Source organism: Perca fluviatilis, chromosome 8 (genome assembly GCF_010015445.1).
Source record: "Perca fluviatilis chromosome 8, GENO_Pfluv_1.0, whole genome shotgun sequence".
NCBI lineage: Eukaryota > Metazoa > Chordata > Actinopteri > Perciformes > Percidae > Perca > Perca fluviatilis.
Window position 1 is genome coordinate 30341423 of NC_053119.1, and position 72089 is coordinate 30413511.

The 72089-nt window shown below is 39.0% G+C and overlaps 1 protein-coding gene and 1 long non-coding RNA gene across 3 annotated transcripts; both read right to left on the reverse strand.

Annotated features, from left to right (window-relative positions):
• Positions 1-16231: 16231 nt before the first annotated feature.
• Positions 16232-43426, reverse strand: LOC120563898 (cholesteryl ester transfer protein, plasma). Of its 2 annotated transcripts, none has more exons than XM_039808397.1 (17): positions 43045-43426; positions 42177-42291; positions 41963-42094; positions 40130-40200; positions 39944-40031; positions 39764-39833; positions 39255-39315; positions 38925-39016; positions 32922-33021; positions 31345-31424; positions 31009-31059; positions 30768-30920; positions 28907-28974; positions 24151-24193; positions 23605-23677; positions 18214-18299; positions 16232-18115 (listed from the first exon to the last, which is right to left on the reverse strand). In XM_039808397.1, exons 2-17 carry the CDS (start codon positions 42230-42232, stop codon positions 18038-18040), a joined length of 1302 nt encoding a protein of 433 aa, XP_039664331.1. In that variant the 5' UTR covers positions 42233-42291; positions 43045-43426; the 3' UTR covers positions 16232-18037. The 2 variants fall into 2 exon arrangements, with proteins under 2 accessions (XP_039664331.1, XP_039664330.1); XM_039808396.1 differs by having other exon boundaries at positions 43041-43426.
• Positions 43427-61987: 18561 nt separating this feature from the next.
• Positions 61988-64569, reverse strand: LOC120563905. Its single transcript, XR_005640025.1, has 2 exons — positions 64342-64569; positions 61988-63679 (listed from the first exon to the last, which is right to left on the reverse strand). It is a non-coding gene; the product is annotated as an uncharacterized LOC120563905 (long non-coding RNA).
• Positions 64570-72089: the final 7520 nt, after the last annotated feature.

Here is a 72089-nt window from a genome sequence, read left to right on the forward strand (position 1 = left end):
TTCCATTTGAGTGTCCTGAAAATTTATTAAGCAGAGATTTTAAAATGTCTATTTTGAAATTGAAGCCATTCTTTTCACCTACACGGGTCTGCCCACTGGCTTTAAAGTTGTGCGACTTGATAAAAATCACTCTTTGGCTGACATATTTTTGTTGCAGCCTAAAAGTATGTATTTGTTTACAAATGGTAATGTAACACTTACCATGTCAAACTGTTAATCTCCTGACTACGGTAAAACAAACTGGGACACCTGTAGCTAAGTTTAAGGAATCACAAATATTACATGCATTCCTTTTGTCACCCTTTTTGACCCTGATGAAGATTACGTTGAAAAGTTTTCTTTTGAACAAATCAAAGGACGAGCATGAGTTTTCTTAGGTCTACTGGCATATACACATGTCCAGTGGCGGTTACCTTGACTGATAAACTACATAAGTTTTTCAGAAATTCTAACTCAAAAGCTCAAATTCGGGTTTCTTTGTCTTCAACAGAAGAGGAGACAGACCTAGGACACCTTGTGACTATTTGTAAAAATTGACTGACTGGACTGACACTACTGATAATGTGTTTATTTGTCTCCATCGACAGGAGACTATAGAATACCCATACAACAGCGTATGCCTTGTATTCACAGTGTTCAGATATTCAGAGAACCTGTGACTACAAACAGATGCATATTCACCGCGGAAAAACGAAATTTTTTATCTACTGATGTTTCACCACTTTTTGTCTCAGGTACAGTTTCTACCTTCGGGGCAAAACACAACAAATGTGACGTGGATTGATTGACAAATTGTTAACCTGTAGTCATCAGCTGCGTTCGGACTACAGGCCCCAGAAAACATCAGTACACGCTAAAACAGGAAGTAGCCTAATTGACAGAATCCGAACGCGTTTTTTAACTCTTTATTGACGGATGGGGTTATAGTTCCATGTTTAGATTCTCCAGCACATACACTTATTTTCTCAAGTAACATAAATAAGAAGAATCATTTTATTACGAATGTTAAAGTTTTGTTTCATTCAGGACCTTCAAGCAGTAAATGCAGTGGGTCTATGCTCGAGCACCTAGTGTCTCCCAAAGCTAAACATAACATTCTGTCGGGAATGTTAAAGGTTTTGATTCTCCTTGTTGTTTTGTCTAACGTTTTTCTTTCCTCAGCGTTCCAGTAGAAAAGACAATAAATATCGTTTTATAGTTCTGGGTGATGGTAAGCTGTACACCTTAACACACCTTTGTGAGGAATACATTGAGTTGTTAACCAATGATGCCATAAATTACCAAAAGAATAACAGTGTGTTTGTATGTACCCTGGAGAAATCCTTTCTTTGACAGAGGACAGCCAGAGGAGGACACACACACACACACACACACACACACACACACACACACACACACACACACACACACACACACACACACACACACACACACACACACACACACACACACACACACACACACACACACACACACACACACACACACACACACACACAACAACAGTAGTACAAGTGAAATTTTGGTTTAAAGAAATGATTTTGATATACATTTTTGTTGAATGTTATATGATATGATGCTTCCCATACAATATTTAGCTTCTTCATGTGTAGATTCAAAAGGCTCCAAGTGAAATAGTTGGCAACCGTGAACTATAGCCCAGTAGAATTATTTAGTTTTACTAGTTTGAACCTTCTCACATTGTTGACTTTTTAGCAGACAAAGTCGAAGGCCACAAACCGTGTCTCCTTCTGCCTCCTGAGAAAACTGTTGTTTAGGCTAATGAAAAGAACAGGAGCAGAGGGAAGGTGAGACAATGGTGTGACTGTTAATGATGTCTCTTTTCAACTACGGCCATACTAAGAGATACATTTAGAGGGGTGGCTTAACGGAGTTTCTTCACTATATGATGTTTTGATGTTTAGACTTTAGGTTAGAAAGACATTTTCAGTTGTGCTGCATGTGCCTTTGAAACTGTGTTTTCTCCATTTGCAAATGTAAATAAATACTCAAAGACCAAACTTTGGTTTAATTCTCAGACGGTTATTTGTTTTGATTTTATCATGAATATCGCTAACTTTGCTGCTTCAAGGAAAACTTCCACGACAGGATGGATGAGTTAACAGGATGAGTTAACAGAGAAAAGAGCTTCCGTGGTCGCTGATGACGATGGATGCTATCCAGGGATCAAAAATCACCCTCGCCTCATACCCCTAAACCTTTAAAAAAGGTTTTTCAGAGAGAAGAGGGTTAGTACGCCGAGCGCTCTTGACTGTTTTCCACTCCAATAAAAACGAACAGGGAGAGATTTCAAGCAGCGGTGAGATAAAATTGATTAATTACAATTGGATTGTGAATTCAAGGTTTTGAACAAACATTCTAAACAAGCAACCGTTGCTAAACGAATTGAGTAATGAATAATTGATGTAATTATTCTCTTAACTAAAGAGAATAAATGAAACTAATTCTGACTTTTGGGAAGTGGAGTAATTTGATATGTGTTGTGGGTTATTTTGGGTAACAAAGATATAACTGAGGTTATGAATGACATCTTTGGCAGACACACATATTTCTGATGCTGGCGGGACAACTGATTGACAGAAAAAGACAGGATCGGACTGGTCAAAAGTTAATCAAAGGATTAACTAGATTAGGCAGAGAGGCCTAAAAATCCATCTCCGAAACTGATAGCACGTTTCTTGATTAAAGAGGCGGACTGCAGTACAAATGAAATAGTTTACTATTTAAGAGATTTTCACTGCAGGGTCGCACCGGTTTTCGCGAGGGTTTGCCGAAAAAGAACTAAGTTTTGTGGTGACGATCACATCAAAAAGAAATAGTATACTATAAAGTTTCTGTCAATGAAGGGGAACGAAACCCTCCCAGCCGGAGCAATGCATCTGGACCCATTGTGGGTGAGATGGGTCAGAAATATGGGGCCAAAAAATTTGGATTGTTTGCGATGTCTGTCTGGTCAAAACGTTTTGGCTTTCCCAGAAACGGATCTTTGTGTACAAAGACACGGAGAATGTTAAAGCAAGATTTTAGAAGAAGTAGAAAGAAAATTAATGGGAAAATCAATAATTAAGACAGAGGATTTAAAGCTACTGGGTATAAGAAAAACAAAGAATGTTTTAAAATATAGATAAAACAGTGAGACAGGGAAAGATTGCAAAACACACATGCACCAATCAGTTCTAACCAAAGCCCATGTTCTAAGCTTTCTCTAAAAATCAGGAAGACAAGCTGGAGAAACGGAGGGACGAAGAGGACACAGACTCAACAATCGGACAGGACCGACAACATCAGTCACACCTGCATCGGGTGGAAAGACCAACGAGTTATGTGAGAAAACCATGTTTGAAGCGTTTGTCTGCATGTTACAAACAGGCTGGTGGGCAACATATGGAGCGCGGACCCGAAAAAGGCCACTCCCACAAAGGACGTGGTCGAGCCAGAGGGTGCCGAGGCGGGTACCGTGGGCAAAATGGTGAGCCCTGCAACCCAGACCAGTGTTGGTACTGCAAGGACTTTGGACATTGGGTATGAAACTGCCCGAAGAAAAAGCAAAAAACACCTCAGACAGAGAACAACACCTGTCCCTCTGATTGACTGAGTCCAAAAAGCTGATGAAGAAGGTAGTGCTACCACACACACACTCGCTTCATGCAATGAAGAAATGCTTTGCACTGATACACTGTTTTTGTTTTTGCTATTAGGGACAATTGATAGGTTAGAAAGTTATGAAAAATAATCTATTCAGTTAAACCATTATAGTATGTTATCTTCTGAAAGCTAGAAGAAAATGCCTACTACTGAGTGTAAAGTTAAAGGGGTTCCACTCACATAACTTGATTATTAGAGCTATAAGATTTGACACTGAAGATTATTTGGTCATTCTATTTGGTCAATTGGGGTTGCAGGTCAAACAGTAAGAGAACAATTCTCTGTTCCTTCTCTGTTCTCTTGTTCAGTTTAGTGTTAACGATTAGATTTTTACTTGAGCCTGTCACCTAGAATGTCTGTATACGTTCCTGATGTCACTGTAAGACTTTTGCTGCCAAAGCTATTGAAGCGTTCGTGAATATGAAACTGTCTCTGCAGTCTCCCCCAATGCTGGGACTGCCAGATCCCTAAAAACTGTTCATAAAGACATACCACAGTACATACACATGCTTGCAATGAAGACATGCTTTTGCAGAAGAATGGTTATCCCAGGAAAGTTCACCATTATGATTTGAGTATATTCAGATCCTTAGGATCCTGAACTATAAAAGAAAGGGGAAAAGTTCATTGTTTTTTTCCTTCCTTCCATTTGAGTGTCCTGAAAATTTATTAAGCAGAGATTTTAAAATGTCTATTTTGAAATTGAAGCCATTCTTTTCACCTACACGGGTCTGCCCACTGGCTTTAAAGTTGTGCGACTTGATAAAAATCACTCTTTGGCTGACATATTTTTGTTGCAGCCTAAAAGTATGTATTTGTTTACAAATGGTAATGTAACACTTACCATGTCAAACTGTTAATCTCCTGACTACGGTAAAACAAACTGGGACACCTGTAGCTAAGTTTAAGGAATCACAAATATTACATGCATTCCTTTTGTCACCTTTTTGACCCTGATGAAGATTACGTTGAAAAGTTTTCTTTTGAACAAATCAAAGGACGAGCATGAGTTTTCTTAGGTCTACTGGCATATACACATGTCCAGTGGCGGTTACCTTGACTGATAAACTACATAAGTTTTTCAGAAATTCTAACTCAAAAGCTCACATTTCGTGTTTCTTTGTCTTCAACAGAAGAGGAGACAGACCTAGGACACCTTGTGACTATTTGTAAAAATTGACTGACTGGACTGACACTACTGATAATGTGTTTATTTGTCTCCATCGACAGGAGACTATAGAATACCCATACAACAGCGTATGCCTTGTATTCACAGTGTTCAGATATTCAGAGAACCTGTGACTACAAACAGATGCATATTCACACGGTAAAAACGAAATTTTTATCTACTGATGTTTCACCACTTTTTGTCTCAGGTACAGCGTTATCTCTGGGCAAAACACAACAAATGTGACGTGGATTGATTGACAAATTGTTAACCTGTAGTCATCAAGCTGCGTTCGGACTACAGGCCCCAGAAAACATCAGTACACGCTAAAACAGGAAGTAGCCTAATTGACAGAAATCCGACCGTGTTTTTAACTCTTTATTGACGGATGGGGTTATAGTTCCATGTTTAGATTCTCCAGCACATACACTTATTTTCTCAAGTAACATAAATAAGAAGAATCATTTTTATTACGAATGTTAAAGTTTTGTTTCATTCAGGACCTTCAAGCAGTAAATGCAGTGGGTCTATGCTCGAGCACCTAGTGTCTCCCAAAGCTAAACATAACATTCTGCAGGGAATGTTAAAGGTTTTGATTCTCTGTTGTTTTGTCTAACGTTTTTCTTTCCTCAGCGTTCCAGTAGAAAAGACAATAAATATCGTTTTATAGTTCTGGGTGATGGTAAGCTGTACACCTTAACACACCTTTGTGAGGAATACATTGAGTTGTTAACCAATGATGCCATAAATTACTAAAAGAATAACAGTGTGTTTGTATGTACCCTGGAGAAATCCTTCTTTCTTTGACAGAGGACAGCCAGAGGAGGACACACACACACACACACACACACACACACACACACACACACACACACACACACACACACACACACACACACACACACACACACACACACACACACACACACACACACACACACACACACACACACACACACACACACACACAACAGTAGTACAAGTGAAATTTTGGTTTAAAGAAATGATTTTGATATACATTTTTGTTGAATGTTATATGATATGATGCTTCCCATACAATATTTAGCTTCTTCATGTGTAGATTCAAAAGGCTCCAAGTGAAATAGTTGGCAACCGTGAACTATAGCCCAGTAGAATTATTTAGTTTTACTAGTTTGAACCTTCTCACATTGTTGACTTTTTAGCAGACAAAGTCGAGAAGGCCACAAACCGTGTCTCCTTCTGCCTCCTGAGAAAAACTGTTGTTTAGGCTAATGAAAAGAACAGGAGCAGAGGGGGAAGGTGAGACAATGGTGTGACTGTTAATGATGTCTCTTGCACTACCGCCATACTAAGAGATACATTTAGAGGGGTGGCTTAACGGAGTTTCTTCACTATATGATGTTTTGATGTTTAGACTTTAGGTTAGAAAGACATTTTCAGTTGTGCTGCATGTGCCTTTGAAACTGTGTTTTCTCCATTTGCAAATGTAAATAAATACTCAAAGACCAAACTTTGGTTTAATTCTCAGACGGTTATTTGTTTTGATTTTATCATGAATACGCTACACTTTGCTGCTTCAAGGAAAACTTCCACGACAGGATGGATGAGTTAACAGGATGAGTTAACAGAGAAAAGAAGTCCGTTGGGTCGCTGATGACGATGGATGCTATCCAGGGATCAAAAATCACCTGCCTCATACCCCTAAACCTTTAAAAAGGTTTTTCAGAGAGAAGAGGGTTAGTACCGCGGAGCGCTCTTGACTGTTTTCCACTCCAATAAAAACGAACAGGGAGAGATTTCAAGCAGCACGGTGAGATAAAATTGATTAATTACAATTGGATTGTGAATTCAAGGTTTTGAACAAACATTCTAAACAAGCAACCGTTGCTAAACGAATTGAGTAATGAATAATTGATGTAATTATTCTCTTAACTAAAGAGAATAAATGAAACTAATTCTGACTTTTGGGAAGTGAGTAATTTGATATGTGTTGTGGGTTATTTTGGGTAACAAAGATATAACTGAGGTTATGAATGACATCTTTTGGCAGACACCGACATATTTCTGATGCTGGCGGGACAACTGATTGACAGAAAAGACAGACGTAGGACTGGTCAAAAGTTAATCAAAGGATTAACTAGATTAGGCAGAGAGGCCTAAAAAATCCATCTACGAAACTGATAGCACGTTTCTTGATTAAAGAGGCGGACTGCAGTACAAATGAAATAGTTTACTATTTAAGAGATTTTCACTGCAGGGTCGCACCGGGTTTTGCGAGGTTTGCCGAAAAAGAACTAAGTTTTGTGGTGACGATCACATCAAAAAGAAATAGTATACTATAAAGTTTCTGTCAATGAAGGGGAACAAACCCTCCCAGCCGAGCAATGCATCTGGACCCATTGTGGGTGAGATGGGTCAGAAATATGGACCCAAAAAATTTTGGATTGTTTGCGATGTCTGTCTGGTCAAAACGTTTTGGCTTTCCGAAACGGATCTTTGTGTTACAAAGAAACGCGAGAAAAAAGATAAAAAAAAAAAAAAAAAAAAAAAAAAAAAAAAAAAAAAAAAAAAAAAAAAAAAAAAAAAAAAAAAAAAAACAGTGAGACAGGGAAAGATTGCAAAAACACACATGCACCAATCAGTTCTAACCAAAGCCCATGTTCTAAGCTTTCTCAAAAATCAGGAAGACAAGCTGGAGAAACGGAGGGACGAAGAGGACACAGACTCAACAATCGGACAGGACCGACAACATCAGTCACACCTGCATCGGGTGGAAAGACCAACGAGTTATGTGAGAAAACCATGTTTGAAGCGTTTGTCTGCATGTTACAAACAGGCTGGTGGGCAACATATGGAGCGCGGACCCGAAAAAGGCCACTCCCACAAAGGACGTGGTCGAGCCAGAGGGTGCCGAGGCGGGTACCGTGGGCAAAATGGTGAGCCCTGCAACCCAGACCAGTGTTGGTACTGCAAGGACTTTGGACATTGGGTATGAAACTGCCCGAAGAAAAAGCAAAAAACACCTCAGACAGAGAACAACACCTGTCCCTCTGATTGACTGAGTCCAAAAAGCTGATGAAGAAGGTAGTGCTACCACACACACTCGCTTCATGCAATGAAGAAATGCTTTGCACTGATACACTGTTTTGTTTTGCTATTAGGGACAATTGATAGGTTAGAAAGTTATGAAAAATAATCTATTCAGTTAAACCATTATAGTATGTTATCTTCTGAAAGCTAGAAGAAAATGCCTACTACTGAGTGTAAAGTTAAAGGGGTTCCACTCACATAACTTGATTATTAGAGCTATAAGATTTGACACTGAAGATTATTTGGTCATTCTATTTGGTCAATTGGGGTTGCAGGTCAAACAGTAAGAGAACAATTCTCTGTTCCTTCTCTGTTCTCTTGTTCAGTTTAGTGTTAACGATTAGATTTTTACTTGAGCCTGTCACCTAGAATGTCTGTATACGTTCCTGATGTCACTGTAAGACTTTTGCTGCCAAAGCTATTGAAGCGTTCGTGAATATGAAACTGTCTCTGCAGTCTCCCCCAATGCTGGGACTGCCAGATCCCTAAAAACTGTTCATAAAGACATACACGTACATACACATGCTTGCAATGAAGACATGCTTTTTGCAGAAGAATGGTTATCCCAGGAAAGTTCACCATTATGATTTGAGTATATTCAGATCCTTAGGATCCTGAACTATAAAAGAAAGGGAAAAGTTCATTGTTTTTTTTCCTTCCTTCCATTTGAGTGTCCTGAAAATTTATTAAGCAGAGATTTTAAAATGTCTATTTTGAAATTGAAGCCATTCTTTTCACCTACACGGGTCTGCCCACTGGCTTTAAAGTTGTGCGACTTGATAAAAATCACTCTTTGGCTGACATATTTTTGTTGCAGCCTAAAAGTATGTATTTGTTTACAAATGGTAATGTAACACTTACCATGTCAAACTGTTAATCTCCTGACTACGGTAAAACAAACTGGGACACCTGTAGCTAAGTTTAAGGAATCACAAATATTACATGCATTCCTTTTGTCACCTTTTTGACCCTGATGAAGATTACGTTGAAAAGTTTTCTTTTGAACAAATCAAAGGACGAGCATGAGTTTTCTTAGGTCTACTGGCATATACACATGTCCAGTGGCGGTTACCTTGACTGATAAACTACATAAGTTTTTCAGAAATTCTAACTCAAAAGCTCACATTTCGTGTTTCTTTGTCTTCAACAGAAGAGGAGACAGACCTAGGACACCTTGTGACTATTTGTAAAAATTGACTGACTGGACTGACACTACTGATAATGTGTTTATTTGTCTCCATCGACAGGAGACTATAGAATACCCATACAACAGCGTATGCCTTGTATTCACAGTGTTCAGATATTCAGAGAACCTGTGACTACAAACAGATGCATATTCACACGGTAAAACGAAATTTTTATCTACTGATGTTTCACCACTTTTTGTCTCAGGTACAGCGCGTTATCTCTGGGCAAAACACAACAAATGTGACGTGGATTGATTGACAAATTGTTAACCTGTAGTCATCAAGCTGCGTTCGGACTACAGGCCCCAGAAAACATCAGTACACGCTAAAACAGGAAGTAGCCTAATTGACAGAAATCCGACCGTGTTTTTAACTCTTTATTGACGGATGGGGTTATAGTTCCATGTTTAGATTCTCCAGCACATACACTTATTTTCTCAAGTAACATAAATAAGAAGAATCATTTTTATTACGAATGTTAAAGTTTTGTTTCATTCAGGACCTTCAAGCAGTAAATGCAGTGGGTCTATGCTCGAGCACCTAGTGTCTCCCAAAGCTAAACATAACATTCTGCAGGGAATGTTAAAGGTTTTGATTCTCTGTTGTTTTGTCTAACGTTTTTCTTTCCTCAGCGTTCCAGTAGAAAAGACAATAAATATCGTTTTATAGTTCTGGGTGATGGTAAGCTGTACACCTTAACACACCTTTGTGAGGAATACATTGAGTTGTTAACCAATGATGCCATAAATTACTAAAGAATAACAGTGTGTTTGTATGTACCCTGGAGAAATCCTTCTTTCTTTGACAGAGGACAGCCAGAGGAGGACACACACACACACACAACACACACACCACACCACACACACCACACACACACCACACACACCACACACACCACACACCACACACACCACACACACACACACACACACACACACACACACACACACACACACACACACACACACACACACACACACACACACACACACACACACACACACACACACACACACACACACACACACACACACACACACACCAGTAGTACAAGTGAAATTTTGGTTTAAAGAAATGATTTTGATATACATTTTTGTTGAATGTTATATGATATGATGCTTCCCATAACAGGTAACGATTTGGATAAATAAAAGGCTAAAAACTTTAATTTGTCTTGGAACTAGCAGACGGTATTTAGTGTTACTTTGGTTTGTAAACTGTAGATAAAAAAGGACATAAACAATGTATTTTGCATAATTTGTCTTAGTTTAATGGTGATATTAAATAAATATAGTTTAAATGAGATTTAATCCTAAAAGCAGTATGTTTCATATCGTACTCTGAGTTTTTGATTTGCTATATCACAAATTGTCTAAACTAAATAAGTTGACGTTGAAACACTTTACTGTGGTGAATTTCATCTAAAGAAATTATTTATTGAACTTTGGTTACTGATAAACAGGATTTGCTGTAAAACCTAGAACAATGTTAAGGATTAGAATATTAAACAGATTATTTATATTGCTTTTGAGTCATGAGCTTTGTCATGTCTCAAATAGGAGGGATATAGTAGCAATGATAAATAAGGGGTTTAATAAAGAGAAATAGATAGTGTTAAATAATTTTAGTGTTAAATAATTTTTCTAAAGACGTTTGAAACATTTGTTGTGACATCACTGTAGCTCCAGTTTAAAAGATCTTGAATAACCAAAGTGCTAGAATAGTTAACAGTACATTTAAAGAAAAAATCTGCTTAGCTGAGAACAAAATTGACAAAATTGATAGTTCAACTGTAAACAAAAGGATCATCTACCCCTGATTGTTTTTGTTTTGTTGGTTCTGATTTGCTTTTTGATTTTTGACATAGGTAGGGAGAGGCCCATAATAAAAAACACCTATTTCTTCCACGGCAGTATAAGGGAAATGATAGGTTAGGTTATTGCGTGAGAATTTTCTTCTGCTCTTTTGGCCGTAAGAATCCAGGTGTCAAGCCTGGGGATTCCGTGGTGATAACAACTTCAGGAGGAAGGATTGGCAAATAGACGGTGACAGAGACCATCGCGATCCTTCCAGAGACACAGGGCAGTGAAGGTTCCAGGGAGAGTCACCTGGATACACGCATCACTACAAAAGGTTCCAGATGAGGAGAAGAGGACAGGTTTTTCTACAACCTGCAACAAGTGATGAGCAGATCCTCTGCTGAGTCACCCACGTGCCATTTCTGAAGCGACAGAGGAAACTGGAGTTTTTCTCACTGTTTGCAACACGTTGAGAGAGGAGGAAAACAAGAAGTTTTTCCAAGGAGGAAAAACCAGAAGCTACATATTGGTATTGTAGCCTGCTGTTTAAAATCTTTTCAGAAGACTGCAGTGAGACTGATCTCTTCTCTGACAACCACAGCATTTCAGAGCACATTCTCTGACAGTGACAGCAGAATACACTTCACAATTGTAGAGGACACAACACCTCTCTCTCTCTCTGAACACACACTGCACAGTCTTTTGAGGAGCATCTGACATTCCTCTGAGACAAACACACGCACTCTCAGCAGAGTGCCTTGAAACACACACACACATGAAGCAGATGGACAGAAAGGACTGAAACAGGGACCCTTCAAGAAGAACAAGGGGGGTTTTGCCAAATTTGTAGTGTTTATTCTTCATTACTGCATTTAGATTTTCTATTGCATTTATGGTTTTTGCATTTTATTTTTGATGAGAGAAAAGTATGATAAATCACGTGTAACCATTTCTCCCAATATTTGCATACAAAAACACTCTAGGAACAATAGTGAAGAACATGGAGGAAAAGACGAGTGATACATTCACTACTTTCTATGTAAAGGAGAAAATGGTGGTTGGAATACAATAAGTACTACTACCGAGCTAATATTACGGTAATGATTAACTTACGTCCACTCTTATGTTCCAATAACAGGCATTCGGATGGTTGGTATACAAATGCTACTAAATTGGGGCTAATTAGGGGTTTTGTACCTTATGTGGTTCCTCATGACCACACAAACTCAACTGATAGATTGATGAAAGAAAGTAAATTATTCCTAAACAACAATATTGTTAATATTGAACAAAGTAAAAAGACCTAGGCCATTTTTGTTGTGTGCTTTAGAACTTAGGAAAAGTTCCTTGTGGATCTTTTATTACATTGAAGTAATTTCACTTTCCACATTGACGACACATATAAACACCATATTTGACTTAAACTCTTAAAAGATTATCTAATAGATACATTTTCTAATAAGGAATGACTTGGGTTTTAGTTAAGAAATGTATGCGTGATGTAAGTTAGAATGATTTTTGTTATGTTTGTCCACTATTTCTTCTCTTTCAGAAATAAGCTGTTTCCAGTGAAACCACACACATAGAATAACTGAATTTTATTTGTGCTCTGACAGCACTTAATGAGGTTAGAGACAAGGAGGGGTCAGTTTGATTCTGATTCTTCTCAACTTTCACTCTGTGAGAGCTTTGATAATTGCACTGAGCGTGCTTCAATTGATTTATATTAAAATAACAAATAGGAGGGAAGCATTTGATGGCATTGGATAATTTAATTATCAGCTTTATGGAAAATTTGACTTCGCCGTATGGGTAGATATGACATTAGTAAATGTTCACACTTCACATCAGGTTATTTTAATGTTTAAATACATAACATTCTTTACACAAATTACAAGGCACTAGTCTGATGTGACATTAACCAGTGACATTAAGGTCCAGGGATTTTAGCAGATTTTTTTTTTTTTTGTGTGTTTGCTATGTCGTTACCCTAATCAAGAAAAAGAGTTCACTTCATTCTTATGGTAAATATGATTGAGCCTTCTGACGTATTCCGTCTTTCTGAATATGATAATGTTTGGACACCGTCTCTGATACTGTGGGAGATTGATTCATTTTGTTTTATTCTTTGACGTGAATGCTTGCTACTATTTAAGAGGTTTATTTGTACCTTTCCATTTAACATGTAAGAAATAGACATAAAGATCCATAAGGTTGAATAATAAGAAGTGTGATTAATTCTATAAGGGTTGAATCTTTAAAAGTAAAATTTATTTTTGTGATTATTTTGTAATCAAAAGGGTGAACTGTGGTGGCAAATTTTATTTTAACCATTTGTTTAATGATATTAACCATTGGTTTAATGATTGTTTTATAATTCCACAAGATTTAGTTTCTTCATGTGTAGATTCAAAAGGCTCCAAGTGAAATAGTTGGCAACCGTGAACTATAGCCCAGTAGAATTATTTAGTTTTACTAGTTTGAACCTTCTCACATTGTTGACTTTTTAGCAGACGAAGTCGAGAAGGCCACAAACCGTGTCTCCTTCTGCCTCCTGAGATAAACTGTTGTTTAGGCTAATGAAAAGAACAGGAGCAGAGAGGAAGGTGAGACAATGGTGTGACTGTTAATGATGTCTCTTTTCAACTACGGCCATACTAAGCTACATTTAGAGGGGTGGCTTAACGGAGTTTCTTCACTATATGATGTTTTGATGTTTACACTTTAGGTTAGAAAGACATTTTCAGTTGTGCTGCGTGTACCTTTGAAACTTTTTTCTCCATTTGCAAATGTAAATATATACTCAAAGACCAAACTTTGGTTTAATTCTCAGACGGTTGTTATTCGTTTTGATTTTATCATGAATATCACTAACTTTGCTGCTTCAAGGAAAACGTCCACGACAGGCTCTGGGCGGCTGCTAGCCAGCCGGGATTCTGAGACACAGGACCACCTGGGAACACTAGCAAACTCAGGGACTCTAGGAAGAGCTGGGACACTGGGCAGCTCGGAGACACCAGGAAGTTCAGGGACGCAGGGCAGTGCTGGGACACTGGGCAGCTCGGGGACACCAGAGAGGCTGCCGGCTAGCAGGGAATCAGGGAGGCCGCCAACTAGCCCGGAGTCAGGGGGGCTGCTAGCTAGTGGGGAATCAGGGGGGCTGCTAGCCAGCGGGGAAATCAGAGAGGCTGCTAGCCAGCAGGGAATCAGAGAGGCTGCTAGCCAGCCGGGGATTAGGGAGGCTGCTAGCTAGCCTGGGATCTGGGAGGTTGCTAGCTAGTAGGGGTTCAAAGAAGCTGCTAACTAGCCTGGACTCAGGGGAACTGCTAGCTAGCCTGGACCCAGGGGAGTTGGTAGTTAGCCTAGACCCAGGGGAGGTGCTAGTTAGCCTAGACTCAGGGGAGGTGCTAGCTTGCCCGCGCTCGGGAAGGCCGTAAGCAGGCCGGGAGTCTGGGGGACTGCTAGCTAGCTGGGGCTCAGGAAGGCTGCTAGCTAGCAGGGATTCAGGCAGGCTACTAGCTGGCCTGGACTCAGGGAGGTCGCTAGCTAGCCGGGGCTCATGAAGGCTGCTAGCAGGCACATCAGCCCAGAGTCAGGAGAGCTGCAAGTTAGCCCGGGGTCAGGAGAGCTGCACGTCAGCCCGGGGTCAGGAGAGCTGCACGTCAGCCCGGGGTCAGGAGAGCTGCACGTCAGCCCGGGGTCAGGAGAGCTGCACGTCAGCTCAGGCACACTGGTTACACTGGTCAGCTCAGGCACAGGCTCGCTGGACAGCAAGGACTCTGGGCTGGAGAGAGGGTGAAGCAGGGCATGGCGTCGGGAGCCATGTTGTCGTCTTCCCCGTCTCCACGGTTCCCAGGGAATAGGGCTAGGCGAGTTCCCTCAAAGGATTGCTCGTAGTAGGGGGTATCTGCAGAACCGGCAGCTGCTGAGCTGACAGACAGGCTGGTGGGCATTTGCTGGCACTGGGTTAGGCCGGGAGTGAGAAGAGGAGTGTTGGTGGATGTAGCTGGCTTGGACGCACACTTAGCCAAATATTGAAAAAACGTCAAAAATGTCTCTGGCTCTCCTCCAGGTGACAGAACAGAACAGACAGGACTAGGAGTAGACTGGGTGACGGACATGAAACCTGTAGTTAAACTGCTAGCAGGTGGATGAGTCTGAGTAGAAATGAACCTTTTAACCCAGTCGGGAATTGAGTCCTTAAGCCAGGGCCTGTCGGACACCATTTTACGAGCCAACGACAGAATCGCCGCTTTCTGGCAATCACTGCCTGTCTCTTTCCACATTGCTTTCAGCTCTATCAGGTCACAAAGTAGTTCACAAAGTTCATCAGAAAAATGGCATGCAGGATCCATAATCCAGATATGCCTAGAGCAGCAACCAGTAGACAAAAAAAAATAAAAAAATAAGAGAACCCACCGGGAAAAAGGAAGTACCTCTGCTGGGTCCGAGTGGTCAGATCATTATGTTACGTGTAGCAGGGAGGAGTAGGGGATGGCGGACCCAAAATGCAGAGAGCAGGGAGGCAGGCAGGAGAACGTCTGAAGTGGAGGATTTATTAATGAAATGCAAACAAACCAAGGGAGTCCTGTTAACTGCAGCAGGCAAAAAAAAACGATTCCAAAAATGAAACAAAAGAAATCCAGGGAGCAAAAAACCAGACACGAACAAACACTGGGAGACACGACAGGCACAAGCAAACACACAAAATGATCTGACACTGGACAATGGGGAACACCAAGACTAAATACAGAGGGTAATGAGATAACACAAGACAGGTGACACAAGGGCTGGGAAACAGGTGAAACACATTAGGCTGGGCAGAGCAATCAAAAAAGGAGGGAAACACAAGACAGGAAGTAAATTGGACAAGACAAGACAGAAAACCAGAGACGTCAAAATAAAACAGGAAACTGAGCAAAATACAACACAGAAAACAGACTATCAAACTAAGACAACAACAAAACCATAACATATTGGGGTAATTATATCTATTATTCTTTATAGTACTCTACTGGGAACCCATCGGGTGATTTCCCTGTTTTCATAGCTCTAATTTTCACCTCTTCCTGAGTCACTGGTTTATCAAGAAAGTCTGCCTGCTCAGCAGATAAAGTTGGGAGGTTCACATTTGTGAAAAAGTCCTGCATTGCTGATTTATTTGGAGTATTAGATGATCTATACAGATTGTCATAGAATTCCTTAAAGACATTATTAATTTGCTTAGCAGATGTCACAAGAGAGCCCCCCACTCTTATTGCTGGAATTATGTGAGCTGTCTGGCTAAGAGTCTACCAGTTTTCTCCCCTGACTCATAAAACGTTGTCTTAAGTCTAAACTTTTTTTTTTTTTTAAGCTTTTTTATTAAAAATGTCATGATTTGAAATTTACATTTGCAAATGTTTTTAAATAAGCTTTCAGAATAATGGTTGGCCAAATATTTTTCCAGGTCACGCAATTCTGCTTCCAATTTCTGAATTTTATCAATATGCTCTTTTTTCCTTCTGGAGGTTTGTGCAATAAGTTTGCCTCTAATGTAGACTTTAGATGCCTCCCAAACCATTGCTATTGCAATAGAGACATATTCATTCTCCATCTGCCCCATCTAAGATTATCTGAGTAAATATTTGCACAAAGTTCAACAGGTGCATGATCTGACAGGGAAATAGCATTAATATTACTATCAATAACAGCATTAATCAGGCTCTGAGAGATCGAAACAAAGTCTTTTACTGAGTGTGATTTGTGGCAGTGTGAGTAGAATGTGTATTCTCGTTTACTCTGATTAACCAATTGCCATACATTAATCAGACCATTGTCCTCAATCAGCATGTTAATGGAACCTCTATCCTTAGGTGTTGAGGTTCCTAAAAATCTACTTTTATCAAGAGTCCCATCTAAGACTTGATTGAAATCTCCTGCTAAAATGATTTGTCCTTGTGAATTTCCCAGTATAGTATTAACCTCATGAAAAAAAGAAGGATCTCCTTTGTTAGGCGCATAGATGTTAGTGTTAGTTCCATGCCATTTATGATGGCTTCAAGACAAATAATTCTGCTGTTAGTATCCTTCAATTCCTTCAACACTGAAAAGTTCAACCTTTTATGTACCAATATAAGAACTCAGTTTTTCTTGCTTGAGAAGGAGCTATAATAAACCTGCCCAACCCAGTCTCTTTTAAATTTAGCCTCCTCATCCATGAGCTGTGATTCTTGAATGAATGCTATGTCAGCTTGTTTATGTTTGAGATATAAAAGTACTTAGTGAACTAAGTGAGCATACATGACCAAACTGGTCAACATAAACATTCCCTCTACAATAGAGGAGAAAACACAAAGAAGAAAGTCTCCAACAACTAACTGGAGACTCATTTCACATTAAATCACTCCAGGATTGAGGGAAAAAAAAATCTGCCTAGGACCGTGGGTTGTCCGGTTCGCCCACTAAGTCCCCAGATAGCTACACAAGCATTATCCAACCCCACTCTCAAACTCACCACGTAGATTAGCTGTCAGTTAGACATTAGTCTGTCACATGAGCTGCTGAATGAATTTGACAGCTTCCAACGCATCTTCAAACTTTCGGTTCTTCCCCTTCGAGCAAGTCTGAACTTCACATTCTTGTCATGGAGCAGATGTTTTACTGCAGTGAAAGTTTTCCTCCTCTCAGCTAGCTCCTTGGTCATGTCCTGGAAAAGGGAAAGCGGGAAAGCTTGCATCCATTCCACTCAGCTCCACATTTCTCTCTCGCAACTTTAAGCACTTTGTCTCTTGCGGACGAGCGCAGGAATCTTATCATAATCAGCCTGGGAGGCTGACCCTCATTCGGACGGGATCCACGAGAGCGGTGTGCTCTTTCGACTTCAAACTCATCATTAATATCCATACCAAGACCCTCTGACAACAGCTTTTCTATGCACGCTGTCATGTTGTCCCCCTCAGCCCTCTTTCAAACCCAGCAGAACTTGATTACATTTTTTAATCGATTGACAGTAGTATAAATATAAAACTCAAAAATCAAAACGTGCTACTAGTATGCAACAGAAGGATGTTTTATATGGCTTAACATGTTGATAATTATTTTGAGAGGTACAATTTCTTTGCAAGCAACACCAAATCTGGCCCAAATTGCTTATGGGTGCTCATTTACTGTAGTGTTTTCGTGAGGAACTCAACCAGGAGGTGATGAGGGAAACCAAAATCCATCTGAATCACCACAAAGCCCTGCAGCATAGGGGAGGGGGAGACAGAAGCAATGTGACTAAGAAGTACAACAAATAGAGGCACATGATAAGAAGAAAAAAAGTCAAGAGAACACTTACATCCCGTGGAAGCACCTCTGGGTTAATGATGTCAAATAGGTTAGTCCCCTGTTTGTCCAACAGCCTGGTTAGCTCAATCTCAAGAACTAGAACACACGCCACAAAAGTATTACAGAAAACCACATTATATAACACACCACTTTACCCCTATTCCACAGTAGATGCTGGAAAGTAGATGCTTGAATGTAGCCACCGAACAACTACACAGACGGTAATTTGAACCCTGCTACAACACGTCAACCCAAACCCTTTCTTTTAACCTAACCCTAACTTTTAAGGAGAAATATGTAAAATATGTACCGTATTCATGTATAACATGACCATGATATGTCATCAGATACTAAGCAAACATGCTTTCTTCTGTGACAATCATGCTGTGAACACATTACAGAAATCATACACACATCCATTACAGAGAACTGGATACAGTCCCGTTCATTCCAATGAGAGTGCTCAAAAGTGCATAAATCAATCATGGAGCTCGGATCTTCCGTGTTGACTGGCCCATGACGTCACGATGGCAGTGTTGCCAACTCTTTTCCAATGAAAGTCGCTGGCACCAGCTCCAAAAGTCGCTAAAAGTCGCTAGATGACGACATACGCTCATTTGCATATTTGTGACATCATTACGCAATTATTTGTATAAAGCTAGTAGTGGTTAATATATAACTCTGCAAACCCTTGGTGTTCTCTCAATGAGCTTCATGAGGTAGTCACCTGAAATGGTTTTCACTTCACAGGTGTGCTTTGTCAGGGTTAATTAGTGGAATTTTTTTCCCTTATTAATAAAAAAAGCAAAGGGTGGCTACTTTGAAGAATCTAAAATATAAGACATGTTTTCAGTTATTTCACACTTTTTTGTTAAGTACATAATTCCATATGTGTTCATTCAAAGTTTTTATGCCTTCAGTGAGAATCTACAATGTAAATAGTCATAAAAAAATAAAAGGAAACGCATTGAATGAGAAAGTGTGTCCAAACTTTTGGCCTGTACTGTATATACATATATATATATATATATATATATATATATATATATATATATATATAGGTCAACGGTTATAGAACACCCCAATTTTTCCAGGTTTTTATTGAAATTCATGCTGTTCAATGTCTTATTGTACTCTGAAATGAAAGAATAGAACAAATGAACAATTTAAGTTAAAAAAGAAATCATTGAATCAATTTATAAACCAAAATGTATTAAAAATTTCCCTGACCAACTAGGCACATACTAGAGGGCAGGGCTGTAGTACTCGAGTCCGGTCTTGGACTCGAGTCCGGACTCGAGTCCGTTTTTCTATGGTCTCGGACTTGTCTCGGACTCGCTGGTATTCGGACTCGGACTTGTCTCGGTCACTGGTCTTGCCAAATATGGCTTTTGGTCTCGACCGAATCCAGGTGTCTTTACTCTTTACTATGTTCCCATATAACATTTTCGCCGCTACCTATGTTTGTTTACTAGGAACATAATTAGGGTACGACGCCCCCGATACCGCCCTGATGTACCCAGTCCCCGATTTTGAAGTTAATGTCCCGAGTCCCGACAAAAGCCTGTCCCGGTTTTAGGAGGAGCGGCGTCAGCCAATTTTGCCGGGGCTTCAGCCCCGATTGTTTTGAGTGTAGCCCCGAATGTAACTTTGTCCAGTTTATTTTTCCGAGGCGAATACAACGGGCAGCTACGTACGGGGTCCGACCATGTTGTGTTGGTTGCTATCACCTAGCAACCGTCTCTACGTGAGGAAAGCTGTTAAAGCCGGGTGAAGTTTTCGGAGGAATCATAGCCAAATCAGTGTAATACATTGATGCCATCAACACAAAGTTCCTGTGACGTGACGTTTCCAGTCTATGGTTCAGACTCAACCACACGGAGCTCTGAAGCAGACCTGTGCGTCTCTTAGTGTCCACTCTGTAAAATGCAGCGCAGCCTCAGGTTATAACGGATGCGCTCTACTGTTGACATGCTGCGGTAGATGTGTTGCGTTGTGCTGCGTGTATTTCTGCAGTAGATTCGGGTTTTCCACCACCGATGTCGAGCAGCGCACGGCCACTTCTCTAGCTAAACTCTTTGTCTCATTCAGACACCCAAACAGGGCTCTGTGTCTGTCAGAAGGTCTGAGATCTACAGCAATCACGTAATGCACAGCAGACTATGGTGCAGGTAGATTTCTGAAATACAGTGACTTTATTCTTGTAATAGCCTATTATAACTTTATTTTTCTCCAAATCACGACTCCTCCAAATCACAGAGAACACAGATATACTGTATTTTGAGTGTGCACAAAGTTTTGGACATTGCTCAAACACATCTGAAATATTAATAGGCCTACATTAACAACTAAAGAGCAAAACAGGAGGGGGGAGTAAATGATTCCTAGTCTATGTGTGCTGACTCAGATATAATTAGAAAAGTCCATCCAAAGGAGAATACATATTTGAAAGCAATACAGAATGCCTGTTAGCCTTACTTCAATACATTCCATTATGTTTTTATATTTGGATTGTAATCTATTTTTCTTTTTACATAAAGATATTTGCAGAATACATTGATTACATACATCTAACACTGTTATTATGAGGTATCACCATATATCATCATTCTGTTTTCTTTAGATTAGAATATATGATATCAAGGGGAATGTCTTTACTTAAAAATCCTGGGTGTTGTGACACTGTTTTTGCTTTTAAATCAACAAATAATAACCCCAAATGACTGATAATGTCATGGACGCATTAGACTTTTTTTTCCTGTCCTGGACTCGGTGCTGACTCAGACCTTTTTGGACTCGGTCTTGTCTTGGACTCGAACCTCTCTGGACTTGGTCTAGACTTGGACTCGACTAGTCGTGGTCTTGGACTTGTCTTGGACTCGACAAAGGTGGTCTTGACTACAGCCCTGCTAGAGGGTACTGCATGGCGCTGCAAAATGCTGTGGTAGCCGCTTTGGTTCAGGGTGCCTTTCACTCTGTACAAATCAACGACCCTGGATCCAGCCAAACAGCCCCAGACCATCATGCTTCCTCCTCCATGTTTGACAGTTGATGTCACACACTGAGGAACCATCCTTTCGCCTACTCGACGGCATACAAAAATCCTGCGTGAAGATTTCAAATTTTGATTCATCAGTCCATAGCACCTTCTTCCAGTCTTCAGTAGTCCATTGACGATGTTTCTTGGCCCAGGCAAGCCTCTTTTTCTTATTCTGACTTATTCTGATTCTTGATGCAACTCAAACCTGCAGCTCAAAGTCTTCTCTTTACAGTTGAAACTGAGACTTGCTTATTACGACCACTATTAAGCTGTGCTTGAAGCTGTTGTCCTGTGAGCCGCCTATCACGCAAGCTGTTGACTCTCAGAAATTTGTCTTCTAATTCTGTTTTTCTTCCTGTCAGAGTTTCCCCCAGTTTCGAAGTACCTTTTGATGGTGAAGAATACTGTACTAACTGACACCTTGACTTTCTTCGCAATTTCTCTGTAGGAAAGACCAACATTCTTAAGTGTTATGATGGTCTGTCTGTCTTCCAGTGTTAATTGCCTTTTTCCCGCAATTTTTATGGCAACACACTACTATCTGCAGTACAATACTGTTCAAATAATGCTCACAAGGGTACGGTACCACAGTGTGTTCCAATAATACTTTTATACAAACAGAGGGGTTCGTAAGTAATCCAGACAAGTTGGAACACCTGTGGGAATTGGTAGTACCAACTTTCAAAGCATGATCAACCTCCATTGCTGCAGAAAAGCTTTACCTTGTTAACCCATTTCTTGTTCCCTGAAAAAGGCCTTTTTGTAAAATACTGAAATGTACATTATTTTTCAGTTTTGGGTAACTGCTAAAATTTCAATAAAAAACTAAAATAATTGGGGTGTTCTAAAACTTTTGACCGGTGTTCTAAAACTTTTTACTCTATGCGGCTATTTGGAGAGGATGGCTCCAACATAATTCCGTTGTATCGCATACAATGACAATAAAGATCTATCTATCTAAAGCCAGTATGTTCTCCTTTGAAATTTCTATTCCAGTCCAGAACGTTTGCTTTTGTTTTGGCCTGTGTGTTGCCCCCCACTGCCTATTTTGACACACCGGGTTGCCAGATATAAAACACAAACACAGTGTGCTGCACCTATGAAAGCAGCAACCAAACAAACTGGATCAACAGAGTTAGATTATACCCGATCTAAAAAACCTTGGCATCTTTCTAAACATTCTAAACATTTGCATGACTACAGATAACTCCGGTAGCCTAAATATTGCAGATGCATTTGAAAGATAGAGACAGACGCGAGTATTGAGCCGTACGGACCACAGATTACACAACTAGTCAGCATTTAGCTAACGTTGATGTTGTGTGATGTTGGGTTCAGCTTTTTTCAACCCAGCAAACCGCGTGAGCTTCGGTACGGGGGAGAAAGGGTTCAGGTTGGGCGGGGAGGAGAGACGACTCTCCAGTATTTTGAATTTGGACTGTAGTACCCATTTTAACCCTTGTGTTGTCCTTTGGGTCCCAGTGACCCGAAGGACAACACAAGGATTATGTACTTCCGTTTACTTTGTTGAGAATTGCTCTCTAAACCCTGTTTCTTGTAAAGTAAGAAAAGTTTATTTCTAGAACACAGTTCTAGACACAGTTTAAGCTGACCAAAATGCTGTACAAACAAGAACTAAGGTGCTGTATTAACCCTTGTTTAGAGAGCAATTCTCAACAAAGTAAACGGAAGTACATAATCCTTGTGTTGTCCTTCGGGTCACTGGGACCGAAGGGCAACACAAGGGTTAAATGCTAGCTGTCAGTATTACATATTCTCCTTTAACCCTTCATAGCTAGCTGCTAACTTAAGTGTTAATGCTTGATGCAGTATGCCAATTTTGTTCAGCGACTCATTCAGTTACCTACTTTCGAGCATCTACCTATTTCCACAATTGGAATTAAATAAAACATAACACAACATGCAGCCATTCCGTTCCACTTTCATCTCCTGAAGTTACATTTTGACGCTGCTATAAGTTGATACCATAGCATAGTTTAGTTAAGGGTATTTTCAGGTCAAGTTAGCAATGCTGTTGATTATGATTGGTTATGTATCATCTCTCATCTCAGTAATTGACTTGCTGGTTAAATAAGTTCTTATAGTAATGTCCATATATTTTTAAAATGTTATGTTGACAGTAATTGTATGAAAGCCATTCTAAGGCAACTAGGACTACAGTTGAAAATTAGTCGACTGGCTAACACTGGCGCATTTACAGAAATGTTGATTAATGTGCATTGTCCTAATCAAAATAAATAAATAAAATCTTAAGAGAATGCGTTCTGATGGTGGGGTCAATAGGTTGAGGTTTAAGCCAGGTTTCATTTTATTATGTGTGTACATTTCTTTTTCCCTTACCAGACAGGACCTTGGGAATGCCTATCTTCTCCACAGCTTCTCTTATGAACTCCAGTTGAGCCTCATCTAGCAGCTGGAAAAAGAGAGACTGGTGATTGAACAAGTCCAAACTAACATTCAAATAACAGCATAGTTTCAACAAGCAACATGGACAAAAAAATTATTGAAATGGGAGAAAAATACTTACTTTTGTGTTCTCTTGTAAAATGTTTGTGTTTCCTTTCTTATTATTAATTGTTATCAGAAGAATAATCATGTACTACAATATGTGTCATTTTTACTTTAGGGATTACGCACAACAGACATATATTGTTTATCATACACGTGTGTCATGGCCGAAGTCAAAGAAAGCAAAAGCAGGTCTTTTTCATCTCCCATCTTAAATATTTTCCTCCATGTCCTGTGACTCTAGCTGTATTTAAGCTATAATTGATCTGCATCACTATCATGTCAAATTTCTCAAATAATTTCCTATGCAGCTTTAACTATAGTATTTTCCACATAAGAACATTTTGGTCAGTGAGATCAAGTGAAAATAGCTCTTACTGGTTGATGTTGTAAGGGCAGCTCAGCTTGCAATACAAAGATCCTAGAGAGGAAGAAGGATCACCATCACACACACCAAGCACAGGACATGGACTTATGGTGTGTTCACACCAAACACAAAGCAAATATTTTGTGCAGCACAATTCCATACAAAGTCAATGCAAAGATGCAAACAGACACAAATTCGTGCTGGGCAACACAAATGACGGGGCTGACACAAATACGTAAAATTTGTGTTTTCGACATTCTCCTGACATCCTGATGTTGTTGAATCAGTCATCAATGATACATATCTTAAATGCCCGGGAGTTCAGTTTTAAAGTTACACAGTATGTAGATATATTTGTGTATAAATAATAACATTTCTGTTGATTTATGCCTAATTTAGATCAATCTATAAATTCATTTATCAAATTAAATCTTATTTAAAATACAATTCCAGTGAAATTTTATCCCATAATTTCTTTCACTTTGTGCATTAAAACAGTAATAATAAATAAAGCTGCAAGCAGCAAGGAACATGCAAACTGTGCCTTTCCTTGACCATCTGACACTGCGTTAGTAACACATTATTTCCTGCGTGGATTGTGTGGCACTGGAAATTATGTATTGCAATTTTATTAAGCACTTCCTGTTGAAAAATGGTTTATGTAAGGGCCCGAAGTATTGGGTCACAAAAAAAAAGCAAAAATGCACTACAACTACTCAAAGCGCTTTACACAGTGCAGGCACCATTCACAAACACATATACTGGTGGCAGAGGCTGCCATACAAGGTGCCACCTGCTCATCAAATTTTAGAAGGATCTGTTAAAGGGGTAATAGAAAATTTTTTTTTTTTTTTACGAAAATTTATGGCTAATTGCAAATTTGGTAAGATGTGTCGGACTTTAGCTAGGAGCTCCACACAGTCTGATGAGAAAGCGGCAACCTCCATACCCAGTGAAAGTCACCATTTCCCTGGGTACTGGACTACTAGAATACTCGGGGCTGGCTGCCAGCTGCCGGCATAACTAGAGTAGCTATATTAATAGTTTGAATTTCATCATGCCACTTATATAACATCTACCCCAAACTTACAAAGCTAACAATGGTGTCCGATTTCAATTTAATTAATTGGTTTCGTTAGCTGCGAATGTCACTTCAATCCTATGTGTACAGATCGCGCCTAGTTAGCTTCATTTACGGCGTAATTGGAGTATATTTACAGTTTTAATTTCATCATGCCACTTATATAACATCTACTTCAAGGTCTTATAAAGCTAACAATGGTGTCCGATTTCAATTTAATGAATTTTTTTGAACATTAGGGGTTTTGTTAGCTGCGATTGTCCCTTCAATCCTAGCTAACTGATTCTTGAAACTTTGGCGAAAACATGTCCCACTAAGAAAAGCACCAATTATGTTGGAAATTAATAACATTTTCATGAATAAAAAGAATCAAGGTTATACGCAGGGGGTCCTTTGCACATATGTAAGGTTCTTTTATAGTTTTATTTTTAATTTTTATTAATTTAATGATTATTTGCTGGCCCATTGCATACAAAATCAGTTGTCCTCGGATAGGAGATAATCATTTCAACTTGATTAAAAAAACATAAAGTAATAATTGAATTGAATAATATCTTTACTACATGAAATAGTACATTGTAATATGTTTTAAAAACTACAGTGAGTTTTTAACAATATTTACTATTATTTTGTGGTTGCTCAAAATGTGTCCCACATATTCGTCACCAACTTTCAGATATTTTTAAAAAGCAATAAAGTCAGGCAACTAAAAGGTCAACTACATTCCTGAGGACCCCATTTTCAAACCTTCAGCTCTACTGCATGCTTCAAGATCACTCAAGCTCCCTTAAATTTGCTATTTTCTCTTATCTTTCATATTTTTGGACACTGCTAATGTCGCCACCATAACATGTCAACACCGTCTCTTTTGTATAAAAAATATTAGATTAGATTATGACATAAATGTATACTTTTTAAGAAGAGGTCTGAAGTAGCTAGCAATAGAGGCTAGTCCGCAAATCCGATTTCAATTAATGATTTTTTGTGAACATAGGGGTTTTGTTAGCTGCGACTGTCCCTTCAATCCTATGTGTACAGATCGCAGCTAGTTAGCTTCATTTTCGGCGTAATTAGAGTATATTTACAGTTTGAATTTCGTCACGGCACTTATATAACATCTACCTCAAGGTCTTATAAAGCTAACAATGCTGTCCGATTTCAATTTAATGAATTTTTGTGAATTTCAGAGGAATTCTAAGAGGAGGCTAGCTAGCTCTCATTGATAGAGCTCCATCCAGCCGCAGGCTCTATGAATGAGAATCGCGGACAAGAGGCGTTTATTTCCCCGATCGTTTGTTTAACTCAACACATTATAATTACACACATTATAAGATTAACTGGAACCTGTGGTAAGAGATTGCTGGCGTAACAAGCTCGCTGACCGCACTCTCACTCACACACACCGGCCATTTAGCAGGAAGAGGGGAGCTGCAGGCCCCGGAGCTCTGTCAGGGCAGCGGCGTTTGGTAGTCCAATAACCCAAAAAACGGTGACTTTGCACAGGTATGGAGTTCCGTGGGCTGCCAGCCGTGACGGAGCTCCATCTACCTCACAGCAGGCCGGGGTCTGTGAAGGAAGGCAGGCCAGGCAGCGAGGCAGTAACACTGACAGCACCGGCCGCTGAACTGAACCGCTGAAAATTTGCAATTAGACATCAGTTTTCGTAAAACGGCCCATATTTGATCTCTACATAGTTGATTTCTCGCATAAACAAAAGTGAATTTAATGGTAAAATAGCAGATGAACAATGTATACAATTTCTGAGATCTGCGCGACCTATTCAGAAGACTAAGCTGACCTCAGATCAGTTGTGTAGCCTATGTAAATGTTGGGGCGTGACAAAGAGAGAGACTAGACTTATGACCTGTCTCTCTTAGTTACCTGTTATAGTTACGCTGTTATAGTCCTAGACTGCCGGGGGACTTCCTTCCTTTGACACACTGAGCTGCTCTCTCCTCTCCCTTTCTATTACTGTTACTATTACTGTTACTATTACTATTACTATTTGTGTGCAGCCCGTCCCAGAAATGCTTGTTACTAATCCTAGCTTCTGGGGAGTTTACTCCCCGGAGTCCTTATGCTTTTTTTTTCCCCCAGCGTATTTCCTTGGAGAACGTTGGCACCAGACCCTGGTTGCAGCTGTCGCCCTGGTCCTGCTGCACTCCCTGCTGAGCTCAGCGATGCCCTGCAATGTCATGCTGCGTCCTGCTGAACCCTGCAGCTTCCCGCTACATCCAGTCACTGTTCCATTATTAATGTGACTACTATCGCCACTGTTCATCACACCCCCAACCGGCTCGTCAGACACCGCCTACCAAGAGCCTGGGTCTGTCCGAGGTTTCTTCCCAAGAGGGAGTTTTTCCTCGCCACTGTCGCACTGCTTGCTCTTGAGGGAATTACTGGAATTGTTGGAATTGTTGGGGCTTTGTAAATTATAGAGTGTGGTCTAGACCTACTCTATCTGTAAAGTGTCTCGAGATAACTTATGTTATGATTTGATACTATAAATAAAATTGAATTGAATTGAATTGAATTGAATTGAATAGAGACAAATGAGGAGGAGCCGCTGAGTTGACGTCAACTAGGCGGCTTGTTGAGATTTGCCCATTTTCAGAGGCAGTTTCAAATTGTGAGATTTGCAGAGGAAAGAGGTGTAAATGTGATTTTGAGGTTCTATGTATGTCCTAGTTACCCACCAAACTGTCGTTTTTCAACTATGACAAGGTAAAATCGGTTTTGCATTGTATCACAACTTTAAGGCCTCTAGGAGGAGTTTTAAAAAAGTTCCATGTATATGTTCTCACATGACCTATGACATCATGTCCGAGCTATCGACTATTCCTTCACAATTTAGGGTCACATTAGTATGATTATACCAAACAAAAATGAAACAAATCTGATAAATCCTCTAGCAAAAACCTTGCACAAAATACAAAATGGCAGACTTCTGCTTGGGTGGAGCTAATGAAAGCAAAACGGAAATATGTCTGAAATGATAAGAGCGATGTGAGTAGAACATTTTGTGTTGAACGCGACAGTCATCCAGTAAAACAAATAAGTATTGGACTTGATATAGTGGTGAATATAATTGGAAGGTGTGCAAATGATAATTTCTGTAACTTTCCAAAACCGGCAATCCAACAATCGGGCACACTTAACACAGAGATGGGCCAGATGTGTGCAGGTGAGAAAGTAAACAGTGTTTAAACATCTCTTCCCAGCTCTCTACCAGAACCTTAGTCGTGTGTACAATCAAGTGCAACACCATTAATGCCTTTGGGGAAATGTGCGCCATTATCTACATTATAACACATATCACATTTTGCCCTCTCCATGACCACAGGCTTAGCGCACCTTCAACTGAGGCCATTTGGAACAACTTTCCCTCAGATACGATTGGATGACATGCTGTATGAAATGGTTTGTTTTGAACATACTGACACATTTACTGTGACCGTCTGCCTATGTACAGAAGCAAGTTCTCCATCTATCTATGTTATTGTAGAACCAATAGCTTTCTGACTGATTACTGCAAAAATGTGTGGGTGCTTTCATGAAACCCAAATATATATATATATATATATATATATATATATATATATATATATATATATATATATATATATAAGTTATAAAAGTCGTTCAAAGCCCGTAAGTCTTGTAAAAATCAACAAGAAATGTCTTACTCTGACGGGTTACCATGCAGGAAAAGTTTCTTGTCAGCATAGGAAACTGTGACGTCCGTGGCCACACCCTAGATATAAAAAAAAAAACAATAAAAACGTTACTCAAACACACTGAAATCGTCACAACATATACAACTATCTAACCACATTATGTAGTCACAGATGGTCATATTTTCACTTTTTAACTAAGCCTCGGTCACATAACATGCCAAGATGTAAAAATACTTCACTAAATGCCTTGCTTTGTTGCATTCGCATCAGAAAGCTATTGCGTCAGATTTTAATACAGTGAGGTGGTGGTGATGGAGCAGTGGGTATGACACATGCCTTTGGTGTGGGAGACCCAGGTTTGAATCCCACTGTGATACCTCAACCAATATGTCCCTGAGCAAGACAATTAACCCCTAGTTGCTCCAGAGGCGTGCAACCTCTGACATATATGGCAATTGTCAGTCGCTTTGGATAAAAGCATCAGCTAAATAACATGTAATGGATGTGCATGTCAATTTGCCTCAGAATTTAAAAGCAAAGCTGTAGACTGTAAAGTTTGTATAATTGTGACCTCATATAATAAATAATTTATACTGTATTAATCAACTGTTATTAAAGGGAAATAACAATTTTTTCACTCTTTTATTAGAACACACTTATATTCTATCTCAGTGGTATTGTGGTATTTAATTTTATCATTCCTTACAAATGCAATACCACAGGTTGCCTGGCAGATGATGCCATTTTGACTGTATGAAATGCTTTCCAAACACAGCACATTCACATATAGTATGTGCATCAAACATATTGATAACACATTAATGGCATTCTAAGTACATTGGTCTGCTTTTAAACCATTTTGTTCTTGTACTAAATAACAACAAAATGCCTATTTAAATTATAATAAAAGCCTCATCCAGAACAGTGTTACATTCACCTTCTCCTGCACTGAAACTATTTACCTCCCAGCAGTGGAACTGGACCAAGGGGTTTATATCATCATTAAATATCATTGTCCTATCTCCCGCAAAAGCCTGGCCTGGCAGCGTACAGTACAGAGTGCCAGCAAGTCGCCGGCAGTCAGCCATCCAGTGAGACATAAACATTAGGAACGGGCCAATACTTTCAACAACCTGTTGTCATCCCCAAAAAAAGGCTAAATTTAGCCTTAAATCGGTTTCATGAAAGCAGTGGCACTTAAGTTACCATGGAGATGTATTCAGTGCAGCTAGCCTGATCCAGACTCGACTGATGATTTAAACTGTTTATCCATTACTTTTAGTGTATCAGTGTGAATAAAACAAAGGAAATGGTCACAGATTTTAGATAAGCAGATAAGAAATCCCACTCATGAAGGTTAACAATGAACCCATTAAAAGAGTTAACACATACATACTTAGGGATAGAGACTGATGACCAGTTGAAGTGGGATGCATGTGCCATTGTGCAGGTAAAAAAAACTGCAACAGCGAATTACCATTTGGTTTGTGTATCTTTGCGTATGTGCACCTTGACCACCCGAATTTCTGTATTTTGAGATAATAAAGTTTACCTTGACCTTTACCTTGAATAGAACACAAATATATGGATATAATGGGATAGATATCCCTTTAAAAAATCATGTATGTATGTATGGATGGATGGATGTATGGATGAATGTATGGATGCAATAATTATTTCTATTTTTCAAATTGGGAATTACTGTACCACACTACACCATAGAGCAGTACAGTGGTGTGCAGGATACATGTATTTTAGTAGTGTGGGATGCATCAAAACAGATCAACATTCAACTCATAAAAATTCTGTTTTCTTTAACTTTCTATTAAATGTCTGAAAATGTCCTGTCACAAAATAAGTAGCAAAATACCGTTTGAAAGGAGAGTGTTGGTGTGCCTTGACTCCCACAGTGGAGCTGCCCAGAGGCCTTCCCCCAAACAGTTGTACCCAAGGTGGAGGTGTTTAGGGAGGGAACAGATGAACTCCAGACTCTTAGCTCTGGAGAACCTGATTCCAGTAAACACTGAACACACAAACGCAAAATAATATGTCTCACCTGATAAAGGTGTATATGTTTGCATTTGGGAGTGTGCAGGGATGAGAAGTGTTACCTTTCTAATAAATTCAGGCATGGCACTAGAGAGATTTGTCTTGAAAAGTTCCTGAAATCACATTTATCAACATAAACAAGAAAATAAACTGCAACAGTTGAAACATCTGTGACCAGATTACCTGGTTAGCTAAGATGTACAGGCACATAGCATATTTTATGTTTGTAGTATTTTTTGCATATGCAAAACCAATAAGAATATTACTCAGGTTCCAAAAAGAAGTAAGTAAGCTACCATCAAAGCCAATTTTATCAATAAGATACTACATCCATATGTGATGTTAAATGTGCCCCACCTGGATGTTTTACAGTACATGTTTGAAAGTGATGTGCTTACAGTTAGCTCTGCTCCAGAGATGTAGAGTTGGAAACGACCATCTTGGTGGGCAGCAGTAAGCATGGGGTTGAAGACCTGGTCTGGGGTTAAACACAAGTTATAGCTGTACTAAACAAGATTTTTAGTAGAATTACATCTGTTATTCACAAAGAGAGGAGAGAATCTTTATAACTGAGACACTGGCCTACCCTGCTGCTCATGAGCTGCTGCTCTTTGACTATTCAATTCAGTTTTATTTATAGTGTCAAATCATAACAGAAGATATCTCAGGACATTTTTAATATAGAACAGGTCTAGTCTACATCCTAACATTTTCAGGGACATAACCCCCATGAGCAACAGGGGCAAGAAGAAACTCCCCTTTAACAGGTAGAAAGTTTGGGCAGAACCAGATGGCTATGAGACAGAAAGAGAGAAGTGTGAAGTAATTTAGATATATATTTACTTATTGAATTTATACTTTAGGTTTATTGAGGTTATGCTTTAAAATGTCCTTAAATTACTATAAATGTTTTACCAGTCATAACAGCTGGAAAACAAATAAATGTGAAAACTGCCTTACACAAGATATATCTAGAAAATCAAGTTTCTACATCATTTTACCGCACAAAGGTCATAGTTTATCAGGGGAAACTAAAAGTTGCTGTCTACAATAATATCAATAACTATACCAACCTTAGACAAGGACAACAAAATAAAATTGCATTCAGTGACAAACCTTTTTTAATTCTTGCTTTCTATATATATCTGCACATATCAATTATGATATGTAAAAGGTTAGGGAAAGATTAAAGGAGAATTCCGGACAATTTTTACGTTAATCTTGATCCCTGTAAATATGCGTGTACTTTCATTTGAAAAACCCCGACCGGAATCGGTGCAGGCAACACGGTGTAGCTGCAGCTACGTGTACAAGCTTCCACTGAGCTAAAACGGCAGTTGTCAGGGCAAGTTTTAGGCCACGTCCACACAAACCAAAACAATCTTTTTTTTACCCGTCTTCCCTGGATTTGTTTCAAGAATAGTTGCGTCCAAACGAAACCATTTGTAAATGACTCAACATGCTACTTCATATTCCAGGCCTATAGGCAGCACTGTTTCTGCTACAGAAATTCACCAAAAAAAACGGAGAAGAAGAGCATAGTTAACTTCCACTTCCCATCATAACATGACTAGCTAGACTAACGTTCTCTTAATACATCCATGGACTATAATAACTTTTACCACTGCTCATTTTATAAAGGCCGCTGCAAGAAAACATGTCTTTGTTTACATTGTATAATGTGCTGTTGGACTGCTTTTTATTTTGCTATCAGACATGATTGCTCGGCCCAAATGATGCGAAACGTGCGTTTGCATCAAAAAGCGTCTCCGTGTGGATGGCCCCTTAGAGTGCCTTTGTGCCTCTTAACAGACACAAAATGCAGTTAAAATGTCTGTGCAACATGAACAGGGCCCTTACGTGACAACAAGATGCGTTTTCATTAAACAGACTGGAAAACTGGGTAGGCCTCTCTGGAATAGTACTAAAGTGGTTTGAATATACCTGCACTTCTAAATTTAAGCCAATTACTGACCTGAGACCCAAAAGTAAAGCATCATGTTTTCCGTCAGCTGCCTGGGGTGGAAAGCAGAGTCATTGATGACAGCGGAAGCATTATTGTAGTTGGTCAGCCCCTGGGATATTTATAAAAAAAAGGAAAGATAAGGCAAGGGATGAACAGAGAGACAACAATATGAGACTTTACACCTAAAACAAAGTGATTCTTATCTACATGTACACCTAATGTGAACTCTGAATGCTACTGCTATCCATGTATGATACAGAAGGAACTGTACAAAAATGATTAGGATGGGCAGGGGGATGACCAAGAGCTAAATTCCAATGTATATGATGTATTACAGCCAACTCCATAAACTACTGTGTATTATCAATGTTTGACAAAGTTGACAATTTCTATCAAAAGTTATCAAAAGAATTATGATCATCTGAAAAATGTGCAAGTTATGGAGGAACAACTTTCTCTAGGTTGCAGTCAAAACAGGAAGTCACGCGTATATTAGCAACAATAGGCTTGTTCGAGATGAGCCAGGTCTACGCAGAATCGATCACCGGCGATCGCTGCTCAATGCATGCCGGTTAGATTTGTGTCCGACTTGATCCCGACTTGCTCTGACGTCATGCACATGTGGGCAACGATAACCTCACGAGATCAAGGCGGCTGCAGTTCTGAGACGTAGGCAGCGCATTTGCTTTTCACCGACTGGGTCTGATAACATTTTATTAAATCGGACCACAGTGTTTCTGTGACTTCCTGTTCTACCTGAAGGCTGCTGGAAACTGTCCGACTTGACAGCGGATTTTTTCCCGCCTGCTCTCGTCCACTTTACAGGCGAGGCGCAGTTCACCTCGAACGAGCCTAATTACTCCAATTAACCAGAAAACCCAGACTCAGTTAATCCCCATGCTCTACTAAGGCTGTGTTGACGTCAATCATCCACTAGGTGGTGCTATTTTACAGGAAGTGTTTTGTATATTGGCATCAATTACTCATATACTCATACATAATAACTTAGTTTTTTTGTTTTTTTAACCTGGAACCGATTTGCGCATGTTTCTGTATCTATGTGACTGATGGGAACAATCTTTGAAATGTCTCCAATATTAAGCAATACTGCTGCAGTTGGCAGCAGCGAAACAAGCTGCAATAGAATGTTAATGGGAAATTGCGCAACTTCAATTTATTTCCACTAAAAGTGCTTGTTTTGCCACTGACATCCTCAGATTACTATTCAAAGTTTCTGACAACAGTATGTAAAAATATCCCTTCAGAAGTCTATATTTTTGTTGAAGAGTAAGATCCTTTTTGTTTAACATGAAAATATGTTGTCCAATCCAAATCCACCAGACTCAAATTAAAGCAAAATTAAAACACTAATTTTATCATTGTAAAACACACTTCATTCAAAGTCAGGACCCGTGCATGCAGGTCTAGTGTTTTTATTGTTTCTAGTTCTCAGTTATTTCCTGTTTCATTTTGAAATACTTATCCTGCACTCTACACTAAGGCTGTATTCGGAACTGTCTACTACATACAGTACAACCGACGAATGCAGTATGTATTACCTACTGCACTGTTCAGTAGTATGCTGTAGAAGTGTTATGTTAAATCGATACATTTTTCTGTATACTAGGTCAGGCTTAGTCCTTAAACAAGCTCTTAAAGCACTGGACAAAGGAAAACAAACTCATACCACTATTGCAATTGAAAAATACTAATTATTGGGCTTTTTTATGACCATTGTTTGTTTACTTTAAAATATACTGCATGGTTTAGCTCCCCCACACTTAAACAATTTATTATAACAGCTCGTGGTGAAATAAAACAAACAAGATCATAAACAAGGGGAGTCTGTTATATACTGTTATATAAAACATTGCTCAACAAAATGTGCTCAAACTGCTTTTTCAGTTACAGCAACAAACAGTGGAATGCTAATCCCACAAATATTAGAGAGTGCATGAGTTTTGGTTAGTTTGAACAAAAAAATAATCATGTTGTCATTAAGGTCTAATGATGCCTCACTGAATGTATTGTATACACATTGTTCTGTCCTACAAGTGTACTAATAAGTGTTATGTGGAATAATATTTTTAATATTGTTATATTGTACTGTATACACCACCAGGGACAACAGATCGAAATTAGCATTGTGATATATCTGGTGCAGTACACTTATTGTGCACTGTCCCTTTTTTTAAATAATATTAATAAACCAATAAATGAATGGAAATTGTATAGTAGCTACAACTGTTTTTTAATCTACAATACAATTTTCTAAAATTTTATTAAATATATTTATGCAAGAAAAGCAATTACAACAAACAATAATTATGTCACAATGCAGTCTGCATTGAGTGCTGCTCGGGTGTGTAGAAAGTCCTTCCAGTGCTCTTCAGCTCAGGGATCCAAATGTAAGGGTTAAAGGACACGGTTTCCTTGATGAAGGCCTCAACGGCCGAAACGCTTTGCCTTGTTTTAATGATTCAGCCAAGAAATATAATAAAGGCTTTTTAAACTTTACCCTCCTGAGTGCCTCAGTGTCCTTAAACCCTTAAATCTACATTGTGTAATTAATTTAGTTGATTCTTAGCAGAAACCCCTTTGTTCTTTAACAAATATGTGCTCATTTATGTGTAATTACTTCCACCAACTAATCAAAGTATTCTTGTAAGCGTAGAATCTGCCATTCAGAATACATATGAGCGAGTTGCTCGAATGGCAGCAGCCATGTTGCGCCTCCATCTTTAAAATACATTAACCAAAGAGGGACATACCTGGAAATTCAAGCTCCGCCTTTCGCGCTTTTACACTCAGTGGCAGCGTGACTAATGCCAGGGGGAGATTACTCGCGACTGCCGGCAGATTTGAAAGCCTGTTGAAGATGGAGGATCACGCCTATTCTCGAGGACATGTAACGGAGTCGCCAAGGAAGCGAAAAAGAGAATTAAAACGACAACGTGACGCAAAGCAACAACACCAAAGTTAATACTGGAGTGGCTTTTCCAAGATGGAAAGAGCTCATAAGGAGCAAGGATTTTAAAAGGGGATGCCAAAGTTGCCTGCTTTCTTCTCGACAGGTAATTCAGCCTACAACTCACGTCATGCAGTTATAACACAGACTAGGCTACAGCTAGAACAGCTGCGTGTAAATGATGGAGATACTTAGAGCTAATTTCGGGTTTGGCCACCATAGGAGTTAAAACGCGCTCGTATTGGGAAGGTCTAGAAAGTAATATTCAATTTCACTGCTAGATTGAAGAAATTCTTAGACAATGTACAGTAGCTTTAAACAATAATTATGAACTGAAATGTTAAAGGAGAAATATGTTATATAATTACTGTATTAAATCATAAAATGAACATATGTCATCAGATATTAAGGAAACATGCTAAGTCAAGCTTAGATCGGGTCCAAAAAATCAAGCCCGACCCTACCCGAGCCCGTGCACGTTGTGCCGAGCCCAGCCCGGCCTGACACATTAACTGTAATTATGAGGTCCTCAACTACAATTCCCGAGTTGTTTGCACTGCAGAAATCTGTTTGGAAGGAGTATGCTTGGAGAAGTAACAAAAGAGGACACTGAAGGCTGACTATCATCTTTTCTGCCATGGCAAGCCTGCTTTATGTGTCTAGTCTGTTCATCGTCCGCGTTTTTTGCTGTCATAGGCAAGCAGAATGCACTCGACAAAGCCAACACATATGTTCTCACTGGCCACGACTTGTTTAAAATGGTTCCATACCTCCGACTTTCCTCCAAACTTGCTCAAAGTTAATTCTCCTGGTTTTATTTTTTTCTTTACATCTTCAAGCTCCATGTTGCACTTATAAGCTACACAATACAGCACAGCAGGCCCGGTGTGATGCGTGCGAGTGGAGGAGATGCTGCGCATGATTATGGCATAGCTTTCTCCCCACCGAGTTAGGCTAATAAAGTAATGATTAAAAAAACACAAATGCTTGATCAAGGATAGTGGCGGGAAATATTGGCCCGACACGGCCCGTGTGTCGGGTTGGGTCAAGTTCGGGCTCGGGCAGAGAATCTACATTCTAATGCTAAGTTGAAATACTTTCTTCTTTTGTCTTTTCTCCTTTAAAATTTCTATTCCAATCTGGAACATCTGTTTTTGTTTTGGTCTGTGTGTTTTCGGCCACTGTCCATTTTGACACACGGGTTGCCAGATATGAAACGCAAACATTTCGTGCCGCAGCCATAGAAGCAGCAACCAAACAAACTGGATCAACAGAGATAGATTAATTCTACCCAATCTTAAAAATGTTGGCATCTTTCTTATAGGGCTGCACGATATTGGAAAAAACTGACATTGCGATATTTATTCTGTTGTATATTAGTGTTAGAGATTAGAGCCTCACTTCCCATCACAACCCCCATCGGACTAATGTTACGTCACATACCCTCATTGCCCGCATTTGGTATAGTCTGGGCAGACAAAGGCCGATGTGTGGTGACGGTAATGACAAACCGCAAAAACTATGGCGACGGATGCTCACTATCGGCCCAACTTGGACCATTGGCCGACAATCTCCTTGGTGTGTCTGGGCTTTTATAGGGACCTGAAAGATGTGAAAATTAGAGAATTCTTGGAAACTGAGTTCCATGGCTTTTCTCTATCTGTAGGGAAATAATTGACCTCTAGAGGTTTTGGGAAATGCCTGCTTACTATTACTATACTATTATTTGTATTACTTATTTCCCAATAAGTCTTGTTTAAGTTGCAAAATTTAGTTCATTTTTAGTGGACTTTGGTTCAGTGGTCCTAACATCCTCCAATTGACCTCAGAATTTCACAATGTGTGGTCCTACAGGCATTGTTGCATGAATAGTTTATAGTTAGCTTGTCATTTCATTTAAGGTTGTACATCTGGGCAGTTCATTAACCAGCTGGGCAGTGGTCGTATCTATCATGGCTATGCAAGAACAGAACAGAACATACAAAAACAAAATCCAGATAAACACAACTATACTGACACAGTATAAAATCTGTAGAAAGTTTTCTGTAGAACAAAAGGACCTCAGCTGGTGGTAACAGAAAATACCTGTTTACATTCCCCAGGGAGTCCAGTTGAACTTATTAATAATAAGTTAAACTGGAATCTCAGTTATAAATATATCTCAGTTATAAATTATATATATATATATATATATATATATATATATATATATATATATATATATATATATATATATATATACAGTACAGGCCAAAAGTTTGGACACACCTTCTCATTCAATGAGTTTCTTTTTTATTTTCATGACTATTTCCATTGTAGATTCTCACTGAAGGCATCAAAACTATGAATGAACACATATGGAATTATGTACTTAACAAAGAAGTGTGAAATAACTGAAAACATGTCTTATATTTTAGATTCTTCAAAGTAGCCACCCTTTGCTTTTTTATTAATAAGGGAAAAAATTCCACTAATTAACCCTGACAAAGCACACCTGTGAAGTGAAAACCATTTCAGGTGACTACCTCATGAAGCTCATTGAGAGAACACCAAGGGTTTGCAGAGTTATCAAAAAACTCTGTGGCTACTTTGAGGAATCTAAAATATAAGACATGTTTTCAGTTATTTCACACTTTTTTGTTAAGTACATAATTCCATATGTGTTCATTTATAGTTTTGATGCCTTCAGTGAGAATCTATAATGTAAATAGTCATGAAAATAAAGAAACACACTGAATGAGGTGTGTCCAAACTTTTGGCCTGTACTGTATATATATATATATATATATATATATATATATATATATATATACATTCATCTTTGGAATTCAGTTGTCCCAAGTTGTCTGATGTTCCATTTGTTTCTCCTAGTTGGTAATTAGAACTTGCCTTTTGTGTTTTAGACTCTAGTGTTTTTTGGATACCTATGCTTGATTCTGTACTGCATTCCTACTTCTTTTTAACCTTTTCTTTAAGACTTATGAACACAACTTAAAGAATATATTGTTGTTGTGTATTAGACTGGATATACAGGTATTATTTACCTTGTGGTATGATTCAATGTAGTTAGCAGTGATGACAGGAGCGGCAGTTACACCAATGTCCACACTGATGTCTCCATCACTGAGGAACTGCTCTGTAAGCACACAAACACTAATATTTAGATACATTCCAGATAAAAAACACTTATACATATCAGAAGAATTTACTTATTTTATGGATTTACACAAATTGTCAAATATACAGACACAGATAACCAAGGTAATGTGCTTAAAAGATATGACCGGAGTCACTTGCTCTGTCTCTCTATTCTGTTCACACACACACATACACACACACACACACACACACACACACAAAACACGTGCACACACCTGCTGTGTCTTGTATGAAGTCAGCCAGTATATTTGCCACTTTGTTGATCTCCTTACAAATCTGCATTTGAGAGAAGACATAAGCCCCTTTCATTTTTTTTCCATAGACTAACATGATGAAAGAGATGCCTGTAAGTTAGTGGATACATTTTTTTTAATGGCACAACCCCCTCGAAATGACTCGTTTCTCTTTTAGAATTTGATCCTTCCAGTCTGATAACATTTGGAAAGTCTAGAAGAGCTGCATGATTAAATCATTTATCCCCAGTAATACGACATCTGACTCTTCTGTTGTGTGCTACATGTGTGAAAGGGAAACTCCGGACTGTCGGGACCTAATGTCGGGACCTGTGAAAATGGCTCAACAGTATTACCTTTACTTTGACTAAGCAGACATGAACATGCTAAATATCAGTTTGTTGTGATTAAGTCAACATTTACGCTTATTTCCATTCAAAGAGAGATGAGAGAGATGAATGAAAGGTTAGTTTTGTTTCTCTTGTCCTCACCTGTCCCTTTATGACCAGCTTGACAGTGAAGGTGATGAAGTCAGTGAAGAGCTTCTTTAGCCAGTTTGGTCTGACCAACAACAGCAAACATACAGCAGAGTCAGACACTGGTTATGTAATGCAGATGCTTCTTTCTGTCCTGCTGTTGACAGCCCATCAGGCTTCAGTTTTGTAACTTACTCTTTGTCGCCTTGCAGATGCAGACGGAGCTTGTGAAAATTAAGATAACAGTCTGATGTGTCTGCTGCTACCTTCCCTTCTCCACAGTCTGGCAGAGGAGACAGGTAGAAATAACAGATAACTTTTCTTAATGCAGTTTCTATCAAGGCTCAATCCCTGCGTACATGTACAACGTAAAGTACTTACAAAGTCTGGGGTTGATCCCAAGATCAATCTGAGATTCAATTTCAAAGTCAGTTGATTGTGCAACGCTGACACTATGACAAATGAATACAAATGGCAAATAAATACAAATCAATTTACACAATTTACTTTTAAAAGGAAGTGATGTCACCATGGCTGAAAGAGCAACCTACAGAAACTCAAGCTTAATCAAAAGGAAATCCACTGAGATAAGTTACAGTGTGGCTCTTCTGTTTGACTGACATGTAATCTATAAGATGTGAAATGTCTGAACACAATGAGCTCTCACCACTTTTAAGTCACAAATGTAGGATGATTATAAACACCAAAGCACAATGTAACAGTAGCACAAATAGAAAACAATCAAAGCTGGAAAACCAGCTAAATAATGTCAGTTACACAGCAGTGTAGCAGTAGTCTGACAGGGTCTCAAAGGTTATGGTTGGCGTCAAACAAACCCTTTAGGGAAACCTCAAGGCAAGGTCAGCAAAAAACCTCTGGACTCACAATAAAAAATAATAACAAATGAAAGCTTCCAGCAGCGAAGAACAGACCTTAGCACCTCCCCAAAAGACGGGGCACTGGAGCGATGCACTGGAGATGATGTATAGCAAATTTTGGATCAATTCCACTATGTGGCGTTAGACAACATGCACTAAAGATGCATTACAATGAGGGACAATAAAGATCCAAACTTAACAGAATTTGATCCAATTGGTCCAATTACATTTGGAAAGTCTAGAAGAGCCACACATATAAATCATGTAATTCCCATTCAAGCTAGCAGAGCACTAAACCGAAAGGAGCTGGTTCTGGTTCTGCCAGCTACAGTCTCTAGTGCGCCTGCTCTATTGGCCGCACAGTGTGGAAGCAGTGCCTATCATTCCAGAGAGAAAAACCGGAAGAGAAAAAATGGGAGGGGCAGCATAAAGTGAATAGAATTAATATTAACAAGTCACATTAGTCAAGTCACATCATTACAAGTCTATCATTACAAGTATCATTCAAGTCTCATTCAAGTCTTATCTATCAACACTCTGCCACAGTTTATGTAGTCTCGCATTGCCAGACTTGTCTCCACAGCACTGCGGAGTAAGGTCTGGCTCCTCCATATATACCCTCCTGCATAGGAGAAAAAAACAGCCTGGGTTGTTTGCATTTCTTTAAACCAATCACAATCTTCTTGGGCAGCTCCGGTCACAGCAACGGTGTATCTGCAAATTGGTCTTGGGAGGAACTTGTATTGGTGGAACATTTTCACCCCGCAAAAGAAAACACCACATGAATTATTAAATGAAGCTAACTGTTTACACAATACAGTAATGTGAGCTATTTGAATTAGCTGGATACATTGTTAAACGTAAATTGCTCTTACCAGTGTATTGCCGTGTGTATTTTGTCCATTGCAAAACCCTGCCAATCGGTCCCATAACATCCCAATTAGAGAGTAAATGCCGTAAACATATTTTTTTGTAAATCTTTACAATCATTCCCGGAAAGAACCAAGCAGGCCTGAGTTGTTGCATGATAAAAATGTTCTTTAAAACTTGCCATTTTCAGCGAATAGCTTGCTAGCTTGAAGTTTGTTGATGTTTCCCGAAAACCAATGGAGTTTTGCAAGGCGAGGAACATCCGGCAGAAGATCCGGCAACGAGGGATGTTCCGGCGATTATGTGGTATATTAATTGTTGTTGATCCAGATTACAGTTTATTTGATGTAATAAATAGTGTATCTTATTTTTTGGGATTATTTTGTTTTTCTCTGACAAAGGAGAAATAAGTGCAGAAATAAGTGCAGAGTATATTTTGTTGATGATCACACACACTTTGACTCACAGCCAGCTGCCGTATCCATACTGGATGTTCCCTCTGAAGACTGCGGACACATTGCTTATTTCCAAAGCAATGCCTTCACCTGGACGTAGTTGAAATGCGCTCCGACCAATCGACAGGTTGTGAATCTCCAAACTGGGTGGGTCAATTGAGAAATATTACATGATTTATGACATTTTGTGTGTCAATCTGTGTATGGTTGTGTGTGTCCACTTACTTGTCCAGGCCATACATGACTGTGCCTATAAATCTCAGGGATTTCTCTCCCTTCATACTGGGGTATCTGGCATGTTGAAACGCTGCCTCAATCACTTTAGTGGTTTTCTCATTCACTGCCAGTAGCACACAAACCCAGACATATGGTCAAAGACATGCACAGATACATGGCAGACACATGGGAAATCACACATCTAAGCAACTGGGTATTCATTGGTACTTCCATATACATATAAGAAGCCAAAATTAAATAAGTAACCTGCAGGGTTACACGTCATATTTAGTGAACAGCTAATGTTGTTATATTCCAGTCCAGCTGTACACCACCAGAGCTAGTGTTTTGTACTTCCTCATTATACAATATGCATTACTACATCACAATAATAAACACAGTAACTTTGGCATAAAATAAAACTGAAATTGTTACTTTTTTTAACACATATAATTTATCTTATCATTGTAGTAAACTGGATTAAATAAATTAATAAATAAGGTCTCTACTGGATTACCGTGTTGCAAAATGGCATGCAATTAAGGAAAAAGCTATGCTGTGTGGCAGGAAAAAAATGCAGTATTTCTGTTACTGAGTATAATTCTATGACATAGGTATAGTCGTTTATCCCATCAAATCAAGGAGGACACAGAGGATTAAAAAAACATGGACTCTCCAGAAGAGCCATACTGAGAAATACAAAGAGAATTATGTGGAGCTGATAGACTTAATTAGCATTGTGTCAACTCATTTGGCAATGGCTTGAATGTAACAGATGTTAATATGAAATAGTTGCGCAATATAGCTTTAAATTGATTAAATAGTTGAAGGAAGCAAGTCTAAATAGCAAAACAGGATCACAATCCCACTCACATACAAGAGCTGCAGGGTAGGTGAGGCGACAAACAGCTCCGGTGAATCTGTATGCTGAAGCAGGGTCCTGCAGGCAGGCGTGGGATGCCCCAAACACAGATAGGCACAGCAGTAGGATCAGTAGCAGTGAGAAAACATCTTGAGGCATTTTGGACTTGGATACTTCACCTCTGTGTGAGTTGGTTGACATTTTTACCCTGTGTACTGGTTGCAGTTTACTTTATGTTTGTTAAATGTAATATTTCTTCTTGAGGTTTCCCTTTTAGACTCCAAATCCCATGTGCTGTAGCTGCTCTGCTCCTATGTATATGTAATTATCATTTTCGAAATTTCAGCCAGTGTTTTTGGACTCCGTGGTTACTAACCTTGTTCTCTCCACTGTCAGGGAGGGCTCTATGTACTGCAAATATCTAGGGAAACCCTGTCCTTTGTCCAATCAGAGATTGACAACTTGTGTGACTTTTGTGACAATTGGTAGACAAACACTGACTCAGATTTTAGGTCAAAGTACAACCTTTTCTATGATGCAAGTGCTACAAAACCTTAGGTAGATACACAAACTCTGAAGCTTTTAACTATTCATTAAGCAATCATCATCACTGAGTACAGACATTTGATGTTAAAACAGGGAAATATCCAGGGTTTTCAATGTGTGGATTGCTTTAAGGAAACTAGCACAGTATATTAATAAAAGCAAGTGGAGGACAGGAAGATACAACAGCACTGAACAGATGCTGCATGTAGAAACGTTTCATGTCAGTTGGTAGATATCTAGCACTCCAGCATGTCTCCCCCTCTTTTTCACCTAGCTGTCCTGTCAAACATTAAAAGCGGAAAAGCCCAAAAAATAATCTTTAAAAAACAAAAAAATTACCAGAAATACCAAATCCTCACAGTATAGACTTATCCTACATGCTAGTGATTCAAGTTCAAGCACTTTAATGCCACTGTGTAGCACAACAAGATTACTTTGTGACAGCCCAGGGGTGCGCTAAAATTGATAAAATACATGTACGATAGCACTGGAACAATTTAAATAAATATTAATGAATCTAATAATAATAAATTAAATGTAAGTTAATTTAGAATTACATATACTATAAAATAAGATAAACATAAGATAATATCAATTAAAATAATATGAAAATATAAGTACAAGTTAAGATATAAAATATATAAATAAAAGCTAACATTAAATAAATAGGTTTGAGTGATGAATAGAAATCTGTATAACACTTCTAAACTTACTCCGCTTCCACTGTGATGGCTCTTTCGCCATTATAAATTGTTGTAAGCAAGTTAGTTATTTCATCCTTTGTAAGCAAAAACTGGAAACATTGAAGAAAATGAATTAATCAATGAACATAATATCCCAAAAAGTAAATACTCAAAACAAATTACTCTGCAGCATTCTATTAAATTGAATATTCCCATGGACAAACTTGACATTGACATAGACACTTTTAACCACAACTTGTTCAATAAACAGAGTATATAGTTAAAAATGTGTTACAGTATGAAATGAAAGCACCAACACCAATTTAAGACTTGTGCAATGGAATGGATCAGGGACCTCCACAGATAAAAGGATGATAGTTCTTAGAATAAGATGTGAAAAAAACTCAACCAACACAAACGAGCTAAGACAATTTAAATACTCAACAGATTATATTACATCCTGTCACAGCTATATACAATGGGCGGAGGGAGAGTGGACAAAGAAGGACAGTAATATAGAGTTTTAGATGTGGTACTGCTAACGGAAGTCTGCTCCATCTGTTGTGGGACTGCAAAGAAAATTATAACAAATACTAATACTCCATACTAATATAGCCACTCACACCACAATCATGTACACTGAGAGATTTGCACAACTTCAGCAGAGTATCTTCAAAGAATAAAGCAATCTTCCTTTTTATGGTCACAAAGACGGTAATCATGAAAAACTGGATTTCTTCAAATACACCAACTCAGAAGCAATGGATCACTGAAGCAATATAAATGATTAAAGTTCTTCTCTAGACAAAGTATGCAAAAATACTCTATGGTTAATATTTTCTTAAACACATAAAAAGAAAAAAAAAAAAAAAAGGAGCTGGTTGTACTACTCTTTCTCCCTCATTGAGAAATTTTGGATCTTGGCCTCGCCCTGCCCATCACTTCTGCTTGCTAGGTTGACCGGTAATATAGCAGTGCACATCAAGATAGGTTGATGGTAAAAGAGCAGCACACATGAAGATGGAGGTGAGGAGTTCTGCGGCCAGTTCAAGACTTGCAGTTTCAGTGTCTGGTATATTTTCTCTTGGAGGAAACTATCGCACTATCTATTTTCCTTTTGAAGAAACATCGGAGAGAGCCTAAGTCACAGCCTCAGTCGGACCCACGGTGCATCTCATAGCCCTTAAATTGCCACCCCGAGTCCTCCACTTACCTCCCTTCTTTGTGTCTTAGTCCCTCCCACCAAGGAGGCATGGGAGAGACGCGAGGAAATCATGGGAGGAGAGAGGCAATGAGCAAATGTGTTTTAGAGGGATGAGAAGTCCTTTCCTCTGAAGCGTCACATTAATTCGTCAGCTGCATGGGTGGAGTTAGCAACTCCTTCAGCTGCATAGAGTTTAGATTCTCTGCCCGAGCCTGACCCACGGGACGGGACGGGTCGGGCCGACATTTCCTGCCACTATCCTCAGGCCGGGCTCTTGATCAAGCATTTGTGTTTTTTTAATCATTACTTTATTAGCCTAATTGGGTGGGAAGAAAGTGTCTCCTCCACTCGCACGCATCACACCGGGCCTGCTGTGCTGTATGGTGTAGCTTAAAGTGATGCTTCGGAGTAATTTCACCCTAGGGTCCTTTGCACCATGACCTCGAGCCAAACAACCCCCCAGAAGTTTTTTTCACCTGGATCGAACATTGGGAGAGTTAGCGTTATCAGCTGAATAGCTTAGTGCAGGCACTAATGGATCCAACTGTGTATTTTGTAAGTTACCCCACTAATAATGCCCAAAATGATACCAAACTTCTACAGTAGTACAAATAGGTTATGTACTCATGAAACAATGGATTGGAAAGTTTGTAAGTACACCAGGAGTTTATTTAAATAACACTTGCCTGCTAAACAAAAATATTTATGAATTTAACTTATTTTTTAAAAGTAAGTGCTGTAGTACAACTAGCAGGAGACAAATTATAATTGAGGTACGTTTGGAGACACTACCTTATTTAATCATTTTTTATTTCAAACTGTTTTTATTGTTTTAAATGTACATAACACAAACAAACCAACATACATTCTCTTATGTCATACAATGCATCCCCATCCACAAACCTCATTTTATACATTATCTCACACACACCCTTTCGTCGCAGATTGGCATCCAAGGTTCGTACAAATACTGAGAATGCACACAGAACAAAGAAAAAGAAAAAAAAGGAGAAGGAGAGATGAGAACATACATTTTTAATCTAAGAAATTAGCATCAAATGCATTTTCATAATAATCCAAGAAAGGTTGCCATACATTCTGAAACCTTTCTGCTGAGTTTTGGACTGTAGTTCTTTACTTTTCAAGCTGGCAGAAGGACATAGTTTCGCACACCCAACGTGAGTGTTTTGGGGGAGAGGAAGATTTCCAATTTGTAAGAATTAGTCGGTGGGCTAACAGTGTAGAAAATGCTATTAATTGAGATTGGCCTCTTGAGACCCCAACCTTACTGTGTACCACCCCAAATATTGCTTTAATCATTAAATTAATAATTATGTTTGTTGTATCTCTTTTCCGTGTTGTAATTTATAGACGTCCCTAAGCACTTGTCTTACTGCCGGTAGCAGCAGAGAGCAGAAGCCAACAGGCAAGTGTTATTTAAAGGAACACGCCGACTTATTGGGAATTTAGCTTATTCACCGTAACCCCCAGAGTTAGACAAGTCGATACATACCCTTCTCATCTCCGTGCGTGCTGTAACGCTGTCTGATGGCTCCAGTGGCATCAGCCCATAACAGAACAGGCAGGTGAATGGTTCCAGCAATCCTACTGCTCCGAATAAGTGACAAAATAATGCCAACATGTTCCTATTTACATGTTGTGATTTGTATTGTCACAGCATGTACAAAAAACAACGTAACATGAGACACAGCCATCTTCTAACTGTAAACAAACTGGGAACTAGAATATAGTAATTTTATTTTTTCGATGTAATATGCTTTCGCAGCAAGCCTGTCTGAGAGTATAGTTCCCGGTTTGTTTACGGTTAGAAGATGGCTGTGTCTCATGTTACGTTGTTTTTTGTACACGCTGTGACTCTACAAATCACAACATGTAAATAGGAACATGTTGGCGTTATTTTGTCACTTTTGTCACAATTTGGAGCAGTAGGATTACTGGAACCATTCACTTGCAGGATCTGTGCTAGGCTAAGCTAATGCTGGAGCCGTCAGACAGCGTTACAGCACACACGGAGATGAGAAGGGTATGTATCAACTTGTCTAACTCTGGGGGTTACGGTGAATAAGCTAAAGTCCCAATAAGTCGGCGTGTTCCTTTAAATAAACTCCTGGTGTACTTACAAACTATCCATCGTTTTATGAGTACATAACCTATTTGTACTACTGTACAACTGATATTTTGGGTCCGATCTAAGCTTTACAGCTGTACGGCTTCCGGGAAGGCTGCACTTGTGTATCCTTGCCTATAGCTCCTCGATGATCATTAATCGGGGCATAAATAAGAGCTTTGAGACGGCCATCACCAAGGAGGGACAGACAACTTCTGGTTCAGCCGAGGACCGAGGAGTCGAGGAGCTATCAAATAAGGGCCACTATGCCACTAACTCGCATACCCTAATCATATGGAAAACCCAAGCTGCAAGTTGACGGGATTGGTTACTTTGGTATGAAACCCTGGCTGTCTGAATCTGGAGTTTCGAGACTGTCATTGGTACACTGCAGTTCCACTGTGGAAATGCTTAGCCGTGGCTTTGACTGCTTATTTCCCTCATGATATGTCTTGTGGCATTTACAAACACCATATGGACATGGCTGACAACTTGATTTTTAATGAAGGAGGTCTTTGGAAAAGGTAGTTTTCAGATAGCAAAATAATAAGACAGAATACACTGAGTCATGGATGCCAGTGGAAAAGTAACTAATGTCACTATAAAAAATGCAATAGGAAGATGAGGATAAAAAAGGGGGGAAACGGAAAAAGATAAAAGGCAGGAAGGGGAGTTTTTCCTCTCTCTGATGCAAACTAATAATTATTGTCTTCTTTCTCTGTCAGTGCTGTTCTACAGTATTAACATTGCATGGTACCTGTGCTGTAAGATGAAAATACAGGGACAGTTCAACGAAAGTAACAATGTTTATGACTGATATTGTTTGAGAGGTGCATTAGTAAAGGATTGGTTAAGATTTGTATAGTGGTTTGGAGGGGGTTAGAAATGGCATTGATTAATTATCAGAATTGTGTATCTCATTTTAGTGTGGGTCAATAATAAAGAAAAAAAAGAAAAACAAGTGCTGGCACACAGGGCACAATATACATGTACAGAAACTAACTGTAAAGTGAATTATTCATTCCCTAGTGGTGATTCCCTTGAAATCTAATGAGTCTATTTGTTGTCCTCCAAACCTACCAAATGAATGGTTTTGGTTTGGTCTGAAATTAAAATACGTGGGAGGAAAGGGTGGGGAACACAGACGGACTGTAGATAACAACAGAGGGGGTAAATGATCTAGAGGACTTAAACAAGAGTCTCTGTGCGTGTGCATGAACTTGAGTACCTTCTAGTGTGAGCACTGGTGGACTTACAAACATATTACAAAATGCTATTAGGTTATTGCAGAGCAGTAAATACATTTATGTGCATCGACAGGACAGGGTGATCTCTTGTTTTATCATTGAGCACCATGTGTGCCTTATGTTGAAATTATCTTTTCTATCTGTGTTTTCTGTTTTGTTTTCTGTTTTGTTTCCCATTGTGTTTCCTGCCATTTTCTCCGTTTTCTCCCTTCCCCCTCTGCCTGCACAGGCCAGTTGACTTCCCACACCTGCTCGTCATCTCATTATCGCCTCTCCTGCCGTACTCACCTGCCAGTCATCGGCGCCAATCAAGACCAGTACTTAAACCCCGGATCCACTCACCATCCTCGCTTGATCGTTGTTTCAGCCACCCTGGTGACGCACATTAACAAGTGCCTCAAATCTCCTGTATTTTGCCTGTGTCTGTCCTTCCGTCTGAACCCCTCTCTCTGTGTTTGTTTTCCACATCCATCAGCTTCACCCCGCTCTTTGTCTGCAGTCAGCTGGCCTACCCACCCGGTCCCTTCCTCGCGGCTCCCCGCTCATTCCGCCTCTGCTCCCGCTTCCAGCCTTCCCCTCTTGGGCTCCTCTGCTCCTCGGGCCCCTGTGCCTCCTCCTTGGACTTCTCGCCCTCGGCCTCCCCGTCCTCCCAGAGCTCCCGCTCCTTCCCCAGCCTGAGCCCTCGTGCCTGAGCCCCGGTCCCTGGTGTCAGCCTTCCCTCATCCCCCTCTCCCTCACTTCTCTCCTAAATCCCAATAAACCCTCTTTGTCTCTGAGCCTTGCTTTTGGGTCCATTCTGTCACACTCATAACAGAACGATCAAGCCACCATGGACCCAGCAGGTTCACCTCCCCCCCTGGAGGCGCTTCGCTCCCTGACCGAGGAGGTCTGGCACCTCAGCACTCAGCCCCGTCGTCTCGAAACGCATGACCCCTCCGGTAATACCTCCCGGCCTCCCTTTTGCTCGAGTCCCCAGTTTCTCTCCCCGACAAATTCTCCATGATGTGGAATGTAAAACACATTGTTTTCACTACAACGTAATTCATCCTGTGGGACCTTTTCAGCATAACCATTGCTGATAACATCCTCAAGAAACTTTGTGTACGCTTGCTTGAAGTTTTTATTTCTTTCCTTTTTCGTTATTATTCCAATGAGACACTGTTGAGCAACACATTGGTTATTTGACATTATCACGTCTTTGTTTTTGAATGGCAGTTTTAAACTGTAATGTCCATCCTGCAACTTCACAGATTATTCAATAATTTCAATGAATCTTGAATCTTCTCCTGACATTTCTTCTTTGTCCTCAGTATCTTTCATTAAAATCATGTTCGTACTGCTTCTCCAATAGCACCTCAAGTGACAATTTGTGAGGTTTTCCTTTTTGACTATGTTTGTCGTATTCACCGGCATTGTTTTTTGTGTATAAACATTTGGAAGACTGTGGTACCTTTTTCCATTAAGGCTAGATATTTCAAGTTCCTTTACAATGTATGTTGACACAGATTTCTTTGGGCTCATTGTTAACAAACATAACCTTGATTTTTTTTTTCTTTTTTAAAAAGGTGTAGGACTGAATCACTTTGTTGCCCCTTCTTGCTTTCACCTGAACAGGAAGGATTGGTAGTATTCCATTACTACCGGCCCCTGTTTGGCTTCCAAAGGTTTGAGCTACAGTTGAGTTTCCAGTTGGTTCAGGTTAACAGGAGTTTAGGCCATTGGTGCTCACTGACTGACTCTTGATGTGAATGTTTAAAGCTGTTGGATGACTGTTGTAGTTTATTGGTAGCATGGACGTTTTTTTGTGAAGTTGTCACGTTTCATTTTTGGTTTTCCTGTATCCACATCCTTTTTGATATGCATTCCTCTTTCTGTGGTTTAAAGATCCCCAAAAACTGGATCAGACAAAATCTTGACTTGATGTTCTACAAATTGCACAATGTCACTGAAGTGTGGTTTGCGCTTTTGTTTTTCACGAACATCACATGCAATGCTTCGGAATCGTTCTCTCAGTTTATAAGGAAGCTTTGAAATGACAACTTTGAGGTTTGCAGACATGTCAAGTTCTCTCATGTCCTGCAAATCAGACAAGGCGTAATCCTGGAGTAAAGACGCATTTTTAGCCTCAACAACAAGCCAGTTGAGCACTTTTTCAATATAAGCTGCTGTGATCTTTGTTTCATTGCCCAGGTGGTCTTGTAGGAGAGCTTTGGCTGCTTCAAAACCCTCTTTCAAGCCTCATGTGTAAACAGCTTTGTACAAGGTCTCATGGGCGCCCTCTAGTGTATCTCTCCAAAAAATACATGCAGTCCCCTTTAGTAGCACTTTTCTCTTCCACACAAAGGGACCTATCTTGCACTCAGCGCAATTGCCTATGTACACCGACGCATGTATCATTCCTATTTTGCACCCGACGCACAGCGGACTTTTCCCTCCACAGACGCACGTCTGTAAATTAGGGAATGTATTTGCGCTCCAGGGGGCGGTTCAGCGAAAAGAGGAGGCGTGTTCCGGCGCAAACGTTATGTGGTCCTATTTTGCAGTTTCAGAAAACAATTCCGCCACTGACCAGGAAAAACCTGGTCTAAAGTCAGTGGCGCTAGTCTAAAGTCAGTAGCGCGTTATTCAGATGCTATTTTAGGGATGAATGCTTGGCCATAATGTAGTGTGTGCACGCCGCATACACTTCTCTCATCTACAGCAGTTCCCATTTTTGAAAACCATACATAATTACAAAGAAAAATATTACTGAAAATGCGCTTCATGTGTTTGGATAGATCAGGAGGCACTTTACAGTACAGTCCTCAAAAAGTCGCAGCATTCTTTGTGGCTTGTTGTGTTTTACACAACATTTCCAAGAATCATGGATGTGTTGATGACATAAATGAGGAAATATTAGAGGACTTAAGGAGACGTGATGTTGAACTACGGCGGGATTGGAAACTACGGCGGGATTGGACACTCCGGCGGAATCTGGTCCGGGAGTAATGCGCGATGCGCTCCTAGTGGAGCGGGTGGACGGAGATGGAGTGGGGGGAGGAGGAAGGGGCACAACAGGAGCAGGTGGTGCGTTTGGAGGCCCACGCTCCATGGCTGCAGCAATCCTCTCCAGACTTGAGGAGATACGCCCGAGAGGCCACAGCAACATCGCCACCCGGCCAAGACGGGCATTTATTACTTTGCCGCATCCTGGACAGCTCCCGCTGGCGTGCGCCAGGCAAATCCGCAGTCATAATAGCAGTCCGCCATGGAACAAGTGCGCCTGTTCTTAAAGGGAATGAGAGATGACACTCTGATTGGTTATTTTCACGTTACGCCCAAACCACACCTAGCTACTTCAGACCAACCCATTTTAGATTTGCGTCGGGCGCAAGACTCATTTATCCCGTCGGTATAATAGCAACAGCGCCCGAGATCCGCCCACAAAGCTACTTGCGTTTGGCGTTTCATACTTGCTTTTCAGATCGTTAAAATAGGGCCCAAAGACTGTTTTTAAAGGCTTGCATGAAAATGTTGAACTTTAAAGGATCATCTTCTAACACTGGTATCTCTCTTGGTGGTAGTTGACTTGCCTTTTGTTAAAACAAACAATTTCGATATTTAATTTTGTCTTTTCAGAATCTGTATTGTGGAATTTTGATTAATTGCATGTGCAACATTTTAAATCCTTGCTCTTGCTCTTTGAGCATTGAATCCGAAATGACAGTTGTTTCTTTTGTCATTTGTTTCTCACCATAAGATTCCATTTCATCTTGATCTGAAAAGGCCTGCAAAACTGCAATTTCTGGTCAGGGCCCTAAAGTATAATCCGTTTTTCGTTTTAAACCAAAAACGAAAAAACAAAAAAACGGGTCGATGTTTCGTTTTTGGTTTCAAACCAAAAATGGAAAAACAAAACAATAGCTCCGTTTTTTTCGTTTTTCCAATGTCCATACAAATTAAAAATTAACTGGAAAACTTGCTTCGTTTTTCAACTGTTGTTTTTGTTATTCATATTTTCTGTTTTTTTACCCAAGAGCGAGAATATGGGCTCATTTTTTATAATTTGCATAATCATTGAAAATCTGATGGAACAAGGTTCGTTTATAATTTATTTTGTTTTTGTGTTAAGTCAAAAGATTAATGATGCGCTGCTGGACAGACGTATCCAGTCAAAATAAAAGCATGAGAGCTGTAATAACTGCCAGAAGAACGAGGCACTTTATGAATACATTGTTTGCCTGTAGCTTGTCAGATTAGGCTAAAGTTAGCTATTTAGGGTTATATAAAGTATTTCATTATTTAATAATAATTTTAAAATCACATGAAATCTACATTCATCTATTATTAGCCTGTGTGGCAGTTATTGACTAGTTACTCTAATCTTACACCAGCCAGTAAAAGGCATCTAACACTTTGGGTTGTTCGTTGTTAAATGTGTCATGTTTTCAAAGTTTCCTATAAGAAATATGGGTTTCTTTCAACCAAATTAACCAAAAATAACATGCATTGTTCCCTTCCATGCTTTTCGCAGTAAATTAATATTCACAAATGTCATACAATTTGGGGTGTTTTATTCAATTTTATAGCAGTTATGGGTTAACCTGGGCGAATTTTAACCTGGTGTGATAGGGCACTATTGAAGCTTTACAGAAGATAAACAAAAAGACAAATCCATACATATTTACAAGTATGTGCATGCACGCACACACACACACACACACACACACACACACACAAACACACACACACACACATACACACACACACAAAAACACACACACACTACTTACCAAGAGCCTGGGTCTGTCCCAAGGTTTCTTCCTAAAAAGGGAGTTTTTCCTCACCCCCTGTCACTTTACACTCATATGCATGCACTTGAGGGGAATCACTGGAATTGTTAGGTTATTATAAATTGTTGGGTTATTATAAATTATACATGCTCTTGGTCTAGACCTACTCTATCTGTAAAAGGGAAAAAACTCCTACTCCCTTTATGATTTGATTCTATAAATTAAATGGAATTGAATATACCAGTCTGTTATAATCCAAAACAATAATCAAATATCCTCATTTTATTCATTTTATTAGAAATTAGGTATAATTCATGTAAATGTGGTCTGTTGACCATGAATGCAAAAAATAAGTGTAAAATTAAGATTACTTCATGCTTTATGAAATGGTCAATTTTGTTATGCGCCAATAACATTTATAATGACCCAATTTATAAGACAACACAAGGGCTAAACAACCTTGACCACTTAAATGTAAAGGGGCTTCTTTTTATTGCAACTCTGCAGAATATTCATGTGACATGGTTGACCATCTTAACTGCCTCCTTTTTATTACAGTTTTTAAAATCCACTATCCTTTGGCACTAGTTTAAGAACCTTGACGTCATTTTTTCAAAACTCTGGACACAAAACTCACACCAATGATCATAAACAAAATAGACATTTAACACTAAAACTTTTGCTAGTTGCGTATACTACACACAAAACCTAAGATCATTTGTTCATTTCACAAAGATCAGCTGTTTAATATGACACAACTTAACATCAAAGTACTACTATTTCAAAAAGCAATACACACATTACATTTCAGATGATTGTCTATTCATTTCATTACAATCATCTAACTATCAATTGATACAACTGCTCAAAATGATAAGTAAATGTTGCATTACTCTTAATGCATAGTTGTACGGAAACAGACAAACAATATTCCATGTTTAGATCATGAAAGTTTCAAGATAACGAGATTCATTGTCATCAATTAGCGTGGAGCATGTACCAATTAGACTACATGATTTGTGGATGTAATATTTCATCATCCCTCTTTACTGTAATGTACTACTGTTTATCAGAAACTGTTTATATGGTCTCATGTACTACTACTGTAATGTACTACTGTTTATCAGACACCGTTTCTATGGTCTCATGTACTACTACTGTAATGTACTACTGTTTATCAGACACTGTTTCTATGGTCTCATGTACTACTACTGTAATGTACTACTGTTTATCAGACACCGTTTCTATGGTCTCATGTACTATTACTGTAATGTACTACTGTTTATCAGACACCGTTTCTATGGTCTCATGTACTACTACTGTAATGTACTACTGTTTATCAGACACCGTTTCTATGGTCTCATGTACCAACTTTACCGTAATTGACAGTACTGCACTGTATGGATGCAGGCCCTTGGAATTGCAGGTCCAATTCTGCCAACTCGTTATTGATGATTGAGATATATAATTTATATATACTTTATATATAAAGTACTGTATATATATATATATATATACTGTTATATATACTGTTCAGTGGCCAGCAGATTAGACTGGGGTTGTACTGGGCAGCTTCCAGGTATGAAAGTGGAACTGTGTGAATGTGATCAGGTCGTCGTTGCAAATGAGAATTTGAGAATCAAAAAATGAGAATCAACTTACCTGGATACTGTAAATAAGGGTAAATACAGTATATATATATATATATATATATATATATATATATATATATATATATATATATATATATATATATATATATATACTCATACCACATTGGTCTGTAGTATTCTCTCTACTACTGCAGTACTTTTACAGGGATGTATTTATATGTAGTACCATAATGAAACATGTATCACCTATTTTGTACTACAATATTTAATGATTGTACGAACAAAGAGCGAATGAAACTATGGGTAGCTTGTGTGTGGGTGATCGAAAGTAACCTTTCAATGATATTTCACAATATATTAGTTTTTTGAACCAATGATTGTGCAAGCGCAAGATGTCTTTAAAGATATGAATGCACAATGCAATGTTTTGAACATTGGACAGCCTGTGTTACAAGTGATGATCGTTTTGAGTTTTGTGTCTAGAGTTTTGAAAAATGACATCATGGTTCTGAAATTAGTAGCAAAGTGATTGTAAAAAACTGTAATTAGCTAGGAAATAGGAAAGAAAAGACTGTAGTGTAAAGTCAAATGCAGTGTTCCTCAACTTGCTTGTACTGTAAAAACAAACAAAGGAGTGATTAGGCTACTGTATTCTACATCTTCATCAACTCTGTCTTGTGGATTTGGCCGCAGGTTCTCATCTACATCACAATGGATGTTTTCATTAGCCAAACATCTTGGAAAAAACCTAAACAATGTGGTACAAGTGTATATATATATATATATATATATATAGACACAGCACTTTACAGTATATATAAAGTATATATCTGAATCATCAGTAACGAGTTCCAAGGGCTTGCATCCATACAGTGCAGTACTGTCAATACTGTAAATAGTCTGAAAAGTGGTAGCCTATGTGAGACCATAGAAACAGTGTCTGATACAGTAAACAATAGTACATTACAGTAAAGAAGGATGATGAAATATTACATCCACAGATCATGTAGTCCAAATTGGTTCACGCTCCAAGCTAACTGGTGACAGTGAATCTCGTTATCTTGAAACTTTCATGATCTTGTCTGTTTCCATACACTGTGCATTAAGAGTATGCAACAGTTACTTATCATTTTGAGCAGTTGTATGAATTGATAGTTAGATGATTGTAATGAAATGAATAGACAATCATCTGAAATGTAATGTGTGTATTGCTTTTTGAAATAGTAGTACTTTGATGTTAAGTTATGTCTTATTGAACAGCTGATCTTTGTTAAATGAACAAATGATCTTAGGTTTATGTGTATTGTATCAAAGCAACTGAAAAAAGTGTTAGTGTTTTGAAAAATGTCTATTTTGATCATTGGTTGTGAGTTTTGTGTCCAGAGTTTTGAAAAATGACGTCAAGGTTCTGAAATTAGTGCCAAAGTGATTGTAAAAAACTGTAATGGCAGTTAAGATGGTCAACCATGTCACATGAATATTCTGCAGAGTTGCAATAAAAAGAAGCCTTTTCATTTAAGTGGTCAAGTGGTTTAGCCCTTGTGTTGTCTTATAAATTGGGTCATTATAAATGTTATTGGCATAACAAAATTTACCATTTCATAAAGCATGAAGTAATCATTAATTTTACACTTATTTTTTTGCATTCATGGTCAACAGACCTCATTTACATGAATTATACCTAATTTCTAAGTAAAATGAGGATATACGATTAGTTGTTTTGGATTATAACAGACTGGTATATTCAATTCCATTTAATTTATAGAATCAAATCATAACAGGAGTTATCTCAGGACACTTTACAGATAGAGTAGGTCTAGACCACATGTATAATTTATAATAACCCAACAATTTATAATAACCTAACAATTCCAGTGATTCCCCTCAAGAGCATGCATAAATCCGTAAAAGTGACAGTGTGAGTGAGAAAACTCCCTTTTAGGAAGAAACCTTGGACAGACCCAGGCTCTTGGTAAGGGTGTGTGTGTGTGTGTGTGTGTGTGTGTGTGTGTGTGTGTGTGTGTGTGTGTGTGTGTGTGTGTGTGTGTGTGTGTGTGTGTGCGTGCACATACTTGTAAATATGTATGTGTCCTATGTGTTTATCTTCTGTAAAGCTCAATAGTGCCCTATTGCACTACCAGGTTAAAATTCGCCCAGGAAGACCATAACTGCTATAAAATTGAATAAAACACCCCAAATTGTATGAAATGTGTGAATATTAATTTACTTGCAAAGAGCATGGAAGGGAACAATGCATGTTATTTTTGGTTAATTTGGTTGAAAGAAACCCATATTTCTTATAAGAAACTTTGAAAACATGACACATTTAACACGAAGACAACACAAGTGTTAGATGCCTTTTTACTGGCTGGTGTAAGATTAGAGTAACTAGTCAATAACTGCCACACAGGCTAATAATAGATGAATGTAGATTTCATGTGATTTTAAAATTATTATTAAATAATTAAATACTTTATATAACCCTAAATAGCTAACTTTAGCCTAATCTGACAAGCTACAGGCAAACAATGTATTCATAAAAAGCCTCGTTCTTCTGGCAGTTATTACAGCTCTCATGCTTTTATTTTGACACGTTAATGTTACTTCCTGTCCAGAGCGCATGGGTTTTAGTCAACTTTTGACTTAACACGTAAGACCAAAATAACATTATAAACGAGACCTGTGTTCCATCAGATTTTCAATGATTATGCAAATTATAAAAATGAGCCCATATTCTCGCTCTTGGGTTAAAACGGAAAAATGAATAACAAAAAAACAACAGTTCAAAAACGAGCAGTTTTCCAGTTAATTTTTAATTTGTATGGACATTGGAAAAACGAGAAAACGGAGCTCATAGTTTTGTTTTTCCATTTTTGGTTTGAAACCAAAAACGAAACATCGACCCGTTTTTTTGTTTTTTCGTTTTTGGTTTAAAACGAAAAACGGATTATACTTTAGGGCCCTGACCATTTCTGCACCCCATTTCCAATTGCTCTATTTGTTTGCGCAATGACTTTGCCTCTTTCTCCAGTGCATGTTTCCGTTTCATAGTTGCTGTGTGCGCCAGAAGCGCGGCTCTCTTGGCTTTGGCTTGTGTGCGTGCAATTTCAATTGAGGATTTTTTTGATCAACTCAAAACTCTTGATCCAACATTTGACACACTGTCCATTGGTTTTATTTCATTGTCATCAATGTCAACATCCTCATTTCCACCGGCTCCATCATTTGCATTTGTCAAACTTTTGTCACATTTTGGTAAAATTCATTGACACTCAAAAGTTTTGCCTTGAACCAAATGTCCTGTTTTTCCTCTTCTTCCACAGGTAACAACTCTAACAGTATTTTTGTGCATCCTTTGCGTCACTGATTAACATTTGATATTTGTTGAAGTTTTGGTTTATTCCCATTTCATAACCAGATTCACACATACATCAACCCTCGAATCGTCTTTTTTAGGTTGGCAGTTTTATTAAGTGTAGATTTTCTTAGTTTCTCTAAGCCATTAGAGAAACTAACCATGTGACCATGGAATGGAAAACATTGGTGTTGCCCGATTCATGCTTTACAGGGGAGGGTTAAACAGATAGTGTTATCACTGGCAGATCAGTCCATAATCAAAGAATAGAGAGATTATGGGCAGAGCTAAATCGAGTAGTGTCATTTCATTTTGTTAATCTTTTCAACTTTATGGAACAGAATAACGTATTAGATTCACTTAATGAAATCCATTTATTTTGTCTTCATTATATTTATTTGCCACAAATTCAAAGGGCTGCAACTGAATTTCAGAACCAGTGGAACAACCATGGTCTCTATGGAGGAAATATTTATTCATAATTCAAATTGAAAGTCCAAAGAGAAATTGAAAGTCCAAAGAGAAAACGAAGCGAGATCAAATTAAAAATATTTAAAAAAAATAAAATAAATTCCATTTGGCTTATCCATTTGGATTTAACATTTGGCTTTTTGATTTCAATTTAACATTGGCTTTTAATTTTAATTTAATATTTGGCTTTTCGATTTCAATTTAACATTGGCTTTTAATTTTAATTTAATATTTGGCTTTTCGATTTCAATTTAACATTGGCTTTTAATTTTAATTTAATATTTAGCTTTTCGATTTCAATTTAACATTGGCTTTTAATTTTAATTTAATATTTGGCATTTCAATTTCCATTTAACATTGCCTTTTCGTTTGGACTTGACACATGTCAATGTAAATGAGGAGGCGTGGCCCAGAGGCACCTTATGAGCAGCAGGGGGAGCTGACTGTTGGGGAGCACACTGTTAAGCATCTGTCTGCAGCTTCAGGACATCGTATTTCTGTATATATCTGATACGTTTGTCATTTTATCTCATATATTTTGTCACTTTTATCCAGAAATAAATACTTTTAAATCCAAAAACATCGTTCTTGTGACTTAACGATACCTCTGAAGTAACTTTTAAGACGTGCTTGAAGGGAGCACCGGAAATCATGGTGTAGATTTATTTTGCAACCTTGTGCATTTTCTTGAGATGCATTCCTAATATTGTAACCATAATGTGGTCTTAAAAAAGAAACCAATCCCGCAGGAGCTATATTGCATAACTTGACAAAGACTATGTTCACATCAATGGTAGAAGCACACAGGATATTTACTTACTATAGTTGTGTAATATAAAGCAAAACTGCCTTTCACTACCTATGTGACAGAACAGCACTTTACTTAAAGATATTGTTCTAGTTTTAAGGTCATGGTATCATTGTATCATATTTTATCATGTTCAAAAAACTGTTACTGAAAAGGTGAAACATGAAACACTGTGAAAACCAAATTTTTTCATCCTTTTGAATCTAGAGATCTCAATAAATTTAAATAAAATCTGACTTGTTTTAACATTTAACATGTGTCCTTTGTTGAACAGGATAAAAAAATATAACATACATTGGGAATCTGCAGAAAAGGACATCAAGAGAAACAGAAAGCAGCACACGATACAGCAGAAGAGACAGAAGATGACAAAAGCAGAATTTGTTTTTGCATTGCACAAACAGCAACCAAATACCAAATAAATAATGAAATAGTTAATAACAATTTTACTTCACATTTCATTGTGTATAATTGTATTAGTCAAAGAACAAGACTAACAAGAGTCAACAAGTATAGGGTATCACTAACGAATTTGTCACAAATAAGAGGCCAAATTACAATCTGTCAACATAATGCCAGTGTGTAGATCACTTTTAGAAAGCAATGCCTCACCCAGTGCACCATATCAATATTTAATGTTATTAGGCAATATGTCAGGTCAGTCAGTGTGTCACCTATAGGATGCTTGTACAGTTATCCAAACAGTAAGATTTGGTGAACTCTTGAAGCTCAAAAATACTTGCCGCAACAAGTAAAGTAAGTTTTAATGGTCCATGCAAATAAATGTAGGAGTAATTAACGCAATCAAGCACAGATGATTAAAGGTGCCCTGCCATACAAAACCATTTTTACTTGCATTTTTTGAAATAGGTTAGGTCCATATGTGTTTGTGTTTTGTTGTGAATGTGAAAATGAACTGCTACCTCCTTTGTCAGCTCTAGCCACTGAAAAGAAATAAGCAGAGAAATCAAGCCAATTACAAAAGCTGGTCGGTCTGACATCATATTGCCTGAGCTCATTACTATTCATTAGCTCGCCCAGTTGGGCTGGGTAAAGGATTCTGACAGCCAGGCTCTCGTTGGCTAGCTTTTAGCCAATCAGATTCAAACAGCTTAGCTTGTTGAATATTAATGAGAACTGGCAGAAATCGAGCGGAGTCTTCCTGCAGGCTTTCTATACCACGCTAGAATGGCTTGAAACAAGGTAACCCATTTTTTCCACAAAACATTTTACAGAGTCCATGGTAGAACGTCGGACATTACCACAAAGTAATGAAATATGTTTGGAAGGGCACCTTTAAAGCAGACACTATTGAAATTAAAATACCAATTAAATGCATCTATGAATTATCACTGAAAACAAGCAGTTTCAAGATTACTGGCAAAATAATCCTGGCCACAAAACCAAGCCAAATTCCTAATTTTAAGCTACTCCACAATAGGTTTCTGCATTAAATATTGTTTTACCTTCATTGAACTCTGACAATCTGAACTGTACTTAATATGAAATGGTAAGCACCTTCTTTAAAAAAAATTATGCAACAAATGTGTATTTTGCAAACAAAAAAAAAAACACCCAAATTGTGGAATGATGAGACACCAAATATATTCGTGTCAGGAACTGTTTTGTGATTATTTCAGTGCTGCTTCATGTATCTATCTACAGTATATGTGTGTGAGCTAGACCTTACAACAGAATACTGAGAAGAAGGCCTCTCTGCATGTGTTGCGGTTGTGTACTCCTCGTGTGTTGTGTATTGATGAAACGTATGCCACCTTGGTTCCAACTAGCCGTTTATTTCCTGATGAGTAACAGCATAACAGTTAACTCTTCACAGTTCAGCCAGTCACCCGAAATGCTAACACAAATAAGAATGTAGTAAATTTAAGCTAAAATTAAGCTAGCAAAAACATTACATGTCAACAAATAAATTGACAAACCCCATTTAAAACAATGAATGAAGCAAAAACAAACATACTGCATTTACTCATTTAACTGAATGCTGAAGATAAATACAACAGTTCTACCCATAAGGTGATTCAAATAAATTGTTACGCCCCAGTCTAGGGGTGCCTAGGACGCAACATGGAAAGGCCCCATCTTCCCCGTCTCCCAAGTAGCCACAAACAAATCGTTTAGATACTCATTTATTTCACAAAGAACAAAAATATGACATAAATGTCTAAGGCTTCAGGGTGGCCTACCACAAAAGAAACAAAACAATCCTAACTGGGAGATAAGAAACTAACCTCAAACAAAAGTGCAAAAACAATGACAAAAGACTTCCCTCCCTAACAAAAACAGGAAACAAGATTAACACACCTGGTGGTCCACACTTACTTAAACCAAAAACAAGACCTAATCTAAATCAGAGTTGTACAAAGCAAAAAGTGAGGCCGGTTAGGAGATGATGAGGAGGATAAATGCCTGCTGCCCACCGATGGCCGCCATCTTGGCTCCTTATAACTGATGGTATCCCCAGCTGCAGCCAATCACGAAGCTGGGCACGAGAGTATCCCACCAATAAACTCCTGGCTAGGGCACACACCTATTTGCATACAAAATTGGAACAAGAGAACGAAAAACACAGGGCACACACAGCAGACCAAAGATAATACGACCACAGTCATAACACCCCCACACCCAAGAATTAAACCTACCCCTAAAAAGGTTTAATTCCTAGACATCTGAGGAACATCTAGACAAAGCATCTATCACATTCTCAGAAACCTTTGTGGTGAATCTGCAGATTAAAATCTTGCAGAAGGAGAGACCAGGGCATAAGCCGCTGGTTAGAATTGCGCATATGTGCGAGGAAGACTAATGGGCTGTGGTCCGTAAATACTTGTTCTTCAAAATATTGCAAGGCGAATAGAAGGGCAAGAGCTTCCTTCTAAATAGTGCTATAATTAAGCTGATGCTTATTAAACTCTTGAGAAGTAACAAACCAACAGAATGGTCAATAGTTTGATCGTCCTCCTGCAAAAGCACCGCACGCGCTGGCATCAACCTCTAATTTGAAGGGTCGCGTAAAGCAAGGCACAGCGAGAACAGGTGCGTTACATAACGCCTTGGCAGACTCGAAGGCAGCCTGACCAAATGGTTTTAAGGGACTTACAAGACCCATGAGAGAAGCCAGCAAATCAGAAAAGTTTCGGCAAAAACCACGATAATATCCACACATTCGAAAGAAACGGCACAACGCTTTCTTGGACTGTGGGACAGGGAAGTCAATAATCGCCTGCTACTTTCTAGCAGTTAATGCGTACAGTGTTATCTGGCATCGAACATATATAAACGGAGCTAATGTTAAGGTAGCTTACCATGGACACCACATGCATGTAAATAATTTTGGGGTTCACCGCTCAAGTCTGCAGGTGCGCAGAAGAGGCCGCCCTGATACACACCAGGTCACCATGGCAACCGCTTTTACTTCTACAAGAAATCTCCAGAATTTAAACAAGATACAAAGCAGTATAAAACAGACAGTTAACTTTATAAAAATAATTTTATGAATAATAAATTATAAAATGAATATTGATAAGTGAAATCATTATCTCCTCTACACATGCATTAAGCCATGCCAAAACCATGGGTATTATACAAAGTCCATGTTTTCCTGAAAGTCTTTGTAAGAAGTGTGCAGTGGTAACTTCAGACAACCGATGCATGTATTTGCAATGGGTAGTTTAGAGGTAGTTCCTGCATCATGCTCTTGGTGAAGAAATTCAATTGAAGGCTGGAGAGAAGCCAATTGGTGGAACAATACTGGCTTCAGTGGCAAAGGCAAGAATTGTTCCTTGCATCGGTGTTTCTTCTTGCTCTACATAAAGAAATACATCAGATATTAGATTAAAACAACACACCTCACTACTCTAAACTACCCCTTTAAAATATTAATTTGATGGAGTCTAATCTCCAAAAGACTTTGTACATTTTATATTACAGTTGTACAATAAATATTTTGCATATCTGCAAACGAAGTCTCTCCCGATAGAAATAAAACTTTGAAAAGGTGTACCTGCATTATCATGCCATTATCATTATATTAGATGAAAATGGTCTCTCAACGACAATATTATCGTTTATCGCAATAATTTCTGAGACAATTTATCGTCCAGCAAAATTTGTTATCGTGACAGGCCTAGCGATGACGACAATTTGAGTTCAACTCGCCAACTGCGGTCCTCATCTCTAACACAAGCTAGACACTGTTATGCATCTTCAGACAGTTTGACCAGTCCAACAACTGCCTGCCCATCAAACAGTACTTCTGCAGTTCAGTCTTTTGCCTCATCACTTGGATGTGAAGTCTTATTCACTCATACTCCAGCCTCGACCTACCACAGCAATATCTCACCTAACACCACCATTTCAGCAAGCGGTTCTTCTAATTGTGTATCTTACCATACACAATGGTAAGATACAGTGCAATTCCAATTTCAAACAAGTAGTTATTTCAGTTCATTTAAACATTACAATAACCTTCTGAATCTGTTAGGTAGTCTCTCCAGAAAGGAACAACAGCTTCTTCAGATTGCCTTTTATTGCTGCCAGCTGGAGAAAGGAAGATGGTCAAGAGGCTTTCAACCAGGTGAGCTGTGAGGGTTGTAGGAGACCTGCCACGGTTTCAGCAGGTGGGCCCAAATGCAAGACTCTACCAGTCAAAAGTGCAGAACAAACACACTTTGTGACACAATAACAACAAACAGAGAGACAAACCAATAACAGACAAAGGAAACAGAGAGACTAAATACACAGGGTAACGAGTACTAACGAGGAACAGGAGGCACAACAGGTGAAACAAATCAGACAATCACAAAGGCGGGAAAACCAAAAGACAGGAAGTAAAACCAGACAAGACAGAAAACCAGACTTTCAAAATAAAACAGGGAACCGAGCAAAACAGAAAAACAAGACTCCCACAATAAGACAGAACACGGAACAAAGTACCAAGCACAAATCACAACAAAACACACAAAAAGGCCACAAGAGTGGCACAAAGGCAATCAGTCTCAGCCGGATCCTGACAAGACCAGCATAGAAGGGGGCGAAAACTCTCCGGGTGAGCTTTGATTTTGTCCAGCACACCAAGAGTTCTCAGTCCATCCCTAAATCTGAGTAAAAATCAACAGTTACTTTTAAAGTATTTTGATTGGTTTTTTTGGACAGTTTGTTTTTACATATTCACGTGTAGGTGATGAATGAATCAAAGAAAAAACAGAATGACAAATAGAAGAATTCAAACCCAGAGTAGTTAGCCTAAATCCCACTGTCATTATCGCATAAGATCTAATGGGTAATATCCCACTGTCATTAACGCATAATATCTAATGGTTAATATCACAGTGAGCTCTCTACAGACATTATACTTTATCAACAAACATCTTATCCTGTCAAGAAAAAGGTACAGTGTGTAGTATTGGTTTACGTTGGTGTCATCTAGAGGTAAAATTCTAGATTGCAAGCTCTTTCCCATTCAGAAAATTTATATAAGCTATGGTGGCCTTTAAAGTGATGGTTCGGAGAAATTTCACCCTAGGGTCCTTTGCACCATGACCTCGAGCCAAACACCCCCCAGAAGATTTTTTCACCTGGGTTGAACATTGGGAGAGTTAGCGTAGAGTAGCGTTATCAGCTGAATAGCTTAGCGCAGGGGCTAATGGATCCGAAGTGTCTCTTAGCATTACCCACTAATAATGCCGAAATGAACAACGTCTACAGTAGTACAAATAGGTTATGCACTCATAAAACACTGGATTGTAAATTTTGTAAGTACACCAGAAGTTTATGTAAATAACACTTGCCTGCTGGCTTCTGCTCTCTGCTGTTGTTGTTGCTGCTGTAAGACGAGTGCGCTTAGGCCGTTTACAGTTACAATTACCACCGAAAGAGATGCAACAAAAATATTTATTAATTTAACTTATTTTTTAAAGTAAGTGCTGTAGAATAACTAGCAGGGGACAAGTTATAATTGAGGTAAGTTTGGAGACATTACCTTATTTAATCATTAAATTAATAAATATTTTTGTTGCATCTCTTTTCGGTGTTGTAATTTGTAGACGGCCCTAAGCACTCTTACTGCCCGGTAGTAACAGCAGCAGCAGCAACAGAGAGCAGAAGCCAGCAGGCAAGTGTTATTTACATACACTTCTGGTGTACTTACAAACTTTACAATCCATCGTTTTATGAATGCATAACCTATTTGTACTACTGTAGACGTTTGGTATCATTTCGGGCATTATTAGTGGGGTCATGTTAAGAGACACTTCGGATCCATTAGCCTCTGCGCTAAGCTATTCAGCTGATAACGCTACTCTACGCTAACTCTCCCAATGTTCGACCCAGGTGAAAAAAGCTTCTGGGGGAGTGTTTGGCTCGAGGTCATGGTGCAAAGGACCTTAAGGTGAAATTACTCCGAACCATCACTTTAAGGACACAAAGCTAGTTACTTAAGATGGCATCATCCTCCACTGCCTCAAATCTTCCCACAATATGATGGTTTTATTTGATTTGGACAATGCACATTAATCAACATTTCTGTAAATGCGGCATTGTTAGCTAGTCGGCTAATTTTCAATTGTAGTCCTAGTTACGTGGATGTCTGTATGGTGAGAGGAAACCGGAGCACCCGGAGGAAACCCACGCAAACACGGGGAGAACATGCAAACTCCACACAGAAAGGCCCAGAACGACCTGGATTCGAATCCAGAACCTTCCCAGAAGTGCTTACCACTGAGCCACCGTGCTGCCATATCAAGTGATGAGGTGAAGATGTATTTAGTTATTTATTCTTTAGTACTTCTTCGTCTTCCAATGGGTGCATGTATTTGCAGCAGGCATCCACTATATATAAAAATGCGTAAGGCTGTTAAGTTTGTCCGTTCTGTTATGAATATTATATTCCATTTTCACTAAGTCTGTTCTGAAAAACACCAATACCTTTTACACATGTTGCCTATCTCAGCATGTTTATCTATGATTTGTTTTTAAAAGCTGAATGTACAAGCTTGCCCTATGTAAAAAAGGCTTTGGAGAGGCAAAGAAGACTTGAAAAAAGATTAAAATGTACCTCTCGAAAGGACCACGCACTCTGTGCATCACTTGAAACATCAGGATGTCGTCTACAAGCATTGACCAAATACTCCTCAAGTGGCTCTGTTGTTGCTAGCAGTTCTTCAAATGCTTTACACTCTATGACCTTCAAATAGAAAAAAAAAAACATTTAAAACTGTTGTTAATAAATGTCTTCTCTGCCACACTAGTCACTAATGTAGAAACAGACAGACATACAAAAATGTACCCTTTTGATTTTGTCACGTAGGTCACTATCTGCAACAGCCGTCAACAAGGCAAGAGAAGAGAGTTAGGGACAGAAAGCCTGCGGGAGGAACCACCGTGTACAAGGCTTACTGCAATGGCCCTGCCTGCAATGAAGTACCGGGCCTCTCTCATGGCTACAGAAAAAAAAGCATGTCTACAAAAACCATGTGTACAAAGGTATCATCAAACTAAATATAGTGAAACTTTTCCGGGGTTCAGCACCTAAATGATGAGATCACAATCAATACATACCAGTACTGTTAAAGGCCAAGTTCATTTTGCCTTCTTCTCTCTCAAACATTTGAGATCTGGGCAAAGCTTCCATAAGCAGTGTTAGAAATTCCCTTCTTGGTCCACCCAAGTCCACAACCTCTTCAGGTACTCCCATATCATCAGAAAATCTGACAGAAATAGTGTGACATGGATCATATGTCCCTCGTTTAAAACCTCTGATGGCTCCATCCAAGACTGTTGGATGACAGACAGTTAATTTCAACTTGCATTTCTTCTGTTGGGTTATTTTTGTTGCAAGATCTTGCAAGATATATCTTACTGGCATCCAACATCCTGTGGTCCTAGAAACAAGATCAATTAAATAAGTTACATTATACAATGTAGTTTTAGGAGTGTATCATGTGTATTGTTCATTGACAAATTTAAACTTAAGTAAAATTGTCAGGTATGTTAGCAAGTATCAATAATAGTACAAAATGAAAAGGTTCTAAATCTTAAAACATTTACATTTGTACTAACCTTTCACTATGCAAGCTTGCTAGTATAGCCTGGTTCTGTTCCTCCTCATCAGAGGAAAGGTCAGACAGTACAGACATTATTGAAAGGTAGTTATCATAGTTTGTTGCTTGATGGTGTGTTGAGGTAGCTCAGGGTAACTCAGAGGAATGACTTTCTGGAGTGCTGCTTTGGTAGGGTGAGCTTGTACTGTTTGGCCAAGTCAGGACCAGGGTTGGATCAACTGAAGTTGTTTCTCCAAATGGTAGGGTAGAAGGCTGACTGGTGGAATGACATACTGGCAGTTGATTAGAAGAACCGCTTGCTGAAATGGTGGTGTTAGGTGAGATATTGCTGTGGTAGGTCGAGGCTGGAGTATGAGTGAATAAGACTTCACATCCAAGTGATGAGGCAAAAGACTGAACTGCAGAAGTACTGTTTGATGGGCAGGCAGTTGTTGGACTGGTCAAACTGTCTGAAGATGCATAACAGTGTCTAGCTTGTGTTAGAGATGAGGACCGCAGTTGGCGAGTTGAACTCAAATTGTCGTCATCGCTAGGCCTGTCACGATAACAAATTTTGCTGGACGATAAATTGTCTCAGAAATTATTGCGATAAACGATAATATTGTCGTTGAGAGACCATTTTCATCTAATATAATGATAATGGCATAATAATGCAGGTACACCTTTTCAAAGTTTTATTTCAATCGGGAGAGACTTCGTTTGCAGATATGCAAAATATTTATTGTACAACTGTAATATAAAATGTACAAAGTCTTTTGGAGATTAGACTCCATCAAATTAATAATATTTTAAAGGGGTAGAGAACAGGAACATAACCCCCAATGGAGTCTAGACACTGGTGGCGGCGGAGAAGGAGACCGGAGACCAGACGAAGAGGCAACGGAGCGGTCAGCCGGTAGAAACACGATGACCTGAGGCGGCAGGGGAGGTGGAGGGTTGAGCGCTTTGCCTGAAACGACAGCTGACGGCACAGGGAGAGAACAGATTTAAAGCAGAGTTGTAAGGCTGTGATTGGCCCTTGAATTTCGTGGCCAAGTCTGATTGGTTTAACTGAAAGCGTCACTTCCAAACTGAAATCAAACTGATTTGATTTAAGAATAATGAGTAGTGATTGGGTTAATGACGCATTCCTGAAAGAATTTTCGCTGAGCTTCATTTCTAAAGAATACCAAACACAACCAAAAACAATAAATAAAATGGACTCTCTGTCTCTGTAAACAAAAAATGCACTGGAATAAAAACCAAACACAATCAAAATGTTAACTTTACCTGAAAACAGCGTGTAGTTTCTTTTTAGCATCTCACATCACACTTTCAGTTACTCTGACTACTACTACGGTCAGAAAAATTGTGGCAAAATATGAACAATAACGTCACTGTCAACAGACTTATCTGCTAATGTTAGTTACCGACCGTTAGCTTGAAACCATCCAGCAAATAGACGGTACCGTAGTCCATAGGGTGCCATTGCCTGAAACCGGTGATTTAACGTCACCGCTCATTTTACACACAGTTTAACAACAAAACAAAATGCTGAGTGAACATTACTACGTTTTTTTATTGTTGGTTTTGAGCGGTATGCACCCCCACTAACCTGGAAAATGGTTTTAAAACAGTAACGTTAATACAGCGTGTCGGAGAAATACAGCGTTCTCCTGCAAAGGGAGTCAGAGGCAGAGGTACCGTCACCGCAGCGCTCGCTAACGTTAGCTTCTTGTCTCATCTGGGGTCTGATAAACAGTAAATTCATCAAATTCAGTGTCCATAATGCTATTTTCCAATAAACTGTAGCTGTCATATTTCACGGGACCCGCGTGAGTGCGGATTTCATGCCACGGCTTTTGTCGCTGTTTGTCACTTTGCCTAAAATTGAGTGACAACTGACAAGTAATACTCGCCCTGTTGTTTATTTGGTTGCCATGACTTTGCGAGTGATGACGTCCTGTCACTGTTCCAGTTGCTCACCCTAAAGGGGAGAGAGAGCGGATGACAGTTTTCTAGTGTTCAGTAGAGCAGATGGCTCTGCAGACTCGTGTAATTACGACTTTATGACTTTTCATAAACAGCTGAAGGAGTGGCGGTGCACCCTACATGTACATAGCGGAAACCCTGTTGTTCATCTGCCCTATTTCTGATACCATGGCGGCAGAGGAAAACAAACAAGCATGCAAATGAAAATTATCGCGGCCGGAAAAATGATCGAGCTCATATTTATTTATCATGCGATTAATTGATTTATTGACTATCGCAACAGGCCTACATGCAATGAATTGATTTATTGACTATCGCGAAAGGCCTAGTCATCGCTGCTATCATCATCCAGTACCTAGAAACATCAAGATTTGTCTTTATATTTCCGAGTTACTTCTACTAGGGGTGTACGATTCAGAAAATGTCAATCTCAATTCAAAAACACGATTCACAGTATGTAAATGTAGTTACTTTTCCCATGTAATTGCAGTAGACACAATTTAAAAGAAAAGAAACACAACAAATTAAATGTAGTTTGATTTTACTTTATATGTCTTCATACAAAAATAAAAAACTTTTCCAACTAAAAACTGCAAAAGTGCTAAGCTTTGGCCAGCTTTATATAAAGTAAGTATAAAACTGTTAAATAAAAAGAGCTTTTACATTTAACTTTAAAGTGCTGTATGCAGATCAAACAAAAAATACTGCTAAATGTGGTTTAAGGAGTACTTCAGCTACCAGGTTGATTGTTGAAATGTGAACTCGACTGGGCACATTGAACTTCCTAAAATTAGACCCTTTCTTTTTAGAACTGTCGCAACTACAGTCCATTCAACAGAACTTTTGTGATCTGTCAGAATCACATAATGGATACACATTAAGGGGTATGTGTGTGTGTGTAACCAGTTCATAGTCCACCACTGGCTGGAATCTGTAGATTCTTTTTTAGAAACAGAAGCTGGTCTACGTGTTTTGGAGTGAGCATGCGCCGCTGTGCATTTACAGTGTCTCCGGCAGTTGAGAACACTCTCTCTGACGCAACGGTGGGTTTTAGAGCATTAAAAGAGAGTGAGTTGGTTGACTGGCACGTCAGGAGGAGGTACTTTAGGTTGTTGCTTTAATGTTAATCTCTGGGTGATGCCATACCATGTGAGTTCTCAAGTTTGTGGTGTTTCCAAATTACTTAACTTTTGCTTTGCAAGCCTGCATATAGCATGATTCCTATCAAGTTCCGTCTTCCCCTCGAGGTTATAAAAGCCGAAATGTGTCCAAACTCTCGCCTTCAATGAGAATGGAGCGTTCTCTTAATACATCCATTGGATGGAGCCATGGATGTATTAAGAGAACAGGATACAGTGTTCGGCGGGAAGCCCCGTACGTTCCAATGAGAGTGCTCAAAAGCGCATAAAGCAAACATGGAGCTTGGATCTTCCGCATTGTTAGCCCATGACGTCACGATGGACACGCGCACCAGCAACAATTTGTTTGTGTTGTCTTAGCGACCGGTAGCAACATGTTCGTTCATGAGTTTCTCACTCGTGTCTCTTACAAGTGGCGAACTAATTGAACTCGCCGTTTTCATTGTCTAAAATATTCACTAACGTTAAACCTTGTGTTTCGTTGTTCCCGATCGTTTACATGCTTAGCTAAATAAACGATAGATGTATTTAGCTAGACAACCAAGGAGATTTAATATTTATGTCGTGCTACTAGCAAGCTAGCTAGCTAGCATAGATATGGGCCTATAGACAGTAGTAGAACAAAGCTCAATCATGGCTTCATCCTTCATCCACGTTACAAGTGTTAGGTTGTAAAAAGTTAAAACTATGCTTATGTATTATGTTTTAAATAATAAATTGTATGCTGCAGTCAGGTTATGAAAATAGGAACAGGGCTCTCAAGTGTCACGCATTGAGCGTGATAGTCACTCATTTCGGTCTTTTGTCACGCACTCCCGCCACACATTGTATTTCTCACGCGTAAAAATTATTTATAATAAATTCAATATGCCGCAGCGCCCAAAATTTCTCTGGCTGCGCTGCTCTCACTATGGAACCGGCAGGAATCAAACGCGTCTGGCCGTTTTACAGTTGTGCGGAGGCTCCACGCAGAGCTCTTGCAGTAGTCTACATAAGTGGCCTGATGTTTATGCTTGTGCGCTGGTGTGTGCGTCGAGCCACATGT

Excerpts from the sequence above, each read along its gene's own strand:
- LOC120563898 (XM_039808396.1), bottom strand. The coding sequence starts at position 43,230 with ATGTCAACCAACTCACACAGAGGTGAAGTATCCAAGTCCAAAATGCCT. Across the intron at positions 39,316-39,763 it reads AGCTGGTCATAAAGGGACAG|ATTTGTAAGGAGATCAACAA; the intron begins GTGAGGACAAGA and ends TCTCAAATGCAG. Across the intron at positions 18,116-18,213 it reads CAGAGGTGCTTCCACGGGAT|GGCTTTGTGGTGATTCAGAT; the intron begins GTAAGTGTTCTC and ends CCTATGCTGCAG.